Here is a 72,089-nt window from a genome sequence, read left to right as displayed (position 1 = left end):
TTTTAGACCAAATAGTATTTTCTAAACATTTATTTATTTATTTTCATCTACTTGAAAGGCAGAGTGACAGAGAGAAGAGTGAGAAGGAAAGAGAAAGAGATAGTGAGAGGCAGAGATTTTCTATCCATTGGCTTACTCCCTACATTCCTGCAATAGCCAGCCATGGGCTAAGCAGAAGCCAGAAGCATGGAACGCTAGCTGAGTCTCCTACCAGCTGGTAGCAACCCAAGCACATGAACTGTCATCTGCTGCCTCCGAGGATGGATTAGCAGGAATCTCAATCAGATGCCAAACAGCTGAGATTCAAACCAGCATACCAGTATGGGATGTAGGCATCCTAAGCAGCATCCTCAGCTGTGTCAAAATGCATACTCCCTCCCCACCAAAAAATATTTTAAAAAGATGAAAGAGGATCATTTAACAGTCTAAATAACTATACCTAAAAATAAAAATTTGAAATACATGAACCAAAAAACAATAGAACTACAAAAGAAACAAATTACAATTATAAGTGTATACTTTAATGTCTTTCTCTCTATAACTGGTAGAATAAGTATAAAGAAAATCAGTAAAGATACAGACTACCTGAAAATACTATGAATTGATATATCCTAATTGGCATTTTGGTTATTCATTGGTTAAGAAATATCTTTACTTAACTGTAATTATTTTCAGATTTTCTGAGGATGTGTGTGGGCATCCCAATACTAAAGTTACTATTTTCCTTTTGTAATTACTAATTGTTTATGGATAAATTTAAGAACAAAGTAATTATCTTGATTAATATAACACCTCTATCCACTAATTTCCTTTTCCAACGATGATTTTCCTAAAGGCTTTATTACCCTTGTATATATCATGGTGACTTTCTATTTTCTTTATTTTTTTTTCATATTTGCTTATGTTTACATTTATTGAGATTCTAATTTCAAGAAGAATTTTCCCATAATTCCATACATTTATTATTTAAATATTTATATTATCCACTTACATGACTATGGACTTCTGGATATTAATTTTATTCTGTGGGTTGTAATCCATTGTTATTGTTTATTTTATTGTACAAATGGTTCCATATTTGGCCACTGGTAGTCATTTCAAGCTAGTACCTATATACTCTTTTAAAATATTCATTTATTTATTTATTTGAAAGAGTGATGGAGGGAGAGGAAGAACTGAGTAATCTTCCATCTGTCGATTCACTCTCCAAATGGATGCAACAGCTAGGTCTGGACCACACCAAAGGCTGGTGACAGAAATTGTAACTGGTCTCCCACATGGGTAGAAGGTGCCTAACTACTTGGTCTATACTCTGCTGTCTTCCCAGGCACTTAATAGGAAGCAGTATCAGAAATAGAGCACTAGGAACTGAGGCTGGTGCTCTGATAAGGATGTTGGTCACAAGTGGTATCTCAAGCTGCTGCAACACAATGCAGGCCCCATGTTTACATTTTAAAGCTATCCATCATAATCCTGATATTAAAAGATCAAGAGGTTGTTTTTTATCTATTTATTGTAAAAATATTTTGAATTACAGAAAAGAAAAATTACATTAAATTTTAAGATAGATCTTCATAAAGCTTCTTAGAAAAATGTAGAGTTTTTATGTTATACTCCAGTGGTCTAGTTCATCTACTTTTTGTGACAGTCTAAATGTCATTACCTTGCTAGTCTCTGGACAAATTATCTCTAAATAATAGAGATTCAGTGTGAAATTACATGTTGAATTCATAAAAGAGTAAGTTTGTCAATGCCAAACAAATGATAAGATACATAATTTTCATCAAAGATTCTCTTTATCCTTCTTTAAGCTGCACATCTATAATTTGTTTTAAAAGAGTATTTCATTTCTCATATATGTTTGGGTCTGAGTGAGTTTTAAAATTTCTTATGAAAGAGAATCGAAAATGAATCTTGATATGAATGGAAGGGGAGAGGGAATGGGAAAGGGGAGGGTTGCAGGTGGGAGGGACGTTATGGGGGGGAAGCCATTGTAATCCATAAGCTGTACTTTGGAAATTTATATTCATTAAATAAAAGTTTAAAAAAAAATTTCTTATGAACAATTTTGGTGACTTTTAACTGTTATTAAAGAAGTTACATAAAGTGCAATGAAAATCCATGATTGATAACTTTTTTCCTTTCTTTATGAAAACCAAATGGCTGCCAAGAGACTGGGAGAACTATGGGATTCTATATCCAACAGGAAATCTACTTTTTAATAATAATAAGAAAAAAAAACTCTTGACAAACACTGTGCTTGAAGCACATTTCAAAAGCGTTTACTATAGCTACAGTTTTTTAAATCCCTTGGCACTCACAAATAAATTTTAATAACTTCCTTTTTGCTTAAACGTTTCAGACACTTCTCTGAAAAAGAAATAGGTTTAATATATACATTAAAAATTTAGTAAAAATAAATATTTGAATGTGTTATATAGTATTCAAAACTCTTGTTAATAAAACATTAATCTCATCAAATATTTCTAATTCTTTAAATGTCATTTCTTTCTGCTTCTTAGTTAGGCAGAGGCAATTTCATTTAAAAAACTATGAAATCAAAAAGAAATATTTGGATAAAATAAACAATTCTGAAAAACACCTTGTATTCTTAGTCATTATTATTGTTAAAATATTTATATGTCCTCTAAATATAAGTATAGAGCTGTTGGTAATGTAAGCAAAGCAAAGACCTATTTTTAAATTCCTAGAACAGTAAAGAAAGGTATTTTACTTAAAATCTTTTCACAAGTTACATAGTTACATATTTGGTTTCTTCCTAGAGAAAGGAACAGAGATCAAAAGAGTTTGCTCAACATGGTAATCCTGCAAAATGATATTTTGTATGATTTATTATTAAAATCATATAAATATATTTTAAAGAATATTTCCTATTTCTACAGCTTGCACTTTTAATAAATGGTGAGTTCAAAGGCATCGTACTTCTATTGAACACACTTCAATAGTACACTGGTTTCCTATACATTATTTGCACCTCAGATATGCTATATGTGGATAGAGTATCTATTTATAGTTTAATTCATTATGGATAAAACTGAATTTTAGAAACTTTTAGGGTGGATTTTATTATGCCTTGACATTCAACATGTGATTTATCGAAGGAAGTTTTCATTATTTACTATGTAATAATGATATTCGACTTATTTCAAACTTCACAAGATTTGAGACTTCTGGTTAAAGTAGATATAAAAATGATCTTCATACTAGCATCATCCCCAAAACTATATACACCACTTGGAAATGTTAAAATAAAAGTTTAATCTCATAATCCAATTAGTCATCTGTTAGTGTATAATCAATCTTGCCAAAATTCTTTTTTAAAAATTCTTCTTTTATTTATTTATTTGAAAGAGTTACACAGAGAGAGAAGGAAAGGCAGAAAGAGAGTGAGAGAGAGAGAGAGAGAGAGAGAGAGATGTCTTTCATCCGCTGGTTCACTCCCTAGTTGGCTGCAAAGTCCGGAGCTGGGCCGATCAGAAGCCAGGAGCCAGGAGCTTCTTCCGGGTCCAAAACAAAATATACCAATCTTCAATGGAGGGAATACATAAAATATTACACTCAAAAATACAAAATTCACAAAGTAAACTACCTTACTAAAAATAACTGTGTGTTGTAGTGGGCATCTCTGAGTTCAAGTCCTAGATCAGGCTCCAGCTTCCAGCTTCCTGCTAATGCATATTTTGGGACACATCAGTGTTGGCTCAAGTACTTGATTCGCTGACACACAAGTGGGAGACCTCGTTTGAGTTCTTGGCTCCAAGCTTCAACCTAACCTAGTCCTGGCTATTGTGGACATTTGAGTAGTGTACAATTGGATGGGAATCTGCTGTTTCTCCCTCTCATTCATTCTCTCCAACCCAAACCTCCTCTTTACCTCTCAAATAATAATAATAAATTAATTAGGAGAGGAAAAATATAACAAAGATCATCATCAGAAAAACCTTCAACAAAAGTTTTAAAAAGGAAGAAAATAATAAATTAGAAAAGGACATTAAAATATTTATTATAAATATGTCCACATACTTAACATAAATTATTAGTCTATTGAAAAAAGCAATAGACTAAAGAAGAGCTAAAACATAACTCTAGATGTGAAAAATTATTTAAATTAAATAGGGAAAACTTTTCAAATGAATACATTTAAAAAAATAATACTAGAAATATCCACAATGCATATACAAATAAAATTGCCAATAAACAGTGATAAAAACACTCTTTTTGTTCATTTTATTGTGAAAACACTTAAATAAAATTTAAAAAACGCATAAGATTAAGCCTACACTCTGAATTTTTGGGTGAACTGTAGAAGTAAATAAGCCTAAGCTCAATGTTATATGGTAGATTTCCAGAATATTTCATCTGGCATAATTGGAACTACACCCATTGAATAGGATGTTCCCATTTATATGCCCCCACCACGTCTTTGGCAACCACCCGTTACTTTCTTTTTTATTTTAAAGATTTATTTATTTTACTTGAAAGAGTTACAGAGAGAGAAGAAGAGGCAGAGAGAGGGGTCTTCCATCCACTGGTTCACTCCCCAACTGACCACAATGGTTGGAGCTGCGCTGATCCGAAGCCAGGAGCCGGGAGCTTCTTCTGGATCTCTCATGTGGGTTCAGGGGCCCAAGGGCTTGGGCCGTCTTCTACTGCTTTCCCAGGCCACAGCACAGAGCTGGATAGGAAGTAGAGCTGCCGGGACTCGACCTGGCATCCATATGGGATGCCAGTACTGCAGGCGGAGGCTTTACCCACTACACTACAGCGCTGGCCCCACCACCTATTACTTTCTACTTTCATAATTTTGACTGGCTTAGATACTGGATATAAATGAAATCTTACATTATTTGCATTTCTATGACTGCCTTATTTTATTTTATCAAAATATCTTCAAAATTTATCCATGTTATAGTTTAGGACAAAATTCTCTTCTCTTTTAGGAAGAAGGGCAGGAGTGTAGTTGGGAGGGTGGGTTGGATGGGAAGAATCACTATGTTAATAAAGTTGTATTTATGAAATGTGTGAAGTTTATATACCTTAAATAAAAGGTTTCCGGGTTTAAAATAATAATAATAATAATAAAGTTCTAAGAGCACACAATTCTAAAAAATACATTATAGCCATTGTATATATATATATATGTGTGTGTGTGTGTGTGTGTGTGTGTGTATATATATATATATCTCACATTCTGTTTACCTATTCATCTGTGGATGTACGTATAGGTAGTTGCTATAGCTTGGCCATTGTGAATAATGTTGCAATGAACATGATAGTGCAAATGCCTTTTCAAAAATCTTAATTTAAAGCTTTTGTATAAATACCCATAATGGAATTGGAGAATACTAAGTGTAATGGTCAATTTTTTGTGTTAACATTAGACTAAATCATGAAAACCCACCCTTACCAGTGTAGGTAGACATAATCCAATGTGTTGAAAGATTTTTCTAGATTAATTAATTTATTTGAAAGGCAGAGATACAGAAAGAGAAGGAAGGAGGGAGGGAGGGAGGGAGGAAGGGAGGGAGAAAATCTTCAAATCACTGGTTCACTCCCCAAATGGCTGCAATGGCCAGGGCTGGGCCAGGCTGAAGCCAGGAGTCAAGAGCTTATTCCATGTCTCCCAGGTAGGTGCAAGAACTCAAGATCCTGGGCCATCTTCCACAGCTTTCCCAGGCAAATTAGTAGCAGGGAGATGGAACTGAAGTGGAGCAAGTGCCAATATGGGGTACTGGCACTGCAGGCAGAGAATTAACCTTCTGTGCCACAGCACTAGCCCTGTTGAAGGCTTTAATAGAACCAAAAGGCACTGAAGGGTAAATTCCCTCTCTTCCGGAGCTAGAGCTTTCATTTTCTGTTGCCCTCAGACAGCATAACTCCAGGTTGTCAGACCTTTGGACTTACACCAGTATCTTCCCTCACCATGACCTGTAGTCTCCCTCTTTGGTTTTCTGTTTCTTGATTTCAGGTTGGTTCTCAGGCCTTGAGATTCACAATGAATTATACCACTAATTTTCCTGTTTCTGTGACATGCAGAGAGCATATCTTGGGACACCTCAGACTCCATAATTCTGCAAAACAATTTCCATAATAAATCCCCTCCATAAATAAATATATCTATATACTTGTACATATATATTTGTCATATTGATTGGTATTCTCAGGAGAACCCTAACACATTATGCAAGTTCTACTTTTAACTTTCTGAAGAACCTCATTACCATATTCTATAATTGCTGTACTAAGTTAGACTCCTACCAAGGGTTCCCTTTTCTCAGCATCCTTACCATTAATCTTGATAAAAGCCATTCTAACAATAATGAATTAGTATCTCCTTGTGGTTTTGATCTAAATGTCCCTAAAGATTAAGGAACATTAGCACATTTTCAAAAATATGGCCATTTAAATGTCTGTTAGAAAAATCTGTTCAGATCCTTTGCCCATTTTTAAAATTAGGTTGTTTGCTTGTTTATTTATTGTTGTTGAGTTGTAGGAGTTCCTTATATAATTTGTATATTAACTTATATCAAATATGTGGCTTGCAAATATTTTCCTCCATTTCATAAGTTGTCTTTTCATTTTATTGATTATTTCCTTTGCCTTTGATTCTGACAAAGCCATTCATGTCTTTTGCTTTTGTTGCCTATGTTTTTACTATCAGCCAAAAAAGAAATTATGACCAAACACAACTCAATGAATTTTTTCTTATACTTTGCACTAATTTTATAAATTCATGTCACACATTTAAGCCATCCATAATTTTTGAGTTGATTGCTTTTTCAGAGGCAGAAAAAAACAGAGAGGAAACAAGTTTTAAGATGATAAAGATTGGCCAGCGCCGAGGCTCACTAGGCTAATCCTCCTCCTTGCAGCACCGGTGCTCCGGGTTCTAGTCCTGGTTGGGGCGCCGGATTCTGTCCCGGTTGCCCCTCTTCCAGGCCAGCTCTCTGCTATGGCCCAGGAGTGCAGTGGAGGAAGGCCCAAGTGCTTGGGCCCTGCACCCCATGGGAGACCAGGATAAGTACCTGGCTCCTGCCATCGGATCAGCGCAGTGCGCCGGCCGCGGCGGCCATTGGAGGGTGAACTAACGGCAAAAGGAAGACCTTTCTCTCTGTCTCTCTCACTGTCCACTCGGCCTGTCAAAAAAAAAAAAAAAAAAAAAGATGATAAAGATGATCTTGAAATTTTTTTAGACAATTGGTAAGACAAAGATATTCCTACCATAGATATATAAAAATTGCACAGATTCATTTAATGCAAACTTTACATGTTGAGATGTATTCATTTTGTTCACTGTCTATAGCTCAAACTAGTACCATATAATTAACTGGAAACCAAAATAGAAATAGAAAACTAAGAAAAATGTAATGTTAGGAGAAATATTTGAACGACTCAATACAAACTAAGAAAAATGTCATGTTAGGAGAAATTTTTTAATGAATCAATACAATTGGGTTTAATTTAGATTTACTTTTTGTCCAGTTTTTTTTTAAACTTTTTATTTCATAATAGTTTTAAATTTATGAAATAAAAATTGTTATTTAGTTCAAAGAAGTTTTATAAACCCACACCCAGCTTATCCTATTGTTAGCATATTGATATGGTATGTTTGTCACAATCTATAAACCATACTCAACTTCCTATTTATTAACATCTCATATTAGTATATTTTTTAAGAAACTAATGGAACCACAACCAGATTCCTTTAAATTTTTTAATCAAACTCTACCTCCTCCACCCCTTACAACCTGTTATAATCAACATTTTCTGTTCAGGTTGAGTTTTTTTATTAGCTCACAGATATAAGGGAGAACATGTGGTATTGGGATTTCTGACTCACTTATTCCAATTAACAGGCTGTTCTCCAATCCGCTTTCACTCTGATTCAAGGCAGCATTTCAGAAGCTTTTGATGGAATAACATTCTTTAATTTTTTTCTAAAAATAATTTAAACCATTCAGAGATTTTGACACTTCATCATTAATTTATAAATTATTTATTTATGCCTAACCTCTAAAATAATAACAATACACCAGGGTGCTACAGTGCCAATGTTTAAGAATTTTTGAAAAATCTCCTAATGTAACGATAGTTATTTTGAGGTGATTTATTTTTGGAACATAATTTCTCAATCCTTTAGTGAGGTAGAAAAGGAAGTAAGTCCTGAGCATTTAATTAGTTAATTAGTCTGCCCATTAGAAAAGCAATTACCCAAGGAGAGTAGTGGAAAGAATATTCTGGTGTCTGCATAATGCATACATGCACAGTGCTTCTATCATCCTAGTGTTAACTCCATGGTGTTGGCCAATTTCCTGAACTTTCTTAGATTCAGTATGTTTACCTATCACATAACTTAATAGTACTGCCTTCTTCACAGATAAATTACAGATTACAAGAAATAAAAAAATTAAAAGAAGCTTGGGAAATCTTAAGTGTTCAGTGAACTTTTGAAATGGAGGAAGACAAGGAAAAGAAAGGTAAGAGGAAAACGGAAAGAAAAAAAGCAGGGAAAGGAAACATTAAAAAGATATAAGAAGAGAATAAGGGATACATAACTCCTCTTCTTCCCCACCTCAATACACAGACACACACAGGCCAAACTATACAACTCTCTGAGTCTTAGTTTCCACATATATAAAAAGGGGGTCACAATTCTTAACTTGCACTCTTAATGTGGATTACGAATGATACTATTAACACCATTTCATATTCCAAGAATTTTTGGTCTAAAACATAGTATGAAACAGAAACTGAATATTCATGAACTTATTACTGAACATCCATGTCAATAGACCTAAGGCAGGAAGATGTATTCAAAATGTATTAAGAGATCTCCAACTATCTCCCAGACTCTACTTATTTCATTGCAAAATGAAAGGGTAGTAGAAAAAGATTGGGAAAGGTTTCACGGGAATTATAATAGTTTCTACTATCCAATACTTCAGATAATTTCCACTTCTAAAATACCTCTAAAATTAGACATGATGACAATACAAATATTTTCTAAATCATGAAAATTAAATGGCCGGCGCCACGGCTCACTAGGCTAATCCTCCGCTTTGCGGCACCGGCACACAGGGTACTAGTCCCGGTCGGGGCACTGGATTCTGTTCTGGTTGCCCCTCTTCCAGGCCAGCTCTCTGCTGTGGCCAGGGAGTGCAGTGGAGGATGGCCCAAGTGCTTGGGCCCCGCACCCCATAGGAGACCAGGATAAGTACCTGGCTCCTGCCATCAGATCAGCGCAGTGTGCTGGCCACAGCACACAGGCCGCGGCGGCCATTGGAGGGTGAACCAATGGCAAAGGAAGACCTTTCTCTCTTTCTCTCTGTCTCTCTCTCTCACTGTCCACTCTGCCTGTCAAAAAAAGAAAAAAGAAAAAAAGAAAATTAAATGGTTATGTTTATATCACTTACAAGACATGAGGCTAAAATGCTATGATGTTCTAGATTTTTTTAAATAAAGATAATAATTTCAATGATAAAATCTGAGCACTGTCAGTTCAAAATAAAAAAAATTATTCTAAAAGTAATCAAACATTTCTTATAATTACATTTAAACCTTTGAATTAATTTCACTATGCAATTTATTTATTTATTTATTGAAAGGTAGAGTTACACACTGTGAGAGGGGAAGAGAGAGAAATGTCTTCCTTCCATTGGTACACTCCCCAGATGGCTGGGATGGCTGGAGCTGTGCCAATCTGAAGCCAGGGACCAGGAGCTTCTTCCTGGTCTCCCACGCAGGTGCAGGGGCCCAAGCACTTGGGCCATCTTCTACTGCTTTCCCAGGCCACAGCAGAGAGTGGGATTGGAAGAGGGGCAGCCAGAACTAGAACTGGTGCCCATATAGAATGCCGGTGCCACAGGCGGCCTACTGTGCCACGGTGCCAGCCCCCACTATGCAATTATTTTAAGAATATTTTAATAATATTCCCAACTAAATATAATCTAAAATGGTGACAGCTCTTATATTTATTTCACAAAAAATAATGATTTTTACTTAGCTATTTGTAGTCTGTAATTAGGCAAAGTGGCCATATGATATTATATTAAATGAAAACTCAACCTGTAAATAGAATTTAATCTACATGAGCAGGTGTGAAAACTGGAGCAAAAATTTATTGGTTTATACTAACACAAATAATAAGATAAATAATTATGAAATGTTAATATAATACTGCCATCTCATGGCTAAAAATTAATGAGAAAGGAAGGCTGCTTAATTGTATTTAAAGTTTGTCAAATTAAAAAAAAAAAACTACTTTGTTCTTTTACAGAATTGTTAAGTTATACTTTTTTTAAAAATACTCACGGAGGTGGGCGCCGTGGCTCAATGGGCTAATCCTCTGTCTTGCGGCACCTGCACACCGGGTTCTAGTCCCAGTCGGGGCGCCAGATTCTGTCCCAGTTGCCCTTCTTCCTGTCCACCTCTCTGCTGTGGCTCAGGAGTGCAGTGGAGGATGGCCCAAGTGCTGGGGCCCTGCACCCACATGGGAGACCAGGAGAAGCACCTGGCTCCGGGCTTCGGATCAGTGTGGTGTGCCGGCCGCAGCGTTCCAGCTGTGGCGGCCATTGGAGGGTGAACCAACGGTAAAGGAAGACCTTTCTCTCTTTCTCTCTCTCACTCAGTGTCCACTCTGCCTATCAAAAAAAAAAAAAAAAACATACCCATAAGCAATATATTTGATGCCAAACCAAGAATTAAGTGTACCTTTCTGCAAAATAAAGACAAAATATACTTGAATAAAAGAATATTAAGTATGCATAATTGTATTTTATCTCATTATTCAGTTGATACTTGTATCATTATCTTGATTAAAGTGTTGAATTTTGGGGGCCAGTATATGTGGCATAGTAGGCTAAGCCTCTCATGTGGTGCCAACATCCCATATGGGCAGAGTCATGTCCTGACTGCTCCTCTTCTGATCCAGCTCTCTGCTTATGGCCTGAGAAAACATTGGAAGATGGTCCAAGCACTTGGGCCAAGGCACTCACATGGGTGATCTGGAAGAAGCTCCTGCCTCCTTTCTTTGGATTGGCCCAGCTGCAGCCATTTTGGCCATTTGGTGAGTGATCCAGTAGATGGAAGACCTCTCTCTTTCCCTCTCTCTCTCTATAGCTCTGTCCTCAAATAAATAAATACAATCTTAAAAAACACAGAAAATAAGATGAATTTTCATATTTAAGTTGATATTGAACAATTTTATCAGGTCTCCTTCTTCAAGGACTATGATCAAAGGTAAATACAGAGGTGTTCATTGTCAGCTTCAACAAATAATTTTATAATGTTTGTATCTCAATGTTATAAGGATCAGCTGGCCATATTTTAGTCACTTGTAGATCAAATGGAGAAAAGGAAAAAGATCCTGAGGGGATTCAGATGTAAGCTAAATGATTTAGATATTGTGATAATAAAAATAGTTTAAAGTTGTAAACAAAGCAAATTTGGAGATACAAAATCAATATGTAAAATTCTGTGGTATTTCTGTACCATATATCAAACTATTTGAATATGAAAGCAAGAAAGCAATTCCACTTAAAATAGGTTATAAGTTGGAAATATTTTAAAATAAATTTAAACAAGAAGTTCAAAGATCTATAAACTTAGAAGTATAAACATAGATAAAAGAAATTGAAGAAGACACAAATAAATAGAAAGCTATCTTGTATTTATAAATTGGAAGAATTAGTACTGTTTTAATGGCAATACTATGTAATCTACAGATTTAACACAATTTTCTTAAAAAGAAGATTTATTTATTTATTTATTTAAAAGCCAAAGGTTCATACCAGAGGCAGTGATGTTCCTCTTGCTGGTTCACTCACTAGGTGGCTACAACCTTCAGGGTTGGGCCAGGATGGAGCCAGGAGCTCCTTCCTGGTTTCCAATGTGGGTGGCAGGGACCCAAATACTTGGTCCATGTTTGGCCACATTTTCCAGGCCATTAGCATAGAACTGGATCAAAAGTGGAGCAGTCCAGACATGAATCTGTGCCTATTTAGGATGTGAGCATCAGAGGGGGCAGTTTATCTGCTATAACACAATGCTGGTCCTAGATTTATGCAATTTCTATAAAAGCCTCAATAATACTTCTCACAAAAATGGAAAAATATTTTAAAAGAATGTAATCACAAAAGGTCCTGAATTGAAAAAGCAATTTTAAGTAAACAAAGCCAGAGATTATACTACTTAATTGCAAAATCTACTACAAAGCTCTAGCAATCAAAAAAGTATAGTATTAGAATAAAATAGATATATAGATGAACTGAGCATAATAGAGAGCTGGGAAATACAAACAAGTATTTATGGTGAATTGAATTTTGACAAAAGATACCAATAATACACTATGGTGCCATGTACCAATGCCATCTCATTAGTCAAAGTGATCAGTTTCAGTTCACAAGTGATCATAATGATAAGACTAAGAGTCAAAGGGATCACATAAACAAGACTAGTGTCTGCTAATACTAACTGATATAATTAAGAAGGAGAAAACGATCCAACATGGCAAGCAGGGTACACAGCAGACTCATAGAATGGCAGATGCCCTAAACAGCACTCTGGCCTCAGAATCAGCCCTTAAGGCATTCAGATCAGGCTGAAGAGCCCATGAGAGTATTTTTAGGCATAGAAAGCCAACACACTCTGGCAAAAAAACAAACAAGAAGAAAGATCTCTGCAAGTGAGATCCCAGTAGAAACAACGGGCCATCAAAGAAGGAGGTACCTTTCTCTGAAGGGAGGAGAGAGCTTCCACTTTGACTATGACCTTGCATAACTAAGATTGGAGTCAGTGAACTCAAAAAGCTTCCATAGCATTGGCAACTCATGACTAGAGCCTAGGAAGATTACTAACGCCATAAACAAGAGTGTCAATTTGTTAAGTCAACAACAGGGGTCACTATGCACTTATTCCTCATGTAGGATCTCTGTTTAATGTGTTGTACAATGTGAATTAATGCTATAACTAGTACTCAATCAGTACTTTACACTTTGTGTTTCTGTGTGGGTGCAAACTGATTAAATGTTTACTTAATATATACTAAATTGATCTTCTGTATATAAAGATAATTGAAAATGAATCTTGATGTGAATGGAATGGGAGAGGGAGCAGGAGATGGGAGGATTTGCGGGTGGGAGAGAAGTTATGGGGGGGAAAGCCACTGTAATCCAAAAGCTGTACTTTGGAAATTTATATTTATTAAATAAAAGTTAAAAAAATTTTTAAAAAAACTACAAATCTGTGTAGTCAACACAGTATAGTATAATAATAAAAAATGTAGACTAAAGAGGCAGATTTGAGAACCATATGTAAATACATGAATTTATAGCTAATTGATTTTTATAAAAGTGCAAAGGAAACAAAATGAGGAAAACTCATCTATCTTTAATAAATCATGTTGGGAAAAATGCATACCCACTTGTAGAAGAATAAACTAAACCCCTAGGTCACACAGAATGCAAAATCCATTCAAAATGTATTGGGCTTAAATACAATTATCTGAAACTCTGAAACCATCAGAAGGAAACATGGGGGGGAAGTTCAATGACACTAATTTGGGCAATAAATCTCAGGTGTGACTTGAAATCATAGGCAATAGAAACAAAAATAAATGATCTGACCACACACCGAAATCTTTTTTCATAATAAAGGAAACAATCATCCAAGTGATAGAGAGAAGACAGAGATGACAGACAGACAGAGAAACCATCCTTCCATTGGTTCACTCCCAAATTTCTGTAATAGTCAGGTGTTCTCCAGGCCAAATTCAGAAGCCCAGAACTGCATCTGGGTCTCCAATGTGGGTGTCCAGGAGTCATCACCTCCTGTCTTCCAGGTTCACCAGCAGGAAGATGCACTGGAAATGAAGTAGCCGAGGCGGGGAAGGAGGGGGCGGTGCCGTGTCTCACTTGGTTAATCCTCCACCTGCGACACCGGTATCCCATATGGGCACTGGGTTCTGGTCCCGGTTGCCCCTCTTCCAGTCCAGCTCTCTGCTGTGGCCCGGGAGGGCAATGGAGGATGGCCCAAGTGCTTGGGCCCTGCACCCACATGAGAGACCAAGAAGAAGTACCTGGCTCCTAGCTTCAGATTGGCGCAGTGACGGCATGGCAGCCATTTGGGGAGTGAACCAACAAAAGGAAGACCTTTCTCTCTCTCTCTCTCTCTCTCTCTCTGTATATATATAACTCTACCTGTCAAATAAAAAAAAAAAAAAAAGGAAGTGAAGTAGCCGGGCCTTGAACGCACACTCCAATATTTGATATGGGTTTCAAAGCAGCAGCCTAATTCACTGTGCCTCAACATCGATCCCTGTCGAATTTTTTGAAAGCAGCAACATATGAGAGTTTAAATTCCTCCATACTCCTGTCACTGCTTGTTATTGTCTGTCATTCTAATTATAGCCATTCTGGTGGGTATAAAGTAATATCTCGTGATTTTTATTTACCTTTGTCTAAACGATTAATAATGCTGCCTGTATTTTCTATATTATGTAGGTAAATGAATTAAGTCAATTAAATCTTTTATCTTACGGAAGATTCTTTCAAAGAAAGAGTCATGTAACATCCTAATATGGACAGTGAGAACCACTCTTCAGGTTTCTTTATGCACATCATTTTCTAAATACATACAAGTAAAATGAAACATGTACGACCTTCCACCCCTTCAGAGCAGACTGTCTGCATAGAGTGCCATCATGTCAAGCAGAACTTCTCTTTCTATAAAATTAGTTCCAGATATTAGATTAGATTGTTACTGGCTCTAATTGTCCTGACTGAAATAAACTTGAACTGCTTTTAGATTTAAATATGTGCCTCTGTGTTGTTTATCCTACTGTGAATACAAAATTAGTATAAACACAATCTCATATTATCTTATTACTGTAGAATCTACCATCTACAAGGTTATATGCTAGTTGAAATTAATGTAGTTATACAGATGTATAATATGATAATCTAACTTTTGGTCAAAGAGGACAAATATAGAACAGCTGGATTTTCTGTTTTAAAATTCCCATCATTCATTTATAGCACATTGATCTGAAAACAGACAGTATTGCAATCAGGCAGAATTTTCCAGTACTAATTATTATTATTATTTTTTGACAGGCAGAGTGGATAGTGAGAGAAAGAGAGACAGAAAGAAAGGGCTTCCTTTTCCGTTGGTTCACCCCGCAATGGCCACTGCTGCCGGCCCACTGTGGCTGGTGCACCTCGTTGATCCGAAGCCAGGAGCCAGGTACTTCTCCTAGTCTCCCATGCGGTACATGGCCCAAGGACTTGGGCCATCCTCCACTCCACTCCCGGGCTACAGCAGAGAGCTGGACTGGAAGAGGAACAACTGGGACAGAATCCAGTGCCCCGACTGGAACTAGAATCCAGGGTGCCGGCGCCGCAGGCAGAGAATTAGCCCATTGAGCTGCAGCACTGGCCCAGTACTAAGTATTATTAACATGCAGAAATTTTATCAACAAAAAGGTCACATCATAAAATAAATTCTGTATGATATATATCATTGGACTCTTACATACTTAAAGGGAATTTATCTCAATAATATTAACCCTATCCTCTATCTTTGGCTGATCCTGCACTGTATTTGTAATCCGTTGTTCATCTTTGTGTCTTCTTCCTCTGGAAAGAAGCAACATTGAAGCCTTTGGTGGCTTTTCTCTGGCCAGGTGGAAACTTTGTGGTCAGGTTCTTTGAATGAGTACTCAAACACTGGAACACATGTTTGTATTTTATTAACTAAGTTCAATACACAAAACATTAGGCACATCTAGAGATAAGTACTATTAATGAAAGAATATAGACAAAGGACCTTCCTTATAAGAAAATGTAAAATAACAACCCTCAATATTTCAGTGATGTAAGTACAAATAAAACAGAAAAATAAAAAAAGGAAAATAATTTTAGTACAAATAAAACAGAAAAAAGAAGAAAAGGAAAAGTAATTTTAAAGAATATTGAAAAAATTCAATATATTAAGATAAATTAGGCTCTGTCTCTCACTGTCTATAACTCTCTCTCTGTCTCTCTCTCTCTCACTGTCTAACTCTGCCTGGCCAAAAAAAAAAAAAAAAAAAAAAAAAGATAAATTAGGCATTACAGGTTACAGGTTATTTCCTATGCAACTACAACACCTTAGCCACAATTAGCAAATGAGCAAAAAAGTCTAAGACAGGTGGAAAGAAGACGTAAGTTAACCTGGAGAACTCTGGACTTGAGAAATGACAGGATAGTGAGTTCCGTAGGCTTACTTATTGCCTCCTGTACATCCTCTTTGGGTTTTGCAGATCTAACACCTACAACACACCAATTACACTTCTGGATGGTAATTTTGGATATCTTTCTAAACATCATGTAGGCAAATACTGTTTTTCAAATAGAACACAAAGAGTATTAATGATAGAAAAAACAAAATTTGAAGTTATCAACAATAACATTGAAAATGCAAAGGCTAAAGCTAAATGCAAAAAGCTAAAATGTTTCTATTTGTAGATCATATAAGGTATAAATAACTTTTGCTCAGATGTATTTTTATACAGATACATGCATACATATGTTCACTTTTCAAAAAGGAGATTCATATGAAAAATTTAGCTTAACACTTGTAACAGTAATGTCAAGAAAGAACACAGCCAAATGACTGATAAACATACAAATACAACAGTAATAAATATATATTTCTCATAACACTTAGAAAAATGCAAACTAAAACCTATCAGAACAACTATATTTCCACCAGAATAAATGACTCAGAGATATCAAGTTGAAAATAATCTTATTGGATTAAATAATAAATCTGAAAAAAATATGTAAATCAATTTTTGTCACTGTTTATACCTAAAAATAGATTTATTTGTCCTAAAATATAATGTAAATAAATATTTCATACCTGAATTTAAAATGTTCATTTTTCTATAAAGTTAGTATACTTAATTTTAAAAAAATTACTGAGGGAAGGCATTTGATTTAGCAGATAAGACAACAGTTAGAATGCTTGCAGCTTGCATCAAAGATCTGGGTTCAATCTCTAGCTCCAGCTCCCAATTTCACCTTCGTACTAATGAGGACACTGGGAGGTAAAACTGATGGCTCAAGTACTTGGATCCTGCCACCCACATGGGATAGCTGGATTGTATTCTTGGCTCCCAGCTTTGTCCCAGCCCTGTCCTGGATGTTGCCTCATGTACATTTACATGTATTGCTTTAACTATCTAGAAATGAAGCAGTAGATGTGAGCTCTACCTCTCTTTCTGTCTCTCAAATGAATATTTTTTCAGAGAATAAACTACTGAATAATCTAATTATTAGCTGGATGAGCTTTGATAGAACTATTTGATAGTTAAAAATGACAACTTTGTTTTTTTGTTCTGTACCTAGTAGAAGTAGACTCTAAAAATCACAAGTATATTTTTCCTAAACCAATTTTAGCTGAATATCTGTAGCTTTTAATTAGTAATATAATCTCAAATAATAGAAAATTGATGCTATAGATGTATTGTAGTGAACCAAAAGTACCAATTGCCTAATAGCTCTCCCTGTAACTTTTTTTTATGAAGGATGCCATGTACAATTAAATTTTACAGTCAAGGAAAAAAGCTTTTCAAATGCTTTTATTAGTACAATAACTATACATTTTCAAATGGAATATAGTATCAACCTTTGTAATAACATTTCTGTTTTTTCCCACTCAGAATGGCATTGTCAAATTATAGTTAATGACCCATTTTGAATTCTTCAAATTACAGTGAATGATGTGAGTTAATGTGTTCCATTACCTTTTTAACACTTCTTAAGTAGTTTTTCTGAGCTTTTTAGAGAGGAAATACATTTCAGTCACATCAAAAGTTATGTTGAGCTTCAACTTTTCCAGATCTAGAGGACTGCTTTTCTGGTTGTATTTCTTTTACAAAGGATTTAAAAGTATAGATAAATCTGTACCTATAAACACATCACTTGATTTAATTCAATCAGGTAAATTGCTTTTAAGAAAAAAATCAAAATACCACATTTTGGAAACAAAAGTGTATGATAGAAAGATTGCTTCAAATTGATTTTCTCTTCCCAAATATCCACTCCAAATAATTAGATATTGTGGTCATAATAAGATAATATTTTCTTATTATAATAATTGTTCTTATTTCAGATGAGTTGATCTTCCTGTACCTTCCTAACATCATGGAAACATGACAGAATCATGTAATCACAGGTATTTATCCACATATAAGGGAAATGCATTAAAGGGTAGGAGTTAGATATATGGCCCTTAGATAACAGAAAGTAATTCATGAAAATTTATTCTTGGATATGCAGTAGCAGCTACTTAGGTATTTAAGCTTTAAGAACACCAAAACATAATGCCTCCATGTGTTTACAAAATATGACAGGGTAAAGTGGAGAGCATTATGCAATAAAAGACAACAAATATTTACATCATGACATAATACAACTGCAATAGTTGTTTTAGTAATTTAGCATTTAGTTGTAATAGTTGCAAAATTGTTTTAACTATAGAGTCATAAAGATTACACCTGTGGTATTCTCTTTTCCTTCATTTGCTATATGCCCATAGCCTGCAATTGCCAAGGAGTAAACTAGGCATTTTAAGTGAAGTGATAAAAGACTGAAATATTTTTCAGTCTTTAAGTGGAGTTTCTAAATGTTAATCTAATGTAGCTATAGTTTCCTCTCCTGTGAATTTAAACTGTGAAATATTTCTCCATGAACCGAGTAGAAACTTTTCTGAGCTGCTTAAAAAGATTGATTTATAGATCATTTTGTGGTTATTCATTGACAATGAATTAAACCTGAATATTCTCCCAATCATAAATTTCTGGAGATTCTATTGAACATCTAACAAATCTCTCTTTTATTTTACCATTCAGAAAAGAAAATATCTTATTTCCAAAAATAAGGTAGAGACTGAAACCTACTCAGTAAAGTTGATGAGTGTAGTCTCTCCTACATGAGGCCTCAGGAGATATGAATAGGTAGGGACTTCACGCATTATTTGGAGGGTGTTGAACCCACACAGTTCCAGGTTACTATGTTCTGTGCTCATATGGAGAAGAGAACTAGGTTTAATAAGATAAACCAGGAACCTCAGATCTCCTTAAAAATTCTAAAAGCAAGTGGACATAGGGAATGTGGAGAAAACCATAAGCTTCTCTGTATATTCTCTGAGCCAAAAAGTTTACATAAAAATTTGCCATTGGCTTTCAAACTCCTACAAGACACATGAACTAACCAAAACACAATGTGCAGATTCATTCCAGTTCTCTACCCAGAGACTTACAGATTCTCCCAGACACAATTTCCTTTAAGATGATTTCATAAATTTATAAATAAATAATTAGAAACAAGAAAACAAGAGTATATGAGGAAGAGGCATCAGAAAAATTAATAACATAATTCTTTTCCCAAGTATTATTATTCTTATACTAATTATTGAATAATACGACAAGAATGACCAAGTGAATATTTCACATAAAGTAAGATAGAAGAAAGACATCTAATAAATGAGAAATAAGAAATGTGAAAATGGCATTGAAATGAAAAGTTAAGTAATTTATTTTTAAAAGATTCTTATTTATTTGAAAGAGTTATAGAGAGTGAGGGACAGAGAGAGAAAAAGAGAGAGAGAGAGAGATCTTCCATCTTCTGGTTCACTCTTCAAATAGCCACAACAGCCATTGCTAAGCCAGACCACAGCCAGGAGCCAGGAGCTTCTTCGGATTCTCCATGTGGATAGCAGGGGCCCAAGCACTTGGACTATCTTCCTCTGCTTTTCCCAGACCATGAGCAGACAACTGGATTGGCAATAGAGTAGCTGGAACACAAACTGGCGCCCATATGGGATGCCAGCATTGCAGGTGGCAGCTTTAGTCAGACATCACAAAATTAAGCAATTTAAATAAAAACTAGATTAACCAAAATATGTTTAAAATGACTATATTAGAATGTATTCTATTTGCTTTTAGAATAAAACCTGTAGAGATATGAAATACATGAAAACAAACATTAAAGGAAATGGAAGTTGGAATGATTAAATACATATAGTTGCCAAAAAAAATTATGTAAGAAGTACGGGTAGTTATCAGTGTTCTAAAGTTTTGACATTGTTAGGAAGGAGGACTATCATCACAATTTAAAATTAGGAATTCATGGGGCCAGCCCTGAGGCACAGCTGTTTAACACCCTGGCCTGAAGCCCCAGCATCCCATATAGGTGCCGGTTAAAGACCCAGCTGCTCCACTTCCAATCCAGCTCACTGCTATGGCCTGGGAAAGCAGTAGAAGATGGCCCAAGTCTTTGGACCCCAGCACCTATGTGGGAGACCCAGAAGAAGCTCCTGGCTCCTGGCTTTGGATCGGCGCAGCGGCGAATTGGGGAGTGAACAATCGGATGGAAGACTTCCTCTCTCTCTCTCTCTCTCTCTCTGCCTCTCCTCTTTCTGTGTAACTCTGACTTGCAAATAAATAAATAAATCTTTTTCTTACAAATAAATAAACCAAAATTTCAAATATAAATACACATAAGAAGTTTTAAAGAGCTAGATCTCGGGCCAGTGCTGTGGCTTAACGGGAATAGCCACTAACTGCAGTGCCAGCATCCCATCCCTGGTTTGAGTTCCAGCTGCTCCACTTCCAATCCAGCTCTTTGTTTTGGCCCAGGAAAGCAGTGGAAGATAGCTCAAGTTCTTGGGCCCCTGCACCTGCATGGGAAACCTGGGGGAGGATCCTGTCTTCTGGCTTTGGATCAGCGCAGCTCCAGCCATTGCAAATTGGGGAGATTACCAGCGGATGGAAGACCTCTTTCTCTCTCTCTCTCTCTCTCTCTCTCTCTCTCTGCCTATGCCTCTCTGTAACTCTGCCTTTCAAATAAATAAATAAATCTTAAAAACAAAGCAAGATCTATAAGATAAGTAATTATTTATAATTTCAGATTAGTAGAAAAGAAAAAAAGATCTGAATAAAAAGCTAAAAATAAGAAGTATTGAAACAAGAAAAATAATTCTGGAATATTACTGATAGAAAGAATATAGTATGCATAGTCTTCGAATATCATTGAAGGGTCAGGAAGCAGAGTATATTAGAGTAGAACAGAAAAACCCACCACCAACATCCTCAGTAAAACTTTGTGACATATCAATTTATATATTTAAGCAGCTCTAGAAAACCTTGGAGTATTCAATATATTACTCTACATCTTCCAAACTAGTGTGAGTCCCTCAACGTTTAGTGTTGACGGCATATGGTTTTATGACTTAAATTCCAGAATTATGAACAAATATGCATAAAAGGAATATAACTATGCTTTGTCAGAAGCCAGCAAATTTGAGACAATCAATGAAATTCCAGGAAGTCTTTTGGGTAATAACTTGGCCTCAAGAAATCCAAACACTTTTGAAGAACAATTGTAAGGATCCCTAGAACATCTTTTTTAATAAACTATAAAAAAAAAAGAAAAGCCAACTAGTTGCATGAAACAATTAACCTCTGCCTGCGTTCCATCTATAATTCCAAAGAAGAAGACACCTTATTATCAATTTTATTTTCTGTTTAATTGGAATCTCTCCATTTTCTTATTTTTTGTATTCTTTTAAAATATAGAATAATTATCGTGTGACATATTTTCCCTACTGTAATGAAAGATCACTTATCAAAAACATACTATACTTTCATTTTTTATACTTTAGTTTTAGAGGAATTAAGTCCCTTCTGAATTTATTTGAACCTACCATGGCGTAAATTGTACAGTTCAGAAACAATTGTTTGCTAGATTCTATACTCTCAATATGCTGGAATGTTTTGTTCATTTTAAGTGAAACCACTTACTATTTCTAGCTCTAAAATGTTAGCAGGTATCAGTAATATATATAAAATTATAAGCCAAAAAAAAACCTTTCTTATTTGTTCTTTGTAAAAGCCACAGTGTTATATATCATAATACAAAATTATATACATGATGCACTCATATTAAATATCCCCGAGATTTAAGTTGTAATCACACAGAGTTGCTAGGTCTAGGTAGAACGTAGAACTCATTCTCCTTTCTCTGGGTGTTGAAAGAATAAGAGTCATACAAATCATACTGACAGAAGAAAATCCAGTATCATTTTTTTCTGGTCATAAAAACTCCCCTTCTTACCAGCCAAAAGCTTGAGAAAAATATTTTTTAGAAAATTAATAATTAAAAAGTAATGTATACAAAAGTGTTTATAAGCCCTAAAATTACCGGAAGATAATTTAGCATCACTGAAAGACAATATAAGAGAGACAATATAAAAAATAAAGTCAAGAGTTAAGCAGGGTAAATATCTTTTATTGAAGTATGAAATGTAATTAAATGGTCTTTGCCAAATATTTTTTATATCCCAAAAGACTACCTTTCTAACCCTAGAATCTTTAGAACTCTATCTATCAGTGGTTACTGCTGTTAGCTTGACCCTAAAAATTAAGTAAAATTATACTTCCTGTCTAAATTATGTAAATTATGCAGCATTGAATTTTGATCCATCATCTCTAAGTTCATTTAGGTGAAGAAAAAGGGAGAATTTTTTGTACTTTCCCTTTGATCCCCTGACATTGCTATATTCCATTCCCTTTTAGTACCTTTCTTGCTCTGCATGTCCTTTGTGTCTTATTTCTTTCTGGGCTACTCAAGATACTTGGAATGAAAAATGAAAAGACAAACAGATAGCTTACTTAATGGAAATATTTTATTTCCATGACAAATGGGAATTAATCTGTAAAGAGAAATTGTTTGCATTAGTCTTATTTTCCTAACTCAAAAATTTATCTACTTTTCTTTCATCAGTGAACTTTATGTGAGTGATCTCTCATACATTTACTTCATTTTTATTTATTTTGACAGAGGGTTAGACAGTGAGAGAGACAGAGAGAAAGGTCTTCCTTCCATTGGTTCACTCCCCAAATGGCCACTGCGCTGATCCAAACCCAGGAACCAGATGCTTCCTCCCAGTCTTCCATACGGGTGCAGGGACCCAAACACTTGGGCCATCCTCCACTGCCCTGCCAAAGCCACTGCATAGAGCTGGACTGGAAGAGGAGCAACCGGGACTAGAACCTGGTGCCAATATGGGATGTGGGCACCGCAGGAGAAGGATTAACTAAGTGAGCCATGGCGTTGGATCTGCATTTACTTCTTATATACTAATTCCTCTAAAGGAAATCTTTTCTAAAGGATTTGTTTATTTATTTGAAAGATAGAGTTACAGAGTGAGGAGAGGGGAAAGAGAGAGGGAGATCCATCTTCCATCAGCTGGTTCACTCCTCAAATGGCTACAATGGCAAAGGCTGGGCCAGCCCTAAGCCAGAAGCCAGGAGCTATACAAGGGCCCGGGAACTTGGACTATCCTTTGTTGCTTTCCCAGGCACATTAGCAGGAACTGAATCAGAAATGGAGGCCGGCGCTGCGGCTCACTAGGCTAATCCTCTGCCTGGCAGCGCCAGCACACCGGGTTCTAGTCCCAGTCGGGGCGCCAGATTCTGTCCTGGTTGCCCCTCTTCCAGGCCAGCTCTCTGCTGTGGCCAGGGAGTGCAGTGGAGGATGGCCCAAGTCCTTGGGCCCTGCACCCCATGGGAGACCAGGATAAGTACCTGGCTCCTGCCATCGGATCAGCGCAGCGTGCAGGCCGCAGCGCGCCGGCCACGGCGGCTATTGGAGGGTGAACCAATGGCAAAGGAAGACCTATCTCTCTCTCTCTCACTGTCCACTCTGCCTGTCAAAAAAAAAAAAAAAAAAAGAAGAAAAAAAAAAAAGAAACGGAGCAGCCAGGACCCCCACCGACACCCATATGGGGTGCCCAACACTGCAGGTGGAGGCTTAATCCCCTATGCCACAGCATCAGCCCCTCTCAAGGAAGTTTATGTATTTATATGGTTCTTAGGTCATTTACTATGGATAAAGTTTCAGAAAATCTTTCAAAGGGAGATGAAAAATATAATTGTCCATTCAAATATCCATTAAAATTAAAAATTTATATCAAGATAATCTATCAAAATACATTTTTAAATACACTTGTACTAAATACTAATTTTTAATGTTTCTTTATTCATTCTTAATATGTTTTATCCTTGAATATAACATGGATAGGGATGTAATGTTAGTGCATGTATAATTACATATGCTATTTGCGTTTTTAGTATTTTTCCTTAAAATATTTCATATTGTTGCACAATCTGGCTAGTTATCTTAATGATTATTAGTTATCCATTGCTTTTTAACAAAAAGTGTTTTGGGGGGGCTCTGTATTGATATATTTTCTCCCATTCATGTAGAAAAGGAAACCCATTTCTTGTAATATTAAAGGACAACATATGAAAATATTAATGAAATGGTTACTGAGGCATTATCATGAAAGTGTGCTCATGTATAGATTTTTTATGAAACACTGCAAAATTGTCTTGCCAAATGTTAAACATGCAGTTGTGCATTGGATACATATTATATCCGATGAACTAAGATAAGAGGAAGAACATGATTGACTAGGATCCATTCTGACAGAAACTTATAGTGTAAGCAGAGGATAAGAATAAATAATTTAATATACTGTAAAAAAATATTGAAGTGCCAGCCCTGTGGCACAGTAGGCTAAGCCTCTGCCTGTGGTGCTGGTTCGTGTCCCAGCTGCTCCTCTTCCAATCCAGCTGGCTCTGTGCTACCGCCTGGGAAAACTGTAGAAGATGGTGCAAGTGTTTGGACCCAGGAAAAGCACCTGGCTCCTCACTTCGGATCAGCTCGGCTCCAGCTGTTAATGCCATTTGGAGAGTGAACCAGCAAATGGAAGACCTTTCCCTTTGTCTCTCCTTCTCTCCATAACTCTACCTTTCAAATAAATAAACAAAATCTTTAAATATACATATTTATATTTATATATTGGACATTATTTAAGCTTATAGTAGTCCGTAGGACAATCCAAGAATTTCACTATTTTTTGACGTTAAAGAAGGAAGAGAAATGCATTAGTATGAAATGAAGTTGGGGAATTGGACCATAGAAGGGCATGTTCAAGATATAGTGGAATCTTATTTTCCTTTAGGAAATGGAAAGTATGTAAAATATGTTAATCAGGAGAGAAAAACAAAATATTACATTTGTTTATGTCATTCTTTTCATAAAATTTGTATTCATAATTTATATTTACAAGAAAAGATCAATAAAATATAACATAAGAATACATACATAAGTAGCTCAGAGCTCAATATACTTTTTATCAATCAGGTGACGATGACATAAAAAGATGTATAATCGGGGCCAGCGACATGCCTCACTTGGTTAATCCTCTGCCTGAGGTGGCGGCATCCCATATGGGCACCAGTTCTAGCCCCGGTGGCTCCTCTTCAGTCCAGCTCTCTGCAGTGGCCCGGGAGGGCGGTGGAGGATGGCCCAAGTTTTTGGGCCCCTGCACCTGTATGGGAGACTGGGAGGAAGCACCTGGTTCCTGGCTTTGGATCAGCACAGTTCTGGCTGTAGCTGCCATTTGGGGGGTGGGGGGTGAACCAACGGAAGGAAGACCTTTCTCTCTGTTTCTCTCTCTCACTGTCTATAACTCTCCCTTCAAATAAATTTTAAAAAAAGATGTTTAATCAATTAAGTTTTGATACCACACTGTTTTAGAGGAAGAATTTGATGAATAGAAATAAGAGATAGACGGTAACTAAGAGCACAGAGCAATATTTTGGAGATAATTACAATCTAAACTAAGTAAAACATTGCCAATTGTATAACAAGTCATACTATGAAGCCCTTGGCTGTAGGATTTGTTCTGAATAATCCAGATATGGCATAGTTCATGATACCTGGTGGCTGAAAATCCTATTATAACACCTCTGCACTCATGGATCAAACATCATGCAGTTCTCCATGACTAGGTTATTTAGACAACTTATAGTGAATTCTGCTATCGTCCAGTCTGTCATCTCATGTATAGCCACTGCAATTGCTGCTTTCATGTGCCCCCCCCCAAAAAAAAAAATCTGGAAAACCACTTGGGCCATTTTTCCTGACCAGTCAATAATATTGCTGTATGGTTGCAGACAGTAGCAGGAGCAAGTTCTTTTACTGGTATGTTAAAAACTATTTGGAGCTTTCTGTCATTTATCAGGTAATTGATCTGGCAGGGATAAAGGTGAAATTAACTGAGGGGTGCTTTATATATTAAAAGTATGGGTAGAGAAGCAACGTCAACTTGGCAGAGGCCCAAAAATTTAGACAGTTCTCATTTTCAGGGACTCATGCTTTCTCAGTTATATTCTGATTTCTGCCTCAAAAACTGTGACTTATGATCTAGGGCCTGTGGCTTTCTTGTCATCCCAGGTATCATAAGCAAACAAATGACCTTTTTTTCCCCATAAACCTTTATTCAGAAATGAAAGCATTCATTCTAATTTGATAGACAATTATAATGTTGAACTTTCCAGTAAACCAAAGAAATAAATGTCCATCACAAATTTCTCCATCATTGGAGGATTAAACTTGACACAAATATTTCAAAAGCTCACAAGGTCAACAATATATTCATAATAGAAACCACTGCTTCATTTCTCAATTTTGCTTTCCTAGTAGAGTTTCTTTGAGGATTTCAAGAAGCAATTTGGACACTGACCATGAGGTCAAAAGATCAAAAAGCATTTTGTTATTTTTTTCCCTGAGTTACATTGCATTTATTTGCTTTAAGATAGAGCTCATCCTGCAAGACACATTTTTATAAAATAATATCAATAAATCAAAGTGTAGTTAGGAAGAGTAGGATTATTTAGTTTGTAGCAGTAAAGTTAAAATTACTAAACATCTTCATATTTGCCTCAGACCAAAATAATATGGCCAAACTAAATTTAATTAAGTTCCCTTTAAAACACCAAGGAAAATAGAGTAGGAAGAACAGACTTTTAAAACTACATTTTAAAAATATACCCAATGTTGACTATATCATGTATTGGAAATAACACTAGGGGAAGCTTTAAAAACACTGTTTGCTGTATCCAGTATCTTTTGAAATTTTTACAAAATCAACAATATAAGAACTAAGGATTAACTTGTAAGCTATCTGTTGATTTAACAAATATTTATTGAATGATATTGTATACTCAGCTCAGTTCTTATGTGCTGAAAGACAACAACAATAAGGGTAGATAAAGCTCTGCCCTCAATTGTTTACAGAGAGAAAAGGAGTAATCTATAGATATATAAAAATGTTTCAGAGTGACATGCTAAACTAAAAAGTTATAGCTAATGTGAATTAACTACCTAAAGTGAAAGTTGAAAGCATAGGAATTGTCAACAATAAAAATATAAAGTATGATTGCTCCAATTTATCAGCTGAAGAAACTGAGGCACAGACAGAACAAACATACCACAAAACTAATATGTGGCTGAGAGATTTTAAATGATTTCCATTTCCTTGAAGTCTTCTTTCAATATCTTACCTGCTATGCATGACCTTACTTTCCAAAAGCAATTCTTTCTTTAAAAAATATTAGCTGCTAAATAAATGTCACAGTCATGTCTGTAGCTGTTATGTAGTTGAGGCCGTTGACAGTGGCCCATAAAAAAAGTAAATTAAAAATGATTGCCATTCTTTCATAGCTGTAAGGGTTATCTGTGCAAAATTTTTTACTGAAAAGTACTCCAAATTGAAAGAAATAAAACATTTTTCTGTCTTTGGTCTTTTGTTACCACTAAAGGAAGCTTGCTTCCGGACATCAGAAGGACAATAGGCTAAAATATAATAGCCCATCCCAATAAAGTGTGATTTTTTTTCAACAGTAAAGAAGTTATGCAGGTGGGCCTTATTAACTGAAGGGCTATTCAATCACCAGAGTGAATGATCTCTGGTAGAAACTAAAACTAATCTACCCCAACCATGAACTCTAATTGACTTTGATAATCTACTTTATAGAATATTAATAGTTACATACATCTTTATGCGCATTACACAAAGAGAACACAGTCTAATTGCCTTCTTTTCTTTATTATATATTTTTTGTGAAACGAAGTTTATATAAATGAGGAGAGCATCGTAAGCAAATATTGTGAACACCAGTGGTTTTGATTGTGGATGAAAAGTGATGAGTGATATAACTGTAATCTTGCATGCACTTTGAATAATATTATAATACTCATATAATAACTAATTCAAAGTATAGAAATGTATAAGAAAATGGTACTAAAGGTAAATAAATCACAAAGTATACATAGTAGCTGAGTTTACCAATAAATTATCCAAATAATAACTTGGTTGAAGAAGCAAACCACATATCCCAAAGAATCCTGACTATATTTTCTATCACTTTCTACCTGCTGCATTTTATGGAAATAATGAAAAACATAGGAAAAAATAAAACTAATAAAATATAAACATGCAATAAGTTCATATTTATTTATTTGAAAGGCAGAACAAGAGAGAGAAAGGGGGAAAGAGAGAGAGAGAGAAAGAACCTTCTATCCACTAGTTCATTTCCCAAACTGCTGCAACAGCCAGATCTGGCTAAGGCTGAACCCAAAAGTTAAGAACTACGTCCTGGTCTTCCACAAGCAGAAGTTGGGCTATCCTCCACTGTCTTCCCAGGCACATTAGTGGAAAACTGGATGGGAAGTACAGCAGCTGGTTTTCAAACCAGCACTCCCATATGGGATTCCTGTGTTGCAAGAGGTGGTTTAACCTGCTTTGACACAAGGCCAGTGCCCAAATGGTAAGTTTAAATGCAAAAAAAAAAGCAGATACAGTAGATTTCAATTCATCCACATGCCATCTCATTTTTGCTTTTTAAAAAATAGACTTTAATTCAGGCTAAACACACAGCATGTCTAGCTTATATAGAAACGGAAGGCAGCATACACATGAGAGCTTGGTTCAATCAAATTACCTAAAAAAATTAAACAGAAAACACACAATTCCATACTGACCTACTTAGTTTGCCTAACTGAAGAATAACTAATCATGTATCTACACAATAGAAACAAGAGAAAAAACAGACAGAGCACTTGAATCTGCGCATATCTGTTTTTTGTGCACTTTAACTGCGCTACAAGGCCTTTCAAACACCAAATAGAGTGAGATAAATAAACAGGGGAGCTAGGTTCATTAGCATTTAATGAATAACAAATTAGCTTGCCTGGGCTAGTAATCTGAATTATTCTTTCTCCTGAGTTTTCATTTTGTTATCTTCTTTCATGCAAATTAAGAAACTACACAAACACAATTAGATGTGGCAGCTATCTCTGCAGCAAGTAAGAGGAAATGGGCTTTAAAAATGAATTTCAAATTTCTTTCACTGACCAACCATAATCAAGCACCATAGTTCAGGCATATTTTAGATTTTTTTTTTTACCATCTCCTGTAAGTTAGAGAGTAAGGTAATACAAAGTAAATGTTTCCTTTCTAAGAAAATGAGTTCAGTTGTTTTCTCCATTTTACTTGCCTCATAAATAGCTGATTTCATGAAGTCTTGAGAATGGCATTTTAGAGCATTTCTGCTGAATCCAAGGTTACTGTGCTCTCCTAGAATATACAACTCCCACCAAGCACAGCCCAGTAAGCACAATTGCATCATTCCTGCTTGCCCGCATGATTTGGCTTTATGCCCTTGGCAACAAATGTTAGGTTCTTCAAATAAAAATAAAATTTGTTTCCAGTTCTTCAGCAAAAATCTTTTCAGGCATAAATAAAAAGTAACTACATCATGGGAGAACTGGCTCCCAGGAGAATGAAAAGTAAGCAAAACTTGTCTACTGTTATAATATCATTCTACTTCTGCAAAAATATTCCAGGTATTAAACTTACTTTAGTTGAACATCAACTCACTTTTCATATATTATTTATCCTCCCCAAAGCCCCATGAAATAAGATTGGTTAAATCAAAAATTTTAATCAGAGGAGCTGAGTATGTGGCAACAAATTTAATAATCTGGAGATGATAAAGTCAATGCTTAAATACTTGATTGTTTATCATACTACCTACCAGAAAACTGGGCTATTTCACAATTTGTCCTATATGATATTATGGACACTGGTTCCCTTCCTACAGTCTAATTATTTTAAAGAAGTAGTTTTACTTATTTATTTGAAACAGTTCAAAGAGAGAAAGAGGGAGACAGAGAGAGAGTTTTCAATCTGCTGGTTCACTCCCCAAATGACCACAATGACCAGGGCTGGGCCAGGCCAAAGCCAGGAGCCTAGGGTCCCTTCCAGGTCTCCCAAGTGGATGCAAGGGCCCAAGAATTTGGGCCTTCCCTCATGGTTCTCACAGAGTCATTAGAAAGTAGCTGGATTGGAAGTGGAGCAGCTGAGACTTGAGCCAGCACACGTATAGGATGCTAGCATCACAGGCAACAGTTTAAACTCGAATGCCACTATGCTGGCCCTGATTCTAATTCTTTTTAAGGGTTATTTTTTATTTGAAGACAGAGTTACAGAGAGAGGTAGAGACAGAGAGAGGTTTTCCATCTGCTGGTTCACTCCCCATATGGCCGCAACGGCCAGAACTGCGGCGATCCAAATCTAGGAGCCCGGAGCTTCCTCTGGGTCTTCCACATGGGTGCAGGGGCCCAAGGACTTGGGCCATCTTCTACTGCTTTCCCAGGCCATAGCAGAGAGCTGGATAGGAAGAGGAGCAGCCAGGACTAGAACCAGCACCTGTATAGGATGCCAGTGCTTCAGGCCAGGACATTATCCCATTGCACCACAGCGCCAGCCCCTCTAATTATTTAAGTAGGTCAGTTCTGCTGGCCTATTATGACTCTCCTATGTCTTTAAAAGCCAATTTTAAAGCCTTCGTTGGTGTTGTGTAGTTTCTCTTCTTTAAGCACTTGTTAGAGTAGAGCATTATTTTAGCTTCAAAAGTTTTGGTTTCTATGCTAATGTGGTTTGAAGTCTAGTGGGGCAACAGAGGGATGAAGAATTTCTGCAGAGTGTGATTAATGCCAAGATAACAATCTTCAGGAAGAACTATAACAAATAGAAAAACAACATGTGTGTATATACAATAAAATAAAATTACAAGGCTAATTTTGGTTTTTTGTTGTTGTTTTGTTTTTTTTTATTTGACAGATTAAGAGAGAGAGAGAGAGAAAGGTCTTCCTTCTGTTGGTTCACATCCAAATAACCACTAGGGTCCAAGCTACACCAATCCGAAGCCAGGAGCCAGGTGCTTTCTCCTGGTCTCCCACGTGGGTGCAGGGGCCCAAGCACTTCAGCCATCCTCCACTGACAAGGCTAATTTTGAATGTGAGGCAGTAGAACTGAATAAAAGGAAAAAGTCAGGAAAAAGAACTCACAGCCAAATGAACAATCTTAAATGTACATCGTTGTCCTTGAGAATTCTTCAATCACTTTTCCAGTCTATACTTATTATAACCACTCTCTCCTCTCACTCTCATTTCTGTCTTCATTCTTCTGACATCATGTTTATTCTGTCGGTTAGAAATCTATCAAACTTTTGTGTGTGTGTTGCTCTAGGTAGAGCCCTTAATAGAAACATTGATGGCATCTCTTGAAGCTATACAGGAAGGTGACAGCACCTTTTTCTCCCTTGCTAATTGGATTTCTATTTTATATTTTCATAGTATTGCTAATTTTTCCCTTTCCTAGTGTGCATAGTCTAATACATTTCCCTGCCTTTATATAATCCTCCATCCCTGCTTCTTTAGGTTAGTTAAAAAGAGGTGCCAAAACAACACAAACTGAGTGACTTAAGCAACAGAAGTTTATTTTCTCCTGTTTTGGAGAATAGAATTCCAAGATCATTGTAACAACAGGTTTGTTTTCTCCTGAGTCCTCTATTTGGGTTGTAGACAGCTAACATTTTATGGTGTCCTCACATAGTCTTTTCTCTGTGTAACTGCATTTCTTTTGTTCTTCTTTTCATAAGCACACCAAATCTACATTACTAGTATTAATAATAAATAATAAAACTCTGTTAATAAATGTGGCTAAAGAAAAATTTTGCTGGGTATGCTATCATTTCTTGCAGTACTTAAGTTTCCTCTACTTTATAAAAGAAGAAATATTTTGGAGGTCTCACAAAAGAGTCTTCACTTTTCTTGAAAAGACTTGACTCTAAATAGATAGTTTTACATGTTAAAATCATGGGTGCTGTATCTCATTGAGACAATTTTTCTAATGAATGTAAGACTGAGAGTCAACAAATCCATCTAGAATGCAGGCCTTGGACTCTTGATCCTGTGCAACTACATGTTCAGTTCAAAGAAGAAAACAAAACAAAACAAAAAATTTAAGCTCCAAGAAGATCATTTGTCAAGTGTTAAATCTGGATTTACAAAGTCCTCTTTTTCTTTTTGCATTTCATTCATTAATTCATTTACTTATGTTTGTTATTTTAGCAATGTACACCTTTCATTTAGGGCTTTTTAAAGTTATGCAACATTTATTTGGGGAAAACATGATTTGGGATTTTTCAAGTGTCAAGTATTTTCTTTGTTTGTACATTACAACAAATTGGTTCTGTAGTATCTCTAAAAATAAAATCCACTCTTGGAGCCTGTGTTTCTTCTAAGAAGGCTGCACTGGCTTCATGTGTTTGTCTATCATTCATTGTGTCTCATTTTAATTTTAAATTATTTCAGTATTAATATTTTCCTTTGAGTCATGATAAGTAAGTATTCTACCAACATCTTAGAAACTTTTTAAATCTGAAAACAACTAAAAGTCATTGATTCAACAAATTATTAAGTAATAATTATGTAATTTTATTAAGTAATAATCATTCTACTTGCTAGTGATTCAGTACTAGAACAGAAAAAGACATAATGTGTGTTCTATTGAAGCTTACATTTTTAAGTTGAAAAAAACAAGAAATAAACAAAGAAGTACACAATATATTGCAAAGTATTAATGTGTACTAGTAGAGTAAATTGAAAAATAAGGAGCTAAACATACAGTGCTGGGGTAGTAGTGAGAGAACATGGAAATATTTTAGTTAAGGTAGTTAGAAAAAACATCATCAACAGAAAAACATTTGAACACAGATATGAAGTGAGGGAGATAAATGAAAAGCATTCCAAATACAGGAACCAAAGTGTGAAGATTCTGAAGTGGGGCTTTTGTTGAAGCAATCAATGAATATATGCCAGCTGGGCAAATGCTAGAATAGAATGAACAATGGAAAGAATAAAGAGTGCTTAAGTAAATAAAGTAGTCTGAGTTAGATACCTTGATCTGAATGATACTAATGTTAAGAATCAGATCAAGGGAGACAGCATTGTGGCATAGCAGCAGCCTGCTATGGCATCCTATATGGGTGCCAATTTGAGACCAAGCTGCTCCACTTCTGACCCAGCTCCCTGTTAATTTTCCTGGGAAAACAGTGGAAAGTGGCCCAAGTACTTGGACTATCTATACTCTCGTGGGAAACCCATAAGAAGCTCTGCACTGCTGGGTTTGGCCTAGCCCAACTCTAGCCATTGCAGCCATTTGGGGAGTAAACTAGCAGATGGAACCAGCTCTTTCTTTGTGTGTCTTCCTCTATCTCTCTAAAACTCTGCCTTTCAAATAAATAACTCTTTTTTTTCCCACAGGCAGAGTTAGACAGTGAGAGAGATAGAGAGAAAGGTCTTCCTTCACCACTGGTTCACCCCTCAAATGGCTGCCACGGCCGGCACTCTGCGCCAATCCGGAGCCAGGTACTTCCTCCTGGTCTCCCATGCAGGTGCAGGGCCCAAACACTTGGGCCATCCTCCACTGCCCTCCCGGGCCACAGAAGAGAGCTGGACTGGAAGAGGAGCACCCAGGACGGTATCTGGCGCCCCAACTGGAACTAGAACGTGGGGTGCCGGCGCCACAGGTGGAAGATTAGCCTAGTGAGCTGCGGCACTGGCCAAATAAATACATCTTTAAAAATAAAACAAAACAAGAATCTGATCAGGTGTCTGGCAACCTGTAATAGTGGGTTAAGCTACCACTTGCAATGTTGGCATCCTGTATGGGTGCCGATTCAAGTCGCAGCTGCTCCACTTCTGATCCAACTCCCGACTAATGGTATAAGAAAGCAGCAGAAGATGGCCTAAGTGCTTGGAGCCTTGAAGAAGCTCCTGGCTGCTGGCTTCAGCCTGGCACATACCCAGCTGTTGCAGCCATTTGGGGAGTAAACCAGCTGAAAAAAGATCTCTCTCTGTGTCTGTCTGTTCTTCTCTCTCTATGTGCTTCTGCCTTTCAAATAACTACAATATATCTTTAAAAAGAGAGAGAGAATCTGATAAGGGGAAAAGTGAGCAATGCAGGTCATGTGATTTACTAAATCCAAGACAAAGGGCTCCTGGGCAGATGAAAAACCAAGAAGGTGCAATGGAAAAATTTGTGATTCTAAGATGGCAGATTAGGGAGTGATGTGATGCACTAGACTAGGGATAAACAGTAAAAGAAACAGGTATAGAAGTACACCTTCAGGGGAGAACTGGAGAAAAAAAACACACTGGAAATCCTACAAGAGGAGAAGGTGTGTGGAGGGTTCAGACATGCAGAACAAATGCAGGTGCACAACTGCAGCAGCCGAGAGACTGCTGATGGCAGTTTGGAGAATGAGGTAGGACCAGATTGCAGTAACCCACAGCGATACAACCAGAGGAAGAGCATGACGGGAGTCTGGACTGGAGCCCTGGGTATTAGTGGCTGCTAGTGGTTGCCTGTGGACCCAGTAGAAGTGGAGGGGGCACAATTGTCTGGGTCCAACCTCCTTGCATCAGTGTCCGCTGCCCGGTTAATAAAAGGACAGGAACCATTTTAGGTCTGCGTGGCAGCTGCGCAAGCCTCTGTGCGTGCACAGTAACTGGCCAAGACAGGACGCTACCATCACAGCAGCACTGTTGGCAGTGGCCAAGCATTGTTCGGCTAGTAGTTCTTGTATACCTGTGTGATCCAGTGATTCTAGCAGAGGGAACAATCTGCAGCCCCCAATGGCTTTGAGCCTACCTGGGAGGTTGCTGGGCAATGATATAGGACAGTGAGGTGCTCACAGCCTTCCAGATCAAGACACATAGGCAGAGCTGTCTCAGGGAACATTTTTGCCTCTCTGTTGACTGGGAAGGCTAGCAGGGCAAAAAGAAAACTTTGCAGCCAGCAACTGTGGGAGCCTTGTGTGTTGATTCTGTGGGGACACAGCGGTTACATGAGAAGGTGCAGGGAGCAGCTAGGTCTCTGGACAATCACTGGGAATGGCTCCACACACTCACCATGCTCACAGTTAGGACTGTGCAGATCATTTGCGTGGTTCATATAGTGACACAGAACACAACATTGAGGGCTAACATCCAAGCATTGAGATCATGCCCAACTTGGATGTTACCCTAGATATCGGTCCCTCCCTGAACCTACCCAAGCTCCCTGACCACATGCACCACATACTTTTTGATATTCACTGAAAATGCAGATATCCCATTAAGACACAGAGGCATAGCTGAAAGATAAAAGCCATCAGAGACCTTGCGGCGCTGGCACACCGGGTTCTAGTCCCGGTCGGGGCACTGGATTCTGTCCCGGTTGCCCCTCTTCCAGGCCAGCTCTCTGCTGTGGCCAGGGAGTGCAGTGGAGGATGGCCCAGGTGCTTGGGCCCTGCACCCCATGGGAGACCAGCGGTGCATTCCACCTAGGATCCAAACCAGAAAAGGATGCTGACTTTCATCACTGGAATTTAATATAGTCCTGGAAGTTTTAGCCAGAACCATTAAGCAATAAAAAGAAATAAAAGGAATATAAATTAGAAATGAGGATATCAAACTATCCATATTTGCAGAAAACATGATCCTATATAAAGGGCATCTAAATGACTCCACTGAGAAACTGGAATTCATAAAAGAGTTTGTTAAAGTGGCAGGATATAAAATCAACACAGAAAAATCAATAATCTTTGTATACACAGATAATGTCATGGCTGAGAAAGAACTTTTAAGATAAGTCCCATTCATAATATCTTTGAAAAGAATTCAATACCTTGGAATAAATTTAGCCAAGGACATCAAAGATCTCTATGATGAAAATTTAAAAAACACTAAAGAAAAGACGAGGCCAGCACCGCGGCTCACTAGGCTAATCATCCACCTTGTGGGGCCAGCACACCAGGTTCTAGTCCCGGTCGGGGTGCCGGATTCTGTCCCAGTTGCCCCTCTTCCAGGCCAGCTCTCTGCTGTGGCCAGGGAGTACAGTGGAGGATGGCCCAAGTACTTGGGCCCTGCACCCCATGGGAGACCAGGATAAGTACCTGGCTCCTGCCATCGGATCAGCACGGTGCTCTGGCCACAGTGTGCCGGCCGCGGCGGCCATTGGAGGGTGAACCAACGGCAAAGGAAGACCTTTCTCTCTGTCTCTCTCACTGTCCACTCTGCCTGTCAAAAAAAAAAAAAAAAAAGAAAAAGAAAAGAAAAAGAAAAGACGATATGAAAAATGGAAAAAGCTTCCATGTTCATGGATTGGAAGAATGAACAGCATCAAAATGCCCATACTACCAAAAGCAATTTACAGATTCAATATGATCCCAATGAAAATACCAATGACATTCTTTGCAGATTTAGAAAAATGATGGTAAAATTCATATGGAAACACGAGACACCAATTAGCTAAAGCAATCTTATAGAACAGAAAGAAAGCCAGAGGTATCACAATGACTGAATCAAGGCATTTATAATCAATACAGACTAATAGTGGCACAAAAACACACACAAAGACCAATGGAACAGAATAGAAACTCAAAAAACCCATCCATGCATTGACAAACAACTTATCATAGACAAAGAAGCTAAATTCAGTCTCTGGAGCAGACTCTTTAATAAATGCTGCCTGAGGAAACTGGATCTGCACATGCAGAAGATTGAAACTAGACCCATACCTAACACTATGCCAAAAATGCACTCAAAATAGAACAAAAAACTAACTCCAGGTCCTGGTATCATCAAATTACTAGAGAATATTGGGGAAACTCTGCAAGACATTGGCATAGGCAAAGACTTTTGTGAAAGACCCCAGAAGCACTGGCAATCAGAGCCAAAGTTGACAAATTGGATTACATCAAGCTGAGAAGCTTCTGCACTGCAAAAGTAACACTCAGCAAAGTGATGAAAAAACTAACAGAATGGGAAAAAATGTTTACAAACTACGCAACTGATAAGAGTAACATCCAGAATTTATAAGGAGATCAAGAAATTCAACAACAACAAAACAAACAATCCAGTTAAGAAATAAACAACAGACGTGAATGGGCATTTTTCAAGAAATGAAATTCAGCCGGTGCCATGGCTCACTTTGCTAATCCTCCGCCTGCAGCACTGGCACCCCGGGTTCTAGTCCCGGTTGGGGTGCCTGATTCTGTCCCAGTTGCTCCTCTTCCAGTCCAGCTCTCTGCTGTGGCCTGGGATGCAGTGGAGGATGGACCAAGTCCTTGAGCCCTGCACCTGCATGGGAGACCAGGAGGGAGGAAGCACCTGGCTCCTGGCTTCGGATCAGCACAGTGCATCAGCCACAGAGGCCATTTGGGGGTGAACCAACAGAAAGGAAGACCTTTCTCTCTCTCTCACTGTCTAACTCTGCCTGTCCAAAAAAAAAAAAAAAATGAAATTCAAATGGCTAAAGGACATTTGAGAACATGCTCAGGATCACTAGCCATCAGGGAAATGTTAATCAAAACCACAATGAGGTTTTATCTCACTCCAGTCAGAATGGCTATCATACAGAAATCAACCAACGAAAAATGTTGCTGAGGAAGTGAGGAAAAAGGAACCCTGGTCTACTGTTGGTTGGTCTATTGGTGCAGCCACTGTGGAAGACAGTAAGGAGATACCTCAGAAATCTAAATATAGACCTATCATATGATCCAGCTATTTCACTCCTGGGAATTAACCCAAACCAAAAGAAATCACCATCTGAAATAGTTATCTGTACCTCCATGTTCATTTTAGCACAACTCACAACAGCTAAGATATGGAATCAACCCAGATGTCCATCAGCTGTTAAGTGGATCAAGAAATTATGGTATATATACACACTATGGAGTACTATTCAGCTGTAAAAAATGATACTTTGTCTTTTGCAACAAAATAGAGGCAACTGGAAATCATTATACTAAGTGAAATGACCCAACCCCCAAAAGACAGATATGATATATTTCCCTGATCTGAGGTAACTAATAGAGTACCTGAAATGTAATGCATTGGGGTGAAATATACATTTTGAGATTAAATTATTTTTACAGCCTTTGTCTCTTCCTTTGAGCATCAGTATATTGCTTTTTTGGTACTACTTGTTGAAATGTTTTACTTAGTATAGAGTTAACTATGCGATCATTAAGTAAACTGAAAATAGACCTTTATAAAAATTAAGAGTGGAAATATGAGAGAGAGGAGGAAGAAATTTTGGATCATGGGAGAGTAGGAGGGTAGGAGGTAATGTCATTATGTTCCTAAATCTGTATATATGAAATACATGAAACTTATGGGCATCAAAACCTTTTTGGAATCAGAGGTATACATATAAAGTAGACACAAAGCAGGAGGAAAAACCAGATTCTTAAAACACTAAGCAAGACAAGATTAATGAAAATATCCCATAAAGTGGTGTTCAGTCAGATATTCTAATTTTTCCAATTGTAATACCAATGAATGTATATATTATTTGATTGTTTTCATTTTTATCTAAATTATTATATATTTTACTATATTTAAGGAAATAAATTAATTGACAGCATGATCTACTAAAACATAAGAGTAACATCTTAGAGTTAAGTGATATTTCCCTGAATGTTTAATGTTCTAATATTCTTAGTAAAATTAATCCTTACTAAATAAGTTGCAGATGAGTTTTTGTTACCCTAAGTCATGACCATAGAGTCATGTAAAAATTTAGAGAGCCAGACTCCTTCTATGATATTCTTAAGGTGTCATCCATGGCCTCATTTTATTTATCCAATAGAGAGGCATCAGTCACTTTAGAAGAGACAGAGAGCCCCTATCTTGAAAGTATCATCTCAAAATATCACACAGAGTTTCTACTTATATTTCATTGTCTGAAATGAGTCACACTGAAACACCTACTTCAGAGAGACCACGGATGCATTTTAATCCTATTCCCAGGAAGTGAAGCCAATAGATTTCTGATGAATCACTAACATTCTCTGCTTAATGTGGTAGATAACATTACACTTAAGCTAGCATTGCCAGCAGGTCATGGACACCATGTAGAGATTCCCTCCCAGATTCCTCTGTTCTAAGACAGTTTGCTCCATTAAACTCCTATAAACTTGTGACTCTCTTTAAATGTATCTTTCTCAAATAGCAATAGTATTTCCAACACAGGTTATTTAATCAATACCTGTTCCTCTAACAAATCAAGTAAATGTACTATATGTGTTTTAACACTGTTTTATCTATCATGCTGTATTCACATAATAGCCAATTGATCTGTCTGTGCATTTGAACCTGGACTTGGAAAATCAAATTTCTCATGACACCCTTTCAATAATTCATATAGCTAATTCTTTTCATTTCACTATTTTGTGATCCAGAATTAGGGAGCCCACACAGATATCAGCCAATTTAGGCAGTAATTTAATCTAACTTTCCATGGAAACTTCTAAAAGAAAAATATTGTAATTTCATCACAGAAACAAAGATTTACATTCTGTTCTACTACTACTAAGAATCTAAAGTGACAGAGAATATAAAAACTAAAATCTCAACCTCTTTGAGACAGAAAGGGCATAATATAATAGGACATAGAGCTTCAGATATCTAACAGAAATTCTGATAGTCCTTGAAATTCTTCATGCTATCAAAATAACATAAAAGGATTACAAATTTCTGATGAAGGGACAGAGATAGTAAATTCCCTTCTGGTGTAAAGTATTTGACTCTAATCTTTAGGAATAGAATTCTTACAGTTTAAGCCATGCCCAGGACCAACATGTAGAGGTTATATTATTCATGCCACTTGAAAACTTTATTTGTCATTTGATTCATTTCTTACCATTAGAATAAGAATAAATACAATGTACAAAATGTCTGAGTGCAAACCATAAAGTGTTTAGAAGGATCAACCCCTATTTATTTACACCTTCTAAATTGTAATATAAGACAGTGTGCTAGTGAGATACATCCTAATACTCTCTAACCATGCAGATGGTAGAGCAATAAGGTAGAAACAGTTTGTGTATTAAATCACCCTTAGAGCAGAACAGCACATTGTTATATGTATATTTAGCTTCTCAATATCCCTGGACTATAGTAATCCCTGATATTTCTGGAGACCTCTTTTAGTGGAAGAAATAGTGAAGAAACAACAATATTTATACTTTCTACAGGTATGCACCTCAAATTGAGACCTGGGAAGCAATAAAAAAGCTAATAAAATATACTTGATTTGATTATTTCAAACAAAAATTCTGAAGAGATGTCATGTTTATAATAAAGAAAAGAGCCACACATATAAGCATTTGTGTGTTATTTTCAGTGGCAAAGATTCTGAAATGCACTACTAACCCAAGTCACTTTGTACTTCCCTAAGACAAACCAATGAATGGACAATCCTTTATCCCCTGCTCTATGTCTTACTAAATTTCTCCCAAGCACATCAGGTTAAATGAACAGCATAATCCAAATAATACCCACATGTGAAAATAACTGTATCTTCTTCAGTATGAGCAGATTTTCTTTTCTCCTGGAAAAGATCCTATCACACTTTTCTCCCTTCCTTGCTTGAGATCTTCTCACTACAAAGTATACAAACACTCCTCAAAAGCACGTTTTTTCTCATGACAAAGGATTAACTCTGTCTTGCATACATGATGATATATCAGGTGCACAGATACTATGGATTGAATCTTGCTGTACCCCATTCTTAGGTTGAATCCCTCTCTCTCCTCCATTCCTGATACCAAAATGCAATTATTTTGGATATGAGGCCTTCACAAGACAATGCAGAGTACCCAAAATCATGTTGTGGGTGGGAAGACAGGCACCTTATGATAGAATTTTTGGCTTTATATAGCATATCAGTCTCTCTCTCTCTCTCTCTCTCTCTCTCTCTTTCTCTCTTTCTTTAGAAAATGAGAACATAGTGAAAACGCGGTCATCTACAAGTCAGGAAGAGGTCTCTCAATGGGAACTGAATCAACATGAACTTTGATCTTGAATTCCCCAGCATCCAAACCTGAGAAATAAATGTGTTTCTAAAGTTATACTGTTGAAAATATTTTTGTAATAGCAGTCAGAGCAGGATGATACAGGCGAATATTTAGACACAAGAGCAAAAATAATTTAAATTTTAAAGTCAGTTTAAAGGAATAAGAGAACTTCTAAGGCCTTCAAGACTTGAAGGGTCAAGATAAAGGAAGAATGGAATTTCTTTGAAATACGACAATGTTTTATGTGTATACAGAATTTCTCTTCAGAAATTTGTTGTCAGCTTAGTGCACCAAAAGAGAAACTTCAGATATCCCTGAGTGGAAGGATGAGCTGATGCCAAGATAATCACTGCCCAAGAAGTCATAATCTCCACTGTTCCTCCCTTTTCTCCCCCAGTCAAAGAAGTCTGATCTTAAAAAGAATGGAAGGGGCCCCCTGCTGCTGTGGCATAGCAGATAAAGCAGATGCCTGCAGGGCCAGCATCCCATAGGGCGTCGGTTCCAGTCCCAGCTGCTCCATTTCTAATCCTGCTCTCTGCTATGGCTTGGGAAAGTAGTAGAAGATGGCCCAAGTCCTTGGGCCCCTGCCCCCATGTAGGGAACCTGGAAGAAGCTCTTGGCTCCTGGCTTCAGAATGGTGCCATTGCGGCCATTTGGGGAGTGAAACAGCAGATGGAAGATCTCTCTTCTCTCTCTCTGCCTCTCCTTCTCTCTCTGTGTAACTCTGACTTTTGAATGCATAGACAAATCTTTAAACAAAAGAGAAAAAAAATGGAGATAAATAGAAATAAGTCTGCAAACACATTAGTTTTTCCCTTGAGACTTTTGCTACATTCTTATCAAGCAAGACAAGTTAATAACTCAAGAAATAGCCACTAAAATGCGGGACAGTTTTTAATGCTGTCATGATACTAAGGAGAAAATCTGAGGTAGAGTATTTACCAAGAAATAATGGCAATGGTAAACACCGCAGTTTTGCAGCTGATAGGATTAGAGGTCTGTGCCATAGGAGTTACTCTTAACTAGAGACAGAACTTTCCAAAAGTGCAATCCCACTTGGAGTCCATTTAGTCTGTAATTTGTAATAACCTCTCCCATTCAGGAAATTGATTAAATATAAGGTAAATATTCTGTAGCAGAAAATCATAGATTCTAGTGTTTGACATAGATAATGCTAAAACTATAATTAAATTAAAATTGTCATAAGTAAAAATACCAACAAAAATAAAAAGAAAGGATATTAGCCTATAGAAATAAGCTAACATGTGACCTATAAGTTATATTGGTCATAATTTTTTAAAATATGACTAAAACAACAAAGAAAAGAGGAACCAATATGTAGAGTCTTATCAGAGAATTGACAACAAAGATAAATTGAATGGAGATTCTAGAACTTAAAAAAAAAGAAGAATTTGAAATTTAGAATTCAATAGATGTATACACAATAATACACTAGACACAGCAGAAACTGTATTAACTAAATGTACAAGTAGAAAAAGATTTAGCTGATATAAACATTTTCAAAAATAAAATGTAGTACAGAGGCTAAGAAGTATATGGAAGTAGGCCGGCGCCGTGGCTCACTAGGCTAATCCTCCACCTTGCGGCGCCGGCACACCGGGTTCTAGTCCCGGTCGGGGCGCCGGATTCTGTCCCGGTTGCCCCTCTTCCAGGCCAGCTCTCTGCTATGGCCAGGGAGTGCAGTGGAGGATGGCCCAGGTGCTTGGGCCCTGCACCCCATGGGAGACCAGGAAAAGCACCTGGATCCTGGCTCCTGCCATCGGATCAGCGCGGTGCGCCGGCTGCAGCGGCGGCCATTGGAGGGTGAACCAACGGCAAAGGAAGACCTTTCTCTCTGTCTCTCTCTCTCACTGTCCACTCTGCCTGTCAAAAAAAAAAAAAAAAAAAAAAAAAAGAAGTATATGGAAGTAGAATTAAGTTATTAAAATATATGTAATTAGCAGAGTGGTCAAGTGAAACAAGTAAAGATAGATTTACTGAATATACTACAAGGAAGCAGCAGGAAGGACAGTGAGTCTCTATGCTGCCCAGGTAGATTACCATTCCGACTGGAATAGGCAAGTTCCCACTGTCTTTAGCTAGGGACTTCCCTGGCCACCAAAGAGCCCCAGGTAAGCCCTATAAGGAAGACATTTTCAGACAAACAGAAAAAAGTGAGATATTTATTCCCAGCAGAGTTCATTAAAATAATTACAAAAAAGTCCCTGTGCAGAAGCACAATCCCAAACAAAATCAGCTGCATGTAAAAAGCAAAGAGTGGTGGAAGGGGTGACCTTGCAAGTAAATTTCAATATTTATACAAAACAAGAGCATTGATCCATATGAGCTTTTAAATATATATGGGACCATAATGCTTGATAACAAAACAATAAATAAATGGGAGAGACTGATTTGATGAGTTCTAACACATGTTGTCATGGGAAGCAGTGAAAGGAATCATTTATTTTAAAACCTCTAATAATTCAGTAACATATCATCTCTAATATTGCTAGGTTGGAAGATAGACATAAGCCTATGTGTGTAAGCAGGCTGGAAGTAAAAACAAAACAAAACTAAACAAAACAAAATTATGATTGGTAATATAAATGGTTTACAAGGAGGCCTTGGAATAATACCAGCATTCAGACCACAAAAGCCCTGCTCATGTCCAACAACATTGTATATGGGCTCCATACATCCCCTAGAGATATTCTAGGGAAATGTTCCTGGCCAAGTGTTAGTAGGGTTAGTCAGTCCTACAATGCTGCACCGATAACGCCCCAGAAGGAATTTCATGAATTTTATTCCCAGAAAGTCCTATTTCCAAAAATATCCCAAAAGAGGTAGGAGGAAGGAGAATAATGAGAGAGAAAAAAATGTATCCATGCCTACAGAAACTGCATTATGAATGTAGACTGAACACTTGGTACTTCTCTGAGTTTCCCACCTTGCCTTTCAGGTGCATCATCTTCATTAAAACATCTATAACTTGCTTACTACCCTCTGTCTCATGTCTGAAATTCTTTTCTGTGGAAAGACAAGAACTCTGTTCCAATTGTCTCCAGTAACAATATTAACAGAATGTGAGAATGTGTACCTCTCTAGCTAATAGAACAACAACAACAACAAAAAAATATGGAAAGAACAAAGAAAACAGTGATATACAATTGTTGGGTCAAATAGATTAAAAAAAATGGTAGGTACAAATTCCACCATTGCGTTTACTTATCAAATGTAAATAAAACAAGTATATCAATTACTAAATGAGCGTGGGAACACAGAAAGTCACTGATATCTCATTTTCTGGCATAAATCCCTAAGTTGCTGACAAAAAAATGCACAGGATATAAAAATAGGATGTTTCTTTTCATTTCCTCTAGAATTATTTTATGCTACATATAACTCCACTGATAAAATTATATCAATTTACCCACTTATTAATTACTCTCATTCAAGAAGACTAAATGATTGCAGTCCAGAATAAGTCTCTAAATTAATCCCAGATAATTTCAAGACTAGTTGATTAACTTCCAAATTATGTACATCTCAAAAGGTATGGAATCCATACCTTGGAGAAAATGCTAGGTCTTAAGTCAGAGTGATTGGGCTTCTTTGTCTTTTTAAAGACTTTTAGATTCTAACAGGTTAGAGTGAAAATTCAGCATCCTTTCCATTCCAAATTAAAAGGCAAACATTTTCTGTTTTTTTCTAGTTCTACCTCTTCAGAGCAGAGAACATAGCTATTTTTCTCCATCCTTCACCAATGGCATATAAGGTTACTTATTTTAGATAATTTTTCATCTGAAATGCATTGTATTCCCCAGGGGTATGATCTAGGGCTATTTAAAGCTAGATAAAAACAAAATCTATTCATAGTCTGGTTATAACAGGTATCCTTCCAACATAAGGACAATGAGAGGTAATGATGAGAGAATAGGAAACTTATACCATGTAATATCAATGGAAAAAAAAAACACATTAAACATACTAATGAAAAAAGAGAGATTCCTGGTTCAGTAGGCAGGGACAAGGGGGTCCATCCACCAACATGTGGAGATGAATCTCACAGGACCTGAGAAAAGTTAAGCCGCTGGCTGCTGTGAAGTATGTTGATATCATGTGCTAGTCCTACTAACCAAGAGTTTTTTTTTTTCTTTTTTTCTGTGCTGTTGTAACTTATCGAAATAAGAATTTTATACATCTGTGGGGGGAAGATTTATGTGTTTTCTGTTGTTTCTATTGAGTTTTGATTGTAACGTTGACCCAATTAATCAATTAAACCATCACTCTCTCAGACTAATTATGAGAACTTCCCCTTTTACAGCCCATAAAAACCCCTAAACAATCTGTCCTCAATGACTACCTTCTTCAGGGACCTCTCTCAGCACTGCTGGGAGCTTTTACTTTCACCTTTGCTTTCTCTGCTTTCTTTCAATAAATTATTTCTGATTTACATACTTTTCCTTATCCATGTTTCTCATTCATCATGGGTGCAAGACATGAACCTGATGTAGGAAAAGAATTGCAATAACCACAGAATCCTGAAACACTTCTTGGGGGCTTTTCCAGGATCATGAGATGCATGAGAAAAGATGGACTGCCTCCGCTATTTTCAGAGATCCTTGTTCTCCACCATAGTCCAAAATCAATTAAAAACACTGGAACTCTGTCAGCCAGGTAAAAGTTATTAGAGCAGCTGTTAGTCTTCAAACTGAGAGGGCAGGCTCACCAGGGTATATCTGATTAATTCCCCTCTGCCTTTTGACACTGGGAATGTTGATCTCCTTCAGCCTCAGTTTCTTTTCATGGAAATGTGTACAGTGCATAAGACTGTAATAAGGTCTTGAGATAAATGAGGTTTCTGGCCAGGACAACGCTTTTGTTCTCTGAGTTCTCCCTGATCTGTTCCAGACTCTGGCAACCATTTGGCTATTGGATTAAAATCTGCACACTTCACTCTATTTTGGTCTCCTTTCTACTCCTCTTCATTCAGTCTCAAATGTCAGGAAGGGAGGATTGGGATGCCTCAGCTCCAGCTGGCTGGACAGGTTTCTCCACCTAAACTAACTAGAAAGATGCATTAACCCATTAATCCCTTTTAATCTGATAGATTTTTCCCTCTTCTCTGCATTTTGTTGGTGACTTTTCTTCCACTCTTGACAACAAAATTATCTGATTCTCTATTGCTTGGGAGAACTAAGTCTTAAAGGACCTAGCATTATCTGCCTGTTTTTAACTGAGTGATTACCGTAACTATGATTACATCTGGGTAGCAGCTTTAGTTAAAATACTAGGTTTTATGGATTATCATTTTTTAGGTTTCTGAATGGTTTCAATTTCTGACAATTCTTTAGATTTAAAACTATAAACTGAGTCTTTTAACCTTGAGGCTTCCAGTTGGGTACCTGGAACTCTCAAAAGATAAGGCTCTAATTGGGAAAGATAATAACTGAGTTAGTTTAAAATGATGACAAACATGGTATGTTTCTACAAAGGCTTGATATGTTATCCTCCATGGTCAATGAGACAGTTCCAGAGCAGATCCATCTCCCATGTCTTTTTATCAGATAGCTTGCCCTGAACATTATGTTGGTTGTGTGTTGATGGGAGTTAGTGTAAGTTGTCCCCCACTCTTGGTATCCAAATAGGGCCCAGTTAGCACTGGGACAGAGAGCTGGCTGTCTTCCCGCTTGCACTCCCATCCTTGTTAACAACCCTCCCCTGCTTAGACCATCCTGCCACTAAGGGCTAAAATCCTTGCAAAGATGTCACTGTGAGTATAAGTGTTGAGGCAATACACCCATGTGGAGGTCCTACATAAGGGACAGGAAACTGCCCAGTAGACATGAGATAGACCTGCATGCATATATTCCCAGTTGCCCAATTGGCTGGAAAGAAATAAAGAAAATGGCAAAAGTCATTTTTGTACTAAAAAACCAGCAAGCAGACCAGATTCTGTAAAGCGGGACTGATAGACACACAGGCAAGCTAAACTTTAAATAACCAGACATTGTTAAACATGAATCAAAAAGGTATATCCAGACAAAAGGGAGGATCAAAATTAGGTGCAGGAAAAAGTGACTAATCCTGCCTGCTTAACCCTTCTCAATTGTATGTGCCAAGTCTCACACACATCCATGATCTACAAGATCAAAAGTTCCAGAGAATCAAGGGTAGGGGGTGCGTGTGCTGGTAAGAGCATATACTAGGGCCGGTGCCGTGGCTCAGTAGGCAAATACTCCACCTGCAGCGCCGGCAAACTGGGTTCTAGTCCCAGTTGGGGCACCAGATTCTGTCCCAGTTGCTCCTCTTCCAGCCCAGCTCTCTGCTGTGGCAAGGGAGTGCAGTGGAGGATGGCCCAAGTCCTTGTGTCCTTCACCCGCATGGGAGACCGGGAGAAGCACCTGGCTCCTGGCTTCGGGTTGGCGCGGTGCGCTGGCTGCAGCAGCCATTGAGGGGTGAACCAATGGAAAAGGAAAACCTTTCTCTCTGTCTCTCTCTCTCACTGTCCACTCTGCCTGTCAAAAAAAAAAAAAAAAAAAAAAAAAAAAAAAAAAAAAAAAAGCCTATACTACCATTCTCCGACCTCTCCCTGCTGTGGGCTCCAGCATGCTATAGTCCCAAAGCACACAGAATACCTGACTGCTGATTTCTATTTTACCCCTCTATGAGGTTCACTGAGGGTTCAGTGCCCCTATTCATGCCCAAGTCTCCTTTTTCCTGCAGGACCTTAGATAGATAAAGGAGGGCTTAGGAAGATTTTCAGATGACACTGCCAGATACACTGACGCTTTCCAGAGTTTCTCCCAGGTCTATGAGCTCACCTGGAAAGATGTAACATTACTCCTAAATGAGATCCAAACAAGCACTGAGAAGCAGCCTACTCTCCAAGCTGCAGAAATGTATAGGGATGGTTTTATATGACATTTATGTCCTTAACTGGTCAGGGAGGCCAGAGTCAGTTAAATCCTACAGAAAAATGTCAGTTCCTCAGAAATAGCTTTACCTTAAATTGACACCAGATGACCCAGTAAATGAATGGAAATGAAAACAATTCATTGCTTATGCCCTTGATGGATTGAAGAGGACCAGGATCAAGCTCCTAAACTACTCCATATTGTACATGATAAACCAAGGTCTAGAAGAGAACCTATCCACCTCCCTAGAAAGATTCAGGGAGGCATTCATCAAGCATACTTCCCTATCTACCAATTAGATAGATGGTCAGGCAATCTTGAAAGATAAATTCATACTTAATCAGCTTAAGCTATTAGAAGAAAGCTTCAAAAAATGGCTGTTGGACCTGAGAGTACCTTAGAAAACTTTGGTCTTTTACAATCAGGACCAGGATTAGATCAAACAATGAAAGAGAATGGATAGCAAAAAGGTAACAGTTTTGGTAATGCTCTTATGGTCACACCAACCTGAGGATCCCCAGGAGGCTCAAATTGGTATGTCTGTGGTCAGGTGTTGCACTTCAAGAAGGAATGTCCACATTCCCATTGCCAGAGAAAACCCCCAGAGTCCTATCCTATTTGCAATGTGAATCACCATAGGGTGACTGCCCCTAGAGACCAATGTCTCTGGGATCGGACTCCCTTCCTTGGATTACTGAAGTTAAGACTGAAGGAGTCTGGGGCTTTTCCTATAGTTTCCTACCACTGAGACCATGAACAGTCAGGAGCCCCTAGTGGTCTTAACCTAAAACAGAAGGAAATTGATTTCCTCCTAGGTAATGGAGCAAAATTTTCTGTCCTTCTCTCAAATGGAGATCCCTCCTTAGTATGATCATGAGAGGCATCTCAAAACAGTCTTTACTTGATTATTTCACTGAGCCCTAGGCTGTAAATGGGATAATTTGTATTTTACACATACATTCATGATCATACCAGAGACCTCAAACTCCTTCTAAGGAGAGATCTCCTACCACAGAGAGAAACCACCATCCTCATGGCTCCAAGGCAATCCTTATGCTTTCTTCTAATTGAGACAGATATTAATCCAGAGGTTCAGACAACCCAGGTTAAGATTGGTCAATCAATACCTGTTTGGTCAGTATGGATTCATCTTAAGGATGCCTCCTTTTTTTCCCATCAAAAATAATGCCCCTTAAGCCAGGTGACAAGGGTTTAAAGCCAGGTGACAAGGGTTAAAAGCCATAATAACTTAAAATCACAGGGACTTTTAAAACCGAACAATCCTACATGTAACATCTCAATCCTGGGAGTCAAAAAAAACAAAGAATGGAGGCTATTTACAGGAAAGAACTTCCTCAGAATTATAATACATGTTGCAAAGTCTGTGAATTTTGTATTAAGAATAACTCTTTAAATCAAAATGCTACTCTCCCTAGAGTAGAAAGAATAGGAAGATATCCAGGGGAGGACTGGCAACTAGAATTTACTCACATGCCTACTATAATATATATCCAATAACTCTTGGTATGGGAACATACCTTCACGCATGGGTAGAAGCCTTCCTGTACAGAAATTTAAAAAAAAAAAAAAATGCACACTCTCCGCTCAGTTCCTCTTTTTCTCTCTTTTATATAAAACAAAAAAGGGGGAATCTGTGGGGAAATTAGGCACACGTGGCAATTCAAAGATGGCGCCCAAAGGAAGTAAGGTGGGCAGTACCCAAAGTCGTTTGCCACCAAAGCTGATTGGCCACGCAGCATCTGGGGAGGTGACAACTGATGACAAGTGTACAGACATATGGCTGGTCTTGTAAAAAGTCACCCTGTAAAATGACCTTTTAAGTAATTGGTTGGTCCTTATACCTTGCCCCAATAATCCTGCGGTCTTGTGCTTTAAAAGGCTTTGCTACACGTGCAATAAACCGAGTTCTTGCTTGCTTGAAAAAAAAAAAAGTCTACTGAGGTAATAAAGATGCTGATCTCTAAAATAGTCCCTCAGTTTGGACTCCCTAAAAGCCTAAAAAGTGACAATAGCCCCTCCTACAAGGTTATCATTACTCAGGGAGTCAAAGAGGGGCACTATATAATGATTATGGGATCCATCCAACAGGAAGATGTACATATTATAAATGTATATAGACCTAATTACAGGGTACTGGATTATTTAAAAGGTATGTTAAGGGACTTAAAGGGAGACTTAGACTCCAATACAATGGTATTGGAGGACTTCAATACTCCACTTTCAGAAATAGATCAACCGGACAAGATCAAAAAGGAAACAGCAGATTTAATCAACACTATAAATAACTAAAATGGATCTAAAAGATATCTACAGAACTTTTCATCCTACACGTAAAGGATTTACATTCTTCTCAGTAGTACATGGAACCTACTCTAGGATTGACCACACACTAGGCCATAAAAACAAGCCTCAGCAAATTCAAAAGAACTGGAATCATACCATGCTGCTTCTCAGAACAAGGTGGAATGAAGCTGGAAATTAGCAACTCAGGAATCCCTAGAGCATATGCAAACACAAGGAGGCTGAACAACATGCCCCTGAATGAAAACTGGGTCATAGAAGAAATCAAAAGAGAAATCAAGGCCGGCGCCGCGGCTCAATAGGCAAAACTCTGCCTTGCTGCACCGGCACACCGGGTTCTAGTCCTGGTCGGGACGCCGGATTCTGTCCCTGTTGCCCCTCTTCCAGGCCAGCTCTCTGCTGTGGCCAGGGAGTGTAGTGGAGGACGGCCCAAGTGCTTGGACCCTGCACCTGCATGGGAGACCAGGAGAAGCACCTGTCTCCTGCCTTTGGATCAGCAGGGTGCGCCAGCCGCAGCACGCCGGCCGTGGCGGCCATTGGAGGGTGAACCAACGGCAAAGGAAGACCTTTCTCTCTGTCTCTCTCTCACTGTCCACTCTGCCTGTCAAAAAATAAAAAATTAAAAAAAAAAGATAAATCAAAAACTTTCTGGAAGTAAATAAGAATAACAACACAACTTACCAAAACTTATAGGATACAGCAAAAGCTGCGTTAAGAGGAAAGTTTATAGCAATAGGTACCTACATCAATACATTGGAAAAACACCAAATAAATGAGCTTTCAATGCATCTCAAGGATCTAGAAAAACTCCAGCAAACCAGACGCAAAACTAGTAATGAAATAATTGAAATCAGAGAAGAAATCAACAGAATTGAATGCAAAAAAAAAACATAAAAAATTACAAAAGATCAGCCAAACGAAGAGCTGTGTTTTTGAAAAAGTAAACAAAATTGACATACCATTGGTCCAACTAACTAAAAAAGAAGAGAAAAGACTCAAATCAATAAAATCAGAGATGAAAAAGGGAATGTAAGAACAGACACCACAGAAATAAAAAAGAGTCAACAGAAATTACTACAAAGAGTTGTATGCCAGTAAATAGGGAAATGAATCAGGGGATTGATTTCTGGACACATGCAACTTACATAAATTGAACCAGGAAGACACAGAAAACATAAACATACCGGTAACTGAGACAGAAATTGAAACAGTAATAAAGGCCCTCCCAACAAAGAAAAGCCCAGGACCGGATGGGTTCACTGCTGAATTCTATGAGACATTTAAAGAAGAACTAACTCCAATTCTTCTCAAACTATTCAGAACAATCGCAAAAGAGGGAATTCTCCAAAATTCTTTCTATGAAGCCAGCATCACCTTAATCCCTAAGCTTGAAAAAGATGCAACAGAGAAAGAGAATTACAGACCAATATCCTTGATGATCATTGATGCAAAAATCCTCAATAAAATTCTGGCCAATAGAATGCAACAACATATCAGAAATATCATCCACCAAGACCAAGTGGGATATATCTCTGGTATGTAGGGATGGTTCAGTGATTCAAATCAATCAATGTGATACACCACATTAACAGACTGCAGAAGAAAAACCATATGATTATCTCAATAGACGCTGAGAAGGCATTTGATAAAATACAACACCCTTTCATGATGAAAACTCTAAGCAAATTGGGTATCGAAGGAACATTCCTCACTACAACCAAAGAAATTTATGAAAAACCACGGCCAGCATCCTATTGAATGGGGAAAAGTTGGAAGCATTTCCACTGAGATCTGGTACCAGACAGGGATGCCCACTCTCACCACTGCTATTCTGCTATTCAATATAGTCCTGGAAGTTTTAGCCTGAGTCATTAGGAAAGAAAAAGAAATTAAAGGGATATAAATTAGGAGGGAAGAAGTCAAACTATCCCTCTTTGCAGATTGTATGATTCTTTATTTAGAGGACCCAAAGAACTTATATTTGATCAAAGATCTAAAACCAATTCCTGGAGGAAGGATAGTGTATTCAACAAATGGTGCTGGGAAAACTGGATTTCCACGTGCAGAATCATGAAGCAAGACCCCTACACAAAAATCCACTCAACATGTATTAAAGCCCTAAATCTATGATCGCACACCACCAAATTACTAGAGAACATTGGAGAAACACTGAAAAATGTTGGCACTGGCAAAGAATTCTTGGAAAAGACCCCAGAGGCACCAGAAGTCAAAGCCAAAATTAACAATTGGGATTGCATCAAATTGAGAAGTTTCTGGACTGCAAAATAAACAGTCAGAAAAGTGAAGAGGCAACTGAAAGAATGGGAAAAAATATTTGCAAACTATGTAACAGATAAAGGATTAGTAACCTGAATCTGCAGAGAGATCAAGAAACTCCACAACAACAAAAACAACCAACCCACTTAAGAGATGGGCCAAGGACCTCAACTGGAGTATTTACCTGATCATATCTGTTAAAACTCTCTCCCTCTTAGCTCTACAGAATATGCTGAATGCTTAGTTGTCACTTTTCACTATTTCCTTGTCTTATTTTCCTAGTTAGATAGTTTGTAGACTCTAGGGCGTGTACCTTTACTCATTTTGATTTATTTGAAAGGTAGATATAGCGGAGAGGGGAGAGAGAGATAGATCTTCCATCCACTGGTTCACTCCTCAAATGATCACAACAGCTGGGCTATTACAGGCAAAAGCCGGGAGCCAGGAGTACCATCCAGGTGACCCATGTGGGTGGCAGGGACCCAAATACTTGAGCTGTCATCTGCTGCATTCCAGTGTGTGCGTTAATAGGCAGCTAGATTAGAAACGGAGGCAGAATTCAACTCAGTTCAATTCCAGGCACTCCAATATGGGGTGGTGGTATCACAAGCATGGCTTAACTTGTGCCACAATGCCTGCCCCAGTGCCTGTATCCTTGATGTCACAGAATCTCTGTTGTTAAATGGGAAGGAAACAAATTATCTTGAGTTCCTTTTGTGCCAAGCACTGTGCTAGATTCTTCATGTATATTATCTGATTGAATTCTCACAACAATTTTATAAATTGCTGCATTATTAACTCTATTTTAGAGATGAAGAATATGAGACAGAGTGGTTGATATGATATCTAACATATATCACATTGCTAGTAATTAATTGAGTTGATATTCTAGCTTTGTTTGCTTGTCTCCAAAGTTCCTGGTTTTCCCAATATGCCTCACTCACATTAGGAATTTACTGGTAAGAGTAATTTTCACTCATCCACTTAAGAATGATTTTTTCATATTTCCCTAGATATGTAAGGTTACATTCTTTATCCAATTCAACTGATAGAATGATGTCCTATATTTTGTGTATGTGTAGAGTGCCCTACAAATAGAAAGCATCTGATGCATACATGTAGAATCCTTAACTGATGATGTTTGAAAAAACTGAATTGTTTTTTATTTAATAAATGTAAATTTACAAAGTAAAAAAAAAAAAAAAGAGATGGGCCAAGGACCTCAATAGACATTTTTCAAAAGAGGAAATCCAAATGGCCAACAGACACATGAAAAAAATGTTCAGGATCACTAGCCATCAGGGAAATGCAAATCAAAACCACAATGAGGTTTCACCTCACCCCAGTTAGAATGGCTCACATACAGAAATCAACCAACAACAGATGCTGGTGAGGATGTGGGGAAAAAGAGAAACTAACCTACTGTGGTGGGAATCCAAACTGGTAAAGCCACTATGGAAGTCAGTCTGGAGATTCCTCAGAAACCTGAATATAACCCTACCATTCAACCCAGCCATCACATTCCTTGGAATTTACCAAAAGGAAATTAAATTGGCAAACAAAAAAGCTATCTGCCCCTTAATGTTTATTGCAGCTCAATTCATAATATCTAAGAACTGAAATCAACCAAATTCCCATCAACAGTAGACTGGATAAAGAAATCATGGGGGCTGGTGCCGTGGCTCAATAGGCTAACCTCTGCCTGCGACGCCAGCACACTGTGTTCTAGGCCTGGTCAGGGTGCGAGATTCTGAACCGGTTGCTCCTCTTCCTGTCCAACACTCTTCTGTGGCCCAGGAGTGCAGTGGAGGATGGCCCAGGTTCTTGGGCCCTGCATCTGCATGGGGGACCAGGAGAAGAACCTGGCTCCTGGTTTCGGATCAGTGCGGTACACTGGCCGCAGCACACTGTCTCTCTTTCTCAATGTCCACTCTGCCTGTCAAAAAATAAAAAAAAATAAATTAATTAAAAAAAAAAAAGAAAACTTGGGATATGCTCTCTTTAGAATTCTATACAACAATGTAAAACAATGAAATCCGGTCATTTGCAACAAAATGGAGGAATCTAGAAAACATCATGCTGAGTGAAATAAGCCAGTCCCAAACGGACAAATATCATATGTTCTCCCTGATCAGTGACAGCTAACTGAGCAATAAAAAGGAAACGTGTTGAAGTGAAATGGACACTATGAGAAACAATGACTTGATCAGCCCTTGTCCTGACTGTTGATGAACAACTTAATATTTTATCCCTTTTAGTATTTTTTGTGTTCTACTTAATACTATAGTTTGAACTCTTTAATTAACACACAATTATTCTTAGGTGTTTAAATTTTAACTGAAAAGTTATCCCTGTTAAATATAAAAGTGGGAATAAGAGAGGGACGTAATGTACAGTTTGGCACATGCTCAATCAGACTTGCTCAGAACATTACATTTAGAAACATGCCTGGTTATTCTAATTCAATCCCGTCAAGGTGGTATGTAGCAATGCCATCTCACTAGTCAAAGTGATCAGTTTCAGTTCACAATTGATCATAATGATTGGTCTAAGAGTCAAAGGGATCACACAAACAAGACTAGTGTCTGCTAATACTAACTGATAGAATCAAAATGGGAGAGAACGATCCAACATGGGAAGCAGGATACACAGCAGACTCATAGAATGGCAGGTGTCCTAAACAGCACTCTGGGCTCAGAATCAGCCCTTAAGGCATTCGTATCTGGCTGAAGAGCCCATGAGAGTATTTTAGGCATGGAAAGCCAAGACATTGTGGAAAAAAAAAAGACCTAAATGAAAGATCTCTGCAAATTAGATCCCAGTGGAAAGAATGGGCCATCAAAGAAGGAGGTACCTTTCTCTGAAGGGAGGAGAGAACTTCCACTTTGACTATGACCTTGTCTAAATAAGATCCGAGTTGGCAAACTCAAAAGGCTTCCATAGCCTTGGCAACTCATGACTAGAGCCTAGGGAGATTATTGACGCCATAAACAAGAGTGTCAGTTGTTAAATCAACAACAGGAGTCACTGTGCACTTACTCCTCATGTGGGTTCTCTGTCCTTAATGTGTTGTACTATGTGCATCAATGGTATAACTAGTAATTAAACAGTATTTTACACTTCGTGTTTCTGTATGGGTGCAAACTGTTTAAATCTTAATATATACTAAATTGATCTTCTGTATATAAAGAGAATTGAAAATGAATCTTGATGTGAATGGGATGGGAGAGGAAGTGGGAGATGGGAGTGTTGCGGGTGGAAATTATTGGGGGAAAAAGCCACTGTAATCCAAAAGCTGTTCTTTGGAAATTTATATTTATTAAATAAAAGTTTTTAAAAAAAAAAAAGCATTGAAGCAAAAAAAAAAAAAAATGATGTATGCAAGCAGATAGGATAAAATTGATTATGTTTGTGAGCTGGAAGATCATACCTTCACCAAGGTGTGTGATCTCAGAGCTCTACCAGACCAGATCCCACCTGTAAGTTAACCTGACAATCAGGCTACATAATCACTCACCTTAGAACTGGATAAAAGGCCTGAAATGCTGTGGGCCCTGCCCTTTTGTTTCCCTTGCTGCTCTTGCCTTGGTGCGCATGGCCCTCAGGCCACCTGCTCCCTGCTTTCTTGCCTCCATGCTTGCTGCACAGGTGTCTCCTGGCCTGCTCTCTGCTTGGTACAGACCCAGCTTAATTTCTAGACTTCTCTTTCTCCCCGAAATAAAGCTTTTACTCTCCTACTCAATTCTCACACTAAATAAAATCCTTGAAACTTAACATGTTGTCTGATCTATTTAAGCCAGTATTCAGTATTCTTCTCTGAATATGTGGCAAGAACCCATGAGCTTACTGATATTTAAAAAAATATTAATAAAAAAGATGGTATCAAAAGAAGTACACATTCTTTTAATACACAAGGAAATTTTATTTAATTCACCAAATGTTAAAATACAAATCAGTCTTCAACAAATTTCCAATCATTTAAATCATGCATAGTGTCAACAGAAATTAAACAGTCTCTGTGAAAAAGCTAATACAAGGTTTAGTCAGGGCTGAATATGGGAGACTTAGTTTTGGGAGATGCAAGACAAAGAAAGTGAGTCTCAGAAAGTGTTCCAAAGTCATCTGATTCTAGTTAGAATTTATGTAATTCATGATAGTAAATGTACATTTATTACTACACAGTGAATGCACCTTCTATGGGCCTGAAACAGTGAGCTTTAGGTAAGAATCAGTGAATTTCTTGCAAGTTGAAGATTTCTTTACTTAAAATATGAGTGGTTACAAGCATCTTCAGTGACAGGGAATGTATTGTCTCTGAAAACAGGCTACTAAAAAGAAGACTACTGACTCATTTCAAGAAGGGCATTCTGGGAATAGATAAGGAATGTATAGATAAAGAACAAAGGGTTGCTTAAGATTGCTCCAGACAGTTAAGATAAAATCTACTCTATTGTGTACCTGAAGTAAAATTGACTTAGCAGATAAGATTAATAGCCCTGTTCAGCCACTCCTCCAACATGCCTCAGTAGATGTCTCTCTTGAATTCTTTGTAGACTTTTCAGGGGCAGTTTGGTCTCAACAGAATGAAGACAATAAAAATGAATAAGAAAATATACTAGAAAAGAAGCAATGTTTGGAAATTGCAAAATATACTAAAAATAATGCATATGTCAAAGAATAAAACACTATAAAATAAGGGAGATTTTAAAGAAAAGGATAATGCAAATCGTGCATATGAAAATGGTGTTCATAGGGGCCAGCGCCCTGGCCTGAAGCGCCGGCATCCCATATGGGCACCGGTTCGTGCTGGCTGCTCCTCTTCCAATCCAGCTCTCTGCAATGGCCTGGGAAAGCAGTAGAAGATGGCCCAAGTCCTTAGGCCCCTGTGCCCATGTGGGAGACCCGGAGGAATCTCCTGGCTCCTGGCTTTTGGCTTTGGATCAGCTTAGCTCTGGCCACTGCAGCCAATTGGGGAGTGTACCAGCGAATGGAAGACCTCTCTCTCTGTCTCTCCTTTTCTCTCTGTGTAACTCTGACTTTCAAATAAATAAATAAATCTTAAAGAAAAGAAGGAAATATATAGCTTTATCTACATATAAAATATATATTGTGATTTGTTACAGTTTCATGTCAATATCATTCAGTAATAAATATATTGGTAAATTAAGCTGAACTTTAGCAGGAATATTAAAACAAAAATAATCAGAGGTTAATAATAACAAAGCTTTGATGTAGCAAAATCAAATCAATCAGTTTCTTTCCATTACAAAAGTTGATTTAAAAATTAGGAAGATTTCACCAAAGGAAAGTATAAATTACTAATACCAGTAATACAAAAGATAATATTCTTATGCTACAGATATTACTATAATTTTAAAACAATAAATTGATGTTATGGGCAATTTTATGGGCATAATAGAATTACTTTAACAAATTCCTAAGAAAATATAACTTAAAAGTGAACATAAAAGGAACTGTAAGTATCTATACTTATTTTGAAATTGAATGTATAAGTAAATGCGATCATATAAACAAAATATCTGCTGTAGATTTCAAACGTGAAATCTCCTTAACATTTATTATTTTAAAAATATATTTATTTACTTTTATTCATTTGAGAGGCAGAGTGACACAGAGACAGAGACAGAGTGAGATCCTCTATCTGCTGGTATATTCCCCAATAGCTGGCAGTAGCTGGTGCTAGACTAAGGTTAAGTCAGGAGCATGGATCTCTATTGGGGTCTCCCACGGGAGTGTAGGTTACCTAAGTAATGCAGCCATCATCTCCTGCCTCACAAGGAGCACAATTAGCAGCAAAGCTGGAATTGGAAGAAGAGCCAGTACTCAAACCGAGGTACTCTCCCATGTAATGGGAGCATCTCAAGCTATGTCTTAACTACTCCCCCAAATATCGGCCACTCTCTAACATTTCAAAACAACAGAGCAACAGTGATACAAACACTTTCCCAGAGATTAGGAAAACAGTGAGCCGTTTGGTGCATGCAGATGACATAAATTGCATCCCAAATTTTAACAAGACTATTCCAGAATAGCAAATTTACTAGGTAATCTTGCTCATTATCATAAATTTAAAATCTCTAACACAATCTTATTGAACAAAATCCAAAAGTTTTTACAAAGGATAATATATACTGAAAATATTGATTTATTCTGGGTCTAAAAAGTTGTTCAAATTGGGAAATTAGCTGTACCAATCAATCCTTGCCACTTGGCTGCTTTTGATTAGTGCGCTGATGGCTATAAGAGGGAGGGGAGAGGAAAGGAGGCGGAAGAAGAAGTTTGTTGAAGGTTCCTGAATAAACTGCTTGAAGAAGAAAAAAAAATATTAAATAAAATAAAGGGAAAATTATATGATCATGTCAATAGATGTAGATGTAAAGCTTAGAAAACTAGGAGTAAAAGACAATTTACCTGTGAAATTGATTGCTTAAAGTCCTTAGCATATATCATATCAATTAAAATAATCAAAGCTTGAATCTTAAGATTTGGAATGAGAAAAGGCTACTTTGATCACTAATATTTAATGCTACATTTGAAGCACTTGCTAGTGTAACACAAGAAGTTGAAGGAAATAAGCAAAATGAAGGTCAAAGAAGAAATAAAACTATTTCATAGGTGACATAATTTCATGTCTAGAGAATTCCAGAGAATCTAAAGGCTGTTAAAATTAGTAACGATTTACTTAAACTGTTAAACACAAGGACAATATAAATGTTTAATATATGCAATGAAACATGGAAACTAATGCCTAAAATGAAATCATTTGTGGCTGCCTCAAATCCAGCAATGCAGAGTAATTAATCTAGTGAAAGATGTACAAAAGTTATATGAAAAAAACTGGGAATTATTAAAAATTTATAAAAAGTAGCATCATCACCTACTTATACATGAAGAAACATATTGTGAAGGTGACATGAATTTTCATAAGTTTATAAGCTAATCTTACAATTTATGTGGAAATTCAAAAGAAAAACATAAAAATTATTCAAGAAAAATTGTCAAACTATTAGACAAAACAAAATATTTCACAGGAAGATAAAAGAGAACATAATTCTCTGATATTGCATTTAACAAAATTTCTTATTTACCTGTTTGAGAGATAAAAGGACAGACAGAGGAGGGGACCAAGAGACAGACATAGCATCTGTTCACTGGTTACTCCTCAGATACCCATCGTCTGGGCTCTTGGGCTAAAGAAAACTCAGAACTCAATTCAGGTCTCCCACTGTTTTTTCATTAATAAAAAAGTTGAAAAATGGGTTAAAAAATTGAATAAGCACTTCACATAAGAAATGAACAATAAATATGTAAAAATGGGCTAAGTATCATCATTTATCAAGAAAATTCAATTCAAAATGTAATAAAATACTATGATACAGTAACTTAAAAAGCTATTTAAAATCACAACATAGTGTTAGCACAAATGCAGAGGAAATTTAGTATCATGCATAGCAGTGGAATTATAATTTGTTAGAATCAGTATGGATAACCATGATATTGATAGTGCACTCTACTCTTTATCAACTAACTAAGAGAAATTTTAACTAATATTTTAAAAAAAGTCAGTCAAAACAAATCCCTCCATTAAAAAATAAATGTGAGGTAAATTCTATTATAATGGTGTGTATTCCAAAAGAAAGTCCTTGTTAGCTTTTTCATGAGCACAAATTTTTATCATCTTTTTTCAAACAGTTATAGTTCTAACCTTAATGGTAAGAATCAGTTATAACTAATATTCCAGAAAAAAAGTTAATAAAGGTTCTTTCAGGAACTGTTATCTGTATGAATATAATGGATAACAAGAGAAATTTTAAACTAGACTTGATAAGCATAAAGCTTTCTGTCAAATGCAGGCCCTTCTGGTTTAGTCGAAGTTTAGTGGTAGCTGGATATCATTTTCCATTTTCTTTTTACTTTCTAATTTTTCTTTAAATCTGTTGCAAGTATTAAAGGTAGGTTTATAGGCGATTGTTCCATTTCATTTCAGTTGTATTAAAAGCATTCCTTAGAAATGAAATACTGAATTATATTATAATAGTATTACACTATGTTAGATGGGAACTAAGTAGAAATGCCTAAGAATAATGAGTGTGAGGGTAATATTAGGAAAACTTGAAACTTAGCCATTTTTGTATTGCATCCTTAACTCTAGCTATATTTGTTTATGTGGAGATATTTCATTTTCTTTTTGAGCCCAATAATACTGATGATTAATCTAATGTCATCATGATTCTTAGCCTATTGAATTCTGCAATTTTGTAAGGATCTATCTTACAAAACACATTAAAAGTTGATATAAAATGTCAATAAATACACTAATTTCTTTCCATTCTGAAGAGTTTTATTTGGTAATTTTTCATACCTTGTATTCATTCTACAAGTCTTTTCATTCTATGTTAAAGAAACAGACTGAACTTAACATTTGTTAATCAAAATACTATGAATTCCTGGAATCTTAAACTGTATTCCTGCCCTTCATAGTTTCTACTCATGTCTGACTTTTATTTGAAAAAAAGAGATAGAAAGATAATGTTGTTCATTTTCTTAAACATTGCTTGTCTTAAAATTGCTCATAAACCCAGGCTAGTTCCCTCCTCTTTCTGAGGCATAAGAATCAATTCTGTTCAAATGTAGAATCTTCCATTAAACACTTTTGGTTCCCTTTTATGACCCTTTCACACACATTCCTCCATCAGGTTACTATTTCTTTTTTTTTCCTTTCCTTTTTTTTAACTTTTATTTAATGAATATAAATTTCCAAAGTACGGCTTATGGATTACAATGGCTTCCCCCCCATAACGTCCCTCCCACCAGCAACCCTCCCCTTTCCCACTGCTTCTCCCCTTCCATTCACATCAAGATTCATTTTCAATTCTCTTTATATACAGAAGATCAGTTTAGCATACATTAAGTAAAGATTTCAATGTACTTTCCTATTTGATTTTTATTGAGGTATAACTAATATAGCATAAAATTAGTCATTTTAAAGTAAACAGTTGAGAGCATTCAGCACATTCATAATAATGTGTCATCATATATGCAAAAAATTATGCAATCAAGATGTTCATCTAATACCACATTTTATTTACCGTAAAATAAAATTCATCATCATCATCATTATTCTAAAAACATTACTTCATTCACCTTCCTCCCCTTTTTAGCCTCCAAAACCAAATTTCATTCTCTCTCTCTCTATTATGGATACTGAATATACATAAAAATATAATAAATTAGCTTTTATCTTAGACTACTGTCACTTGCCATGTAACAACTCTTAATTTATTTTTATGGCTACATAACATTCTGTTGTGTGGATTTTTTTCATCCATTTTGTAAGCTGATGGGTATTTTATTTGTTGCCATCTTACTGCTACTAAGAACAACCATCTTGCAGTTTTTGCTTGAATATCTGTTCTCGACTGGGGATGAATAGGTAAGAAAATAAGGTTGACTCATGATAATTTCAGGTTTTGTATTTGTTTTTGTTTTGTTAAGGAAATACAACTGTTCTCCATAATAACTAAAAGAATTTAAATTCTTTTCAGCAATATTTAAGATTTTTTGTTTCTCAATACTGTGTGCCTTTGTTTTAATTTCTTTAAAAAATTTTAAATCAGTTAATTTAATTTTTAAGGAATACAAATTTCCTATGTGCAACTTTAGGAAAATATTTATTCTTCCCACCATACCTGACCTCCCACCTACATCCTCTCCTTCTCCTCCTCCTTCTCTCCTCCCCAGACCCATTCTCCATTAAGATTTATTTTTAATTAACTTTATAAACAGAAGACCAACTCTAAGTAAAGGTTTCAAAAATTTGCACACACATGCACAGACATGCACACAAAACTGTTTGGGAACAAGTATCACATTTAACTTTCATAATACAACTCATTGAGGACAGAGGTCCTGCAAGGAGATTTAGCACAACCCCTGTTGCTAACTCTAAGCAAATTCAGTCTAGAAGAAATATTCTTCATGAAAAGGTGTTTTGTTTTATCAAATGCTTTCTCTGCATCTATTGAAATAATCATATGGGTTTTCTTCTGCCGTTTGTTAATCTGATGTATCACATTGATTGATTTTGAATGTTGAACCATCCCTGCATACCAGGGATAAATCCCTCTTGGTTTGGGTGAGTGATATTTCTTATTTGTTCTTGGATTTGATTGGCTAGAATTTTGTTGTGGAATTTCGCATTTATGATCATCAGAGAAATTGGTTTATAATTCTGTTTTCTCTGTTACATCTTTTTCAGGCTTAGGGATTAAGGTGATGCTGGCTTAATAGAAAGAATTTGGGAGGATTCCCTCTCTTTCAATTGTTTTGAATAACTTGAGAATAATTGGAGTTAGTTCTTCTTTAAATGTCTTGTAGAATTCATTGTGAATCCATCCAGTCCAGAACTTTTCTTTGTTGGGAGAGTCTTTATTACTGATTCAATTTCCTTCTTGGTTATGGGTCTGTTTAGGTTTTCTATGTCTTCATGGTTCAATTTTGGTAGGTTGTATGAGTCCAGGAACCAATCCATTTCTTGTTTTCCCAGTTTGTTGGCATACAACTCTTAGTAATAATTTCTCATGATTCCTTTTATTTCTGTGGTCTGTTGTTACATTTCCTTCTTAATCTCTAATTTTATTGATTTGGGTCTTTTCTCTCAATTTTTTTGGCTAGTTTTGTCAATGGTGTGTCAACTTTGTTTATTTTTTCAAAAAAAGCTTTTCATTTTAATGATCTTTTAATTTTTTATTTAATTTTGTTGATGCCTTCTCTAATTTTAATTATTTCTTTTCTCCTAATAATTTTGGGTTTGATTGGCTGTTGTTTTTCTAGATTCTTGAGATGCACTAAATGCTCATTTATTTGGTACCTTTCCAATTTCTTGATGTCAGCATTAATTGCTATAAACTTTCCTCAAAGCACTGCTTTGTTGAATCCCATTGGTTTTGGTTGTTTCATCATCTTCATTTGTTTCCAGAAATTTTTTGACTTCTCTTTTGATTTCTTCTTTGATCCACTTCTTTGATCTTCATTCAGGAGCCTGTTGTTCTGCCTCCATGTGTTTGCATATGTTCTAGTGATTTCTGAGTTGTTCATTTCCAGGTTTATTTTATTGTGGTCAGGGAAGATGCATGGTATTTCGATTATTTTAAATTTGCTGTGGCTTGGTTTATGGCCTATCATGTGGTCAATCCTAGAGAAAGTTCTGTGCACTGCTGAGAAGAATGTGTATTCTGCGACTGTAGGATGAAACGTTCTATAATATTAGTTAGGTCCATTTGGTCTATAGAGTCGATTTACTCTGTTGTATGCTTGCTGATTTTCTGTCTTGTTGATCCATGCATTGCTGAAAGTGGGGTATTTAAATTTCCCATTATTATTGTATTAGAGTTTATGCCTCCCTTTAGGTCCCTTAACATTTCTTTTAAATAGACAAGTACCCTGAAATTTGGTGCATATATGTTTATAATAGTTACATCTTCCTGTTTGATTGATCCCTTAATCATTACATAGTGCCCCTCTTTGTCTCTTTTAACAGGTTTTTTTTTGTTTGTTTGTTAAAGTCTATTTTATCTGATATTAGGATGCCTCAGCAGCTCTTTTTTGGTTTCTGTTGGCAGCTCTTTTTTGGTTTCTGTTGGCATGGAATATCTTTTTTCATCCTTTCACTTTCAGTCTGTATGCATCTTTGTTATGAGATGTGTTTCTTGTAGGCGGCAAGTAGATTTGTTTTTTTTTTTAACCATTCAGCCAGTCTGTGTCTCTTAAATGGAGAGTTGAGGTCATTTACATTGAAGGTGACTATTGATAAGTAACGACTTTGTCTGCCATTTTTCCAAATATATCCCTATTTTCTACTTTGAATTTTCTTTGAACTTTTACTGGAATATTTCCTTCCTATACCTTCTTCTGTAGTGATGACCATGTTTCTAGTTCTCTGTGTAGCACATCCTAAGCATCTTCTGTAGGGTTGGACAGATGGTGAAAAATTCTTTAAGTTTCTTTTTGTTGTGGAATTTCTTTATTTCACCTTCATCATAAATGAGAGCATGCAGCATACTGAATTCTGGGTGGACAGGTCTTTTCTCTTAAGACTTTGAATATATCTTGCCATTCTCTCCCATCTTGTAGGGTTTCTGATGAGAAGCCCACTACAAGTCTGTTTTGAGATCCTATGAGAGTAATCTGGCATTTCTTTTGTGCACATTTTAGAATCTTTTCTTTATGTTTTACTGTGGAGAGTTTGATTACAATGTGTCTGGGTGAAGATCTTTTCTAGTCATGTCTGTTAGGAGTTATAGGTGCTTCCTGTACTTGGATGTCCCTTTCTTTCTCCAAATTAGGGAATTTTTCTGTTATTATTTCTTTAAAAAGCTTTCTAGTCCCTTCTCTCTTTCCATGTCTTCAGGAATCTCTAGAACTCCATTTGTTGGGTTGCTTGGTAGTATCCTGTAGATTCTCAACAGTGTTTTTAAGTGTCCTAATTTCCTCTTTTTGTTCTTGGTTTGACTGTATAATTTGCTGTGCTTTATCTTCTAGGTAAGATATTCTTTATTCTACTCACCGACTCTGTTGTTGAGGCTTCCCACTGCAGTTTTTATTTGTTCTATTGAATTCTTCATTTCATTTTGATTAATCTTTAAGATCTCAGTTTCATTGCATAAATTTTTCATGGAATGTATAGAATTCAGTAGCTCATGAATTTACTTATGATTACTTCTATGTAATTTTATGATCAATGTTTTAAATTCCATTTCTGGCATTTCTTCAATCTCATCTTCTTCACAATCTAGTACTGAAGTGTTACATTCTTTTGGGGGAGGCGTCATGTTGTCTTCCTTATTCTTGTTTCTTGAATTGGTGCTTTTTTTTTTTTTATTCTGCATTTTTGGAGATACTCATTGGTTTATATTTTTTTTTTCTGCTGTGGTGGCTTTTATATTTGTACTATGCCTCTGTTGATATGTGGAGTGTCTGTTTTCACTGAATATCTAGAGAATTCTAGTGGATGTGGCCAGGGAGCTCTGTGCAGGTTCTCCAGCGTGAAGGGTGTGCCTAGAGTGACACACCCAGGTTAGGTGAAGTAAATCTCTCTCTTTTATTTTTTATCAGCTGAGCTCCTCTCCTCAAGGAGACCAGTGCTTGAGCACTAGCCCCAGTGGGTATAATATTCGTCCACTCTGTCCCAAGGACCACACAAAGATCTGTACAGTCTTCAGTGTAAGCTGAAATTCCCTAACAATGTCCCTTACCAGGTTACCAGGAAGCCCTGAGCGTGTGGAATCTCCCATAGTGTCTACCCAAACTCCCAGCTACACTGTGAGCCCTCCCACATAGCCTCAGTTGTTTTTTTTATACTTCTGGCACTCTATGCTTTTTGTTTTATTATAGCCATTCTGGGGAGTGAAAGGTGGTTTTTATTATACATTTTATTTGAATTCCCCTAGTGATTAATTATGTTGAAAATATTTTCATGTGCTTATTGGCCATTTTTACATCTTTTTAAAATTTTATTTATTTGAAAGGTATAGTTACCAACAGAGAGAGGAAGAGACAGAGAGAGGTCTTCATCACTGGTTCATTCCCCAAATGGCAGGAACTAAACTGATTCAAAGCCAAGAGCCAGGAGTTTCATCCAGGTCTCCCATATGGTTGAAGGGGCCCAACCACTTAGGCCATCTTCTACTGTTTTCCCAGGTCTTTAGCCGAGATCTAAATCAGAAATAGAGTGTCCAGAACTCAATTAGCCACCCTTATGAAATGCCAGTGCTACAGGCAGAGGCTTAACATACTATGCCACAGTACCAGCTCCTGTTTGTATATCTTTTACTCATATTGTTCCTTTTCCTTTGTATCACAAAAGTTCTTATATAATCTACATACTATATCTATATCAATTATATGATTTTAAAATATTTACTTTCATTTTTTTCATTGTATTTTCACTTTCTTGATAAAGTCTTTGATACACAACAATTTTGAATTTTGATTAGGTGTACTTTTTTTTCTTCATTCTCTTGGTTGTGCTTTTGATTTCATATCTCAAAATCAATTGGCAAATGCAAGGCCATCAAGACTTAGTCTTGTTTTCTTTAAGAGCTTTATCAATCCATTTTGAGATAAAGTCTGTGTGTTAAGTAAGGGTCCAAATTTATTCTATTACATCAAGATATCCAGTGGTCTTAACATGTTTGTTGAAGAGACTATCCTTTACTCATTGTTTACTCTTTTAACTCTCATCAAAAATGAGTTAAAGCAAGTGTTCATCAATAGATGAGAGAACAAAGAAAATGTGTATACACTCAATGGATTACTATTAAGACTTAAAAACAGAACAAATCCATGCTATTTGCTTCATAAATGAACTTGGATAACATTATGTTAGGTTTCCCAAAACAAGGACAAATTCTTCATGATTCCACTTATTTGAGACATCTTTAAGAGTTAATCACATTGAAGCAGATACTAGTGGTTTTCAGAGACTGGGGAGGAGAAAAAATGTGAAAGTTTTTGCTCATGAATGTACAGTTTCAGTTATGCAAGATGAATAAGTTCTAGAGATCTCCTGTTCAACAAAAGCCAGATAATTGGCAGTAAGGTGTTGTGAACTTCAAAATTTGTTAAGAGAACAGTTTGTATGTTCAGGGTTCTTACTAAAATATGAGAGCAAAAGGAAATGTAAGTGTGTTGGATATGTCCATTTCCTTGACTATGATGACAATATCCCAAATATGCCCAAACATCAAACTTCACACACTAAATATGTACAATTCTTCACATATCAATAACACCTCAATGAAGATATTAAAATTATGTGATATATGGAAAAATGAAAGTAATATTTTTATCTTGTGGAATAATATCAATGCATTAAAAATTTTAAATGTGCACACTGACTAGAACAGCATCTACTACATAGTGGTCAAAAATAAAAATCAATTTCTTCCTTTTTCTTTTCATATACTTTACTTGATCATTTTTAAAAAGATTTTACTTATTTATTTGAAAATTAGAGTTATAGAGAGAGAGAGAAAAAAAAATATTTCATCACTTTTAAAAATATGCATTAAAGAAGACTGACAGATGTTTTCACAATCCTCTCTTGCAATTTAACTGTTAAAATAAATACAGAACACTTATGGTTACCAACAAGTAAAGAAAGACAAAAATACCATTAGAAGTCACTTTGTAGTATCATAGAAATACATATTCTTTATTTTTAAATGTATATTTATTTTTTCCTATTTCAAAATCAGAGTGACAGAGAGAAAAGAAGAGGCAGATAAAGATCTTGCAAACACTGGTTCACTTTCCAAATGCCAGCAATAGCCAGGCCTCACCCAGCCCAAAACAATGAGGCTGAGTTCTTTTCAGGTTTCCCCCACAGGTTCTGGGAGCCCAGGTACTTGAACCATCACCTTCTGCCGCTCAGGATGCATTATCACAAAGCTGCACTGGAAATGTAGTAGCCAGGACTTAAACCGGCACTCCAATACAGAGGCAGGCATCACAAGCGGTGGCTACATTTGCTGTGCCACAATGTCTACTCCTATATTCCTTATTTCTCAAAAGATATCGATTCTTATTTAAGCTAGAAATTTGAGTAAATCCTTTTAATTTTTATTCCTCTTTAATTAAACTTCTAATAAAAGGTAAAGGGAATTTATGAAGTATATAAGAACTCATGTAACAGGATGCAAAAATGAAATGTTATTGTGTTACAACACATTTTTTCACAAAATAGTTTGGAAAAGTCAAAATATAAAGCATATATATTGTTGTGAAGAAGGTCAGTATCATAGAAACTGGTATGGTTCATTTAAATGAATTATTAAAGTGAAATCATGAACACAAGCATTACATCCTAACATTTATAATATATACCATAAATTGTTCAAACCTTTTTTTTTTTTTTTTTATAAGACAAATGTGAAAAAAGCCAAAGAAATGCAAGAGTCCTTTGTGATATTGGGCTCGATTTAGTCACAAGGAAACCGGCTGTTTCCAGATTCATCCAACCCTCCCAGCTGACTGGCTTTGGAAAACTAATTGAATTCACCTGAAAATCACCGTCAAACTTGATTTGGGGGGAATTAATTATCGGTCCCCTCTGCAAAAGGGTTCCATTTCTTTTTCCAAAACACAAAAACTCATCCTGGTCGTGTTGCCTGTAGATTTTTTTTTCCAGGTATTTCTTTTTTTTTTAAACTTTTATTTAATGAATATAAATTTCCAAAGTACAGAATATGGATTACAATGGCTTCCCCCCCATAACGTCCCTCCCACCCGCAACCCTCCCCTTATCCTCTCCCTCTCCCCTTCCATTCAAACCTTTTAGAGTCATTGCTTCTGATCCTCACAGCACTCATATAAAGATTTCCTTTCTTTTATAGATGCAGAATTTCAGACACATAAAACTTTCAAAAACTTGCCCAACATCACACAACTTTTAAATATTAGAAATTTTTCTCTGGCAGTATGACTTCAATGTTCTGTTCTTAACCACTTGCCTAGTCTTTACTTTCCAACATATGTGTTATTATTCAAACCAATATAATACATTGATTCTTGAGTGAAAGAAAATTTAGAATACTTTCTTTTTCTTAACTTAGTTCTACTTTTATGTCAAAATGACTTTTTATTTCCTGAATTCACGGAAATCTAGATTCTTTGAACTAATTGCTTCAGGCAAAATGGGCTTAAGGAAAATATTCTTAAATTTCTAGTAAGACAGCTTTATCAGAAGCAGTTATTATTTTCTGATTGTGTAAGGAGCATTTTGATGAATAAACTAGAGAATGACACCAAGAAAAAATGAAATATAGGACCTGTTCTTAAATAGTAACACATTTCATGTAAGTTAATAAATGAACCTTGTATATTATACTTAAATAGTGATTAAAATGACTACTACTGTCCCCAATTTGGGACATACTCAATCAGACTTTCCTCAAATGGTGGAGTTAGAAATGTGCCAGGGGATTCCAATACAATCCCAGCAAGGTGGCATGTACCAATGCCATCTCACTAGTCAAAGTGATCAGTTTCAGTTCACAATTGATCATAATGATTGGTCTAAGAGTCAAAGGGATCACACAAACAAGACTAGTGTCTGCTAATACTAACTGATAGAATCAAAATGGGAGAGAACGATCCAACATGGGAAGCAGGATACACAGCAGACTCATAGAATGCCAGGTGTCCTAAACAGCACTCTGGGCTCAGAATCAGCCCTTAAGTCATTCGTATCTGGCTGAAGAGCCCATGAGAGTATTTTAGGCATGGAAAGCCAAGACATTGTGGAAAAAAAAAAAAAAAGACCTACATGAAAGTTCTCTGCGTGTTAGATCCCAGGGGAAAGAATGGGCCATCAAAGAAGGAGGTACCTTTCTCTGAAGGGAGGAGAGAACTTCCACTTTGACTATGACCTTGTCTAAATAAGATCTGAGTTGGCAAACTCAAAAGGCTTCCATAGCCTTGGCAACTCATGACTAGAGCCTAGGGAGATTACTGACACCATAAACAAGAGTGCCAAATTGTTAAGTCAACAACAGGAGTCACTGTGCACTTACTCCTCATGTGGGATCTCTGTCCTTAATGTGTTGTTCAATGTGAATTAATGCTATAACTAGTACTGAAACAGTATTTTACACTTTGTGTTTCTGTGTGGGTGCAAACTGTTGAAAGCTTTACTTAATATATACTAAATTGATCTTCTGTATATAAAGAGAATTGAAAATGAATCTGGATGTCAATGGAAAGGGAGAGGGAGTGGGAGATGGGAGGGGTGTGGCTGGGAGGGAAGTTATAATGGGAGAAAAGCCATTGTAATCCATAAGCTGTACTTTGGAAATTTATATTTACTAAATAAAAGTTTAAAAAATAATAAAAAATGACTACTACTATTTTCTTAATAACAAAAACTATTAGTATTGATGTTAATATTTCTAAATCCTACTTTGAGATATATATAGATTACATGTATATATGTGTGAAAATCAATATGAATGAAAAATAGGTAATAAATTTTTTGTTTAATTACTTTTAAAAGTGCATGCATTAACTTAATCTAATGGAAAGCCAATTTTAAAATTCTGAAACTCTCCTTTCAGTGCCGGCATTCCATATGAGCACTGATTCGAGAACCGGCTGCTCCACTTCTGATCCAGCACTCTATTATGGCCTAGGAAAGCATAGAAGATGGTCCAAGTCCTTTGGCCCATGCACCCACATGGGAAGACCTGGAAGAAGCCCCAGGCTGCTGCAGAGACCCAAGTTCTTTGGTCATCTACTGCATTCCCAGGCCATAGCAGAGAGCTAAAAAGGAAATGGAGCAGTAGGGATTTGAACCAGAGCTCATATGTGATTCCTACACTGCAGGCAGTTTGCCTTCTAAGTCACAGCACTGGTCCCAACAGTTTCTTTTTCTGGAGATAATTAGCATGTTTTCATATGAAGAAGAACATTCCATTCATATTTTAATTTCTTAAACTCTAAAAAGATTTACATTCAAGGTTCAAATTTTAGCAAACTCAATTATTGTTTCACCAAAAACATTCTTGGATGAAACTGTTATTTTAAAAATTATCATGGTGTGATTATGAAGAATACAAAAATTAATAACAATTGTGCTGTACACAGCTTTCCCTAATTGAACTTATTGTAGGTCCATTGCTGAATTTTAGGCAAATTTATGTTAGTATACAATAATTATACAGTATAGAATACTATACTTGGTTTACAAGTTCGCAGACTCAAAGAGGGATGTTTCGATTAATAGTAAAGATTATGGTTTGAGTGCCCATATTACTTTATCAGAGTGCCTGTTCAAGTCCTAGCTCCAATCCTGATTCCTATTTCCTGCTAATACACACTGGGAGGCAACATTGAGATCTCATTTAGTTTGGTTACTGCCACCCACACAGGAGACCTGGATTGAAGTACTAGCTCCCAGACCAGGCTGATGTGGGAAGTAAACCAGTGAACAGGAGTTCTCCTTGTCTATTAGTCCCTCTACCTATCTTTTATTTACACTCTCTTATTCTCTTGGACACTTAAATAAATAAATAATACATAATAAATAACAAATAAATAAATAAATTATACATAATTAAAAAATTTTAATTTATGTATGAGTAGAGAACCCATGGAATAAGAAATATTGGCAATCAAATAAAGTAAGTGAAAAGATGTCAGTGCAAAGATAGTTTGTGTGGAAAGGTAACCTGTCAAAGCAATATCTCAAATCACAGATATCAAAGTGATTTGATAAGATAGTTATAAAATAGAGCCTGAAGACATTCCCTAGGTTACTCGATAACAGCAAGTAATCTATTTATGAAGCAACACAGGTATTTAGTTGCACTGACTCCAGATTGTTG

This window comes from Oryctolagus cuniculus, chromosome 3, assembly GCF_964237555.1.
Source record: "Oryctolagus cuniculus chromosome 3, mOryCun1.1, whole genome shotgun sequence".
NCBI lineage: Eukaryota > Metazoa > Chordata > Mammalia > Lagomorpha > Leporidae > Oryctolagus > Oryctolagus cuniculus.
Note: the sequence above shows the minus strand (reverse complement) of the source record.